The 71,602-nt window shown below is 38.4% G+C and overlaps 6 protein-coding genes and 1 long non-coding RNA gene across 11 annotated transcripts; 3 read left to right on the forward strand and 4 right to left on the reverse strand.

Moving 5' to 3' along the window:
• The first annotated feature begins 3,134 nt into the window (after window positions 1-3,134).
• Window positions 3,135-6,242, forward strand: LOC135593624 (AP2-like ethylene-responsive transcription factor TOE3). Of its 3 annotated transcripts, XR_010479739.1 has the most exons (11): window positions 3,138-4,091; window positions 4,209-4,234; window positions 4,317-4,347; window positions 4,448-4,535; window positions 4,636-4,781; window positions 4,883-4,927; window positions 5,019-5,110; window positions 5,190-5,344; window positions 5,455-5,625; window positions 5,715-5,808; window positions 5,978-6,242. XR_010479739.1 is itself a non-coding variant. In XM_065083816.1 (10 exons), exons 1-10 carry the CDS (start codon window positions 3,592-3,594, stop codon window positions 5,736-5,738), a joined length of 1,269 nt encoding a protein of 422 aa, XP_064939888.1. In that variant the 5' UTR covers window positions 3,135-3,591; the 3' UTR covers window positions 5,739-6,242. The 3 variants fall into 3 exon arrangements, 2 of the variants coding, with proteins under 2 accessions (XP_064939888.1, XP_064939887.1); XM_065083816.1 differs by having other exon boundaries at window positions 3,135-4,091; window positions 5,019-5,101; window positions 5,715-6,242; XM_065083815.1 differs by having other exon boundaries at window positions 3,140-4,091; window positions 5,715-6,242.
• Window positions 6,243-6,689: 447 nt separating this feature from the next.
• LOC103998691 (kinesin-like protein KIN-4A) lies at window positions 6,690-26,417 on the reverse strand. Of its 3 annotated transcripts, none has more exons than XM_009420242.3 (25): window positions 25,523-26,412; window positions 23,475-23,621; window positions 23,228-23,377; window positions 21,529-21,782; window positions 19,903-20,087; window positions 19,694-19,818; window positions 19,046-19,082; window positions 18,262-18,353; window positions 18,034-18,144; window positions 17,499-17,612; window positions 14,503-14,596; window positions 14,233-14,345; window positions 13,446-13,544; window positions 13,246-13,359; window positions 13,040-13,156; window positions 12,861-12,941; window positions 12,166-12,237; window positions 10,841-10,934; window positions 10,732-10,763; window positions 10,545-10,642; window positions 10,368-10,466; window positions 9,946-10,167; window positions 9,321-9,483; window positions 7,689-7,844; window positions 6,690-7,607 (listed from the first exon to the last, which is right to left on the reverse strand). In XM_009420242.3, the coding sequence occupies exons 1-25, from the start codon at window positions 25,637-25,639 to the stop codon at window positions 7,392-7,394; spliced, it is 3,102 nt and encodes a 1,033-aa protein (XP_009418517.2). In that variant the 5' UTR covers window positions 25,640-26,412; the 3' UTR covers window positions 6,690-7,391. The 3 variants fall into 3 exon arrangements, with proteins under 3 accessions (XP_009418517.2, XP_064939885.1, XP_064939886.1); XM_065083813.1 differs by having other exon boundaries at window positions 14,233-14,348; XM_065083814.1 differs by lacking the exons at window positions 6,690-7,607; window positions 7,689-7,844 and having other exon boundaries at window positions 9,340-9,483; window positions 9,946-10,030; window positions 10,110-10,167; window positions 14,233-14,348; window positions 25,523-26,417.
• A 10,432-nt stretch (window positions 26,418-36,849) lies between these two features.
• Window positions 36,850-38,756, reverse strand: LOC135593625 (F-box protein At1g47056-like). Its single transcript, XM_065083817.1, has one exon. The coding sequence runs from the start codon at window positions 38,754-38,756 to the stop codon at window positions 37,014-37,016; it is 1,743 nt and encodes a 580-aa protein (XP_064939889.1). The 3' UTR covers window positions 36,850-37,013.
• A 5,508-nt stretch (window positions 38,757-44,264) lies between these two features.
• LOC135593626 (probable LRR receptor-like serine/threonine-protein kinase At4g37250) lies at window positions 44,265-47,998 on the forward strand. Its single transcript, XM_065083818.1, has 2 exons — window positions 44,265-47,046; window positions 47,122-47,998. The coding sequence occupies exons 1-2, from the start codon at window positions 45,318-45,320 to the stop codon at window positions 47,799-47,801; spliced, it is 2,409 nt and encodes an 802-aa protein (XP_064939890.1). The 5' UTR covers window positions 44,265-45,317; the 3' UTR covers window positions 47,802-47,998.
• Window positions 47,999-59,163: 11,165 nt separating this feature from the next.
• LOC103998694 (transcription factor MYB77) lies at window positions 59,164-60,536 on the forward strand. The gene has a single exon (XM_009420246.3). It carries the CDS (start codon window positions 59,326-59,328, stop codon window positions 60,340-60,342), a length of 1,017 nt encoding a protein of 338 aa, XP_009418521.2. The 5' UTR covers window positions 59,164-59,325; the 3' UTR covers window positions 60,343-60,536.
• Window positions 60,537-61,224: 688 nt separating this feature from the next.
• On the reverse strand, window positions 61,225-62,318 carry LOC135593627 (uncharacterized). The gene is made up of 2 exons (XR_010479741.1): window positions 62,134-62,318; window positions 61,225-61,535 (listed from the first exon to the last, which is right to left on the reverse strand). It is a non-coding gene; the product is annotated as an uncharacterized LOC135593627 (long non-coding RNA).
• A 5,234-nt stretch (window positions 62,319-67,552) lies between these two features.
• On the reverse strand, window positions 67,553-68,191 carry LOC135594361 (F-box protein GID2-like). The gene has a single exon (XM_065084747.1). It carries the CDS (start codon window positions 68,131-68,133, stop codon window positions 67,642-67,644), a length of 492 nt encoding a protein of 163 aa, XP_064940819.1. The 5' UTR covers window positions 68,134-68,191; the 3' UTR covers window positions 67,553-67,641.
• Between the last annotated feature and the right edge of the window lie 3,411 nt (window positions 68,192-71,602).

Consider the following 71,602-nt stretch of genomic DNA (forward strand, 5'->3'; position numbering starts at 1 on the left):
CCTCTCTGCAATTGCATTATGCTGAGGTGTACCAGGAACTGTCATCTTATGTTGGATCCCATGTGACCTGCAATAGTCATTAAACAATCCCGTATACTCACCACCATTATATGATCTTATGTATTTCAATTTCCTTTCTGTCTCCCTTTCAACCCTGGCATGAAACTCTTTGAAGACATTAATAACCTGATCTTTGGTCTTCAAAGCATAAGTCCAAACTTTCCTGAAAAAATCATCTATAAAAGTGACAAAATAAAGTGCACCACTTATACCAAGAACATCAACAGATCCACCAAGAGTTTTTGTCCTCAAAGGACCACATACATCTGTATAAACACGGTCTAAGGCATGCATTTTTCTAGACAAAGCAGCACTAGCAAATGAAACTCTATGTTGTTTACCAGCCAAACAATCAATACAAGGGTTCAGATGTATACCTCTGAGATCTGGTAATACCTCTCTCTTGGAAAGAGCTTGCAGCCCCTTCTCGCTCATGTGTCCCAATCGCCTATGCCACAACTCCATACTGAAGTCTTTCTCTGTAGCATTTAACTGCTCACCATAAGCTTTAACCTGCAACCTGTGAAATATGACATTTCTTTCCACTAGCTATAACAAGAGAACCCTTACTGAGCCTCCATTGCCCTCTGTGAAATATGCTTTCATACTCTTCATCATCTAGTCTTCCAACTGAAATTAAATTCAGCCTCAAGTCAACCACATGCCTCACATCCTTAAGTACCAACTTGCAGCCAAGGTTGGTCTTTAAATGGATATCACCCATGCCAATGATGTCTGCTGTGCCATAGTTGCCATCTTGACAACACCAAAGTTTCCAGACCTGTATGTAGCAAAATACTCTTTCCGAGGTGTAGCATGATAAGAAGCACTTGTGTCAATCACCCACTCAAGATCCTGACACACACAAGAAAAAATATCATCAGAAGGAGACAAAATCAAATAATCACCACCCTGCACTATAGCTGTAATATTATCCTTTGACTCTGTAGACTCTACTTCTTTTCCCTTTTTCTTGTTCTTCTTAGGTTGCTTACATTGGTTCTTGTAATGTCCTTTCTCACCACAGTTATAGCAAACAATATCTTTTCTTGATCTTGACTTGCTCCTACCCATAAACTGCTTCTAGACTTTGACCTTCCTCTGTTCTCTGAGATAAGTGCCTGTGAATCATTCTGAGATGTTGCTGAACTCTTTCTTCTCAACTCTTCATTCAACAAACTGCTTGTTACTTGACTCATAGTGACAATACCATCTAGCGCAGAATTACTAAGGGAAACCACCAGTGTCTCCCAACTTTCTGGTAATGAACTGAGAAGTAACAATGCCTGCAACTCATCATCAAGAGACATTTTCATAGAGGATAATTGGTTAGTAATACTCTGCATTTCATTCAAATGCTCAGCAATAGAAGCACCCTCTCTATATTTTAGGTTCACAAGTTTTCTGATCAAAAAAGCTTTGTTGCCAGCTGTTTTTCTTTCATAGAGACTTTCCAATTTTTTCCAAAGAGAATATGTAGAAATTTCAGTAGAAACATGGTGAAAGACACTATCATCAAGCCACTGTCTAATAAACCCAATTGTTTTTCGATCTAACCTCTTCAACTCATCATCTGTCATAGTTGTAGGTTTTGCACTATCCCCCTGTAAAGGTCCATACAAATCTTTGCAATACAAGAGATCTTCCATTCTTGGTTTCCATATCATCCAATTGTTTCCATTCAAACTAATCATGCGAGAAACATTACTAGCCTCCATGTTCAAATACAAAAAAAATTAAATCACCAAAACCCCGCTCTGATACCAGTTGATGGGGATATAAACAGGAATAACCTTTGTATAGGAACAAATACTAGAAGACCAAAATACGCAGCGGAATAAAATGGAAACATAATCAAACAAAACACCAAGATATACGTGGAAAATCCCTTCAATGTGAAGGATAAAAACCACGGGACAAACTAGAGATAATCCACTATGAGAATAATGAATGTACAAATCTCAATCTCTTGCCCAAAACTCTAGCAACAACCACAAGAGAATAACTGGGATACAAGGATCACGTCACTGCCCATAATATCTAAAACCTCCCAAGTAATCACAGCAAGAGCCTACTGTAGATTTGATCTAACCTGAGATGAGAACACTGCTAGATGATTGAGAACAGTCTCTCTGCATTGTCCTTGTCTTCTTCCCTTTCTTTCTCTTCCTTTTCTGCCTTATTCTCCTTCTTCTCTTTGGAATCTCGTAGCTCCTAAGATCTGCCTCGTTGCTGTCTTTTTATAGCTTTAATCTGCCTCTAAAACGTAGCCACCACACCCCCCCTAATCTTAATTAGGGTTAGGTTAAGAGGGGGTGTGGGCTGTGGGCTGATAAAGCCCACATGGATTGAATATGGGTCATCAGCCCAACAGTACCCGTGTGCTGACTTGGCAGGGGTATGACGTGACATGAGTTATGATGTGGTTTGATCCAAAATATGTCTTATCACATGAAACATGTAATCACATAGTATGATCTTTTGTTTGCTTTGGTCCACTCTGCATGTCGTCATTCATGTGTTCATCTCCATGGTCAGCAGGCAATTTTATATGCTGCGTTCTGGGAGTAATGTTCTTGCTGTAGCTGTGTGTGATCCCAACTGGGGGGACCGAAGAGATAGATGTACTGGTCGTATTTATTATATGGATTGCTTGACGATGATGTTAAACTGCATCTGCAGGTGTGTCCCTGGTCCACATGATTCCTGCATAAAGATCAAGAAAATTGTTCACTTTGTATGATCCACGAGTTTATTATTTATTGTTGATGCGGGCACATGTTCCTCAAGATAAACAAGAGAGAGAAGCTGGAAGCTTCCTTCCTCTTTCCTCAGCATCACCCAAGGAAGTAGGAGTTCGTGTAGAGATGTCATTCGACTCCCAGGAGGGCCAAACGAGATACATCAACGTGCACGCTTGATTCATTGTTTAGCTGATTCCTTCAGATGAAAAGAAAGGATAGACTGATGGGAGGAGTAATGAATGTTTCTTTGCTCCTACTTATGTTAGTGTAGTTTTTATTGGAAGCTAAATTTGATTCTAAACAAAGCCTGTAAGTTTGATTATAATCAGACCCTCTTATTAGACCATATAACCCTGTGGTCTTCTGGTCAACGTGCGAAGGCACAGCAAGAAAGGACAGTTCTTGGTTTCCTACTTCCTTTCCTCTGCTGCCACCAAATCAGCACTGCGTGACCACATTCACAAAGATTGCCTCCACGTAGAAGGCAACAAAAGACGACTTCATACAGCTCAAACTAGGGAAGGCTCCTCTCAGATTCTTCATTTAAGCTGTTGCCGCTTGGGTATCGATCTTCCTTGCTCTGCTGCCTTCTTCCTTCCCCGTCAGTCTCCCCTGTCCTCGGGAGGGAGGAGGAAAGTGAGCCTTGATATAGACAGGTTGAGGATATTTTGGTGTAAGCAGGACGAGAACAGAGGAAAGATTGGGTTTTGAGAGCTGGAAAAGGCCGGAAAAGTGGTAAAGGTGCGGTCTTTTAGCAAGCCTGAGCGCCAAAAGTCGGCTTTTGAACATGGTCGGCGGGTGGGATCTCAACGACGCAGTGTCAGAGGAGGACAGCTGCTGCCTAATGGCCTCCGCCCCTGCTGAGGGCGGCGGAGATGACGAGAAGGGGAAGCCCACCGCAACCAGCTCGGGCGAGGTGGAGAACGACGACTCCGGCACCTCAGTTGTCGATGTCGAGGCGTTCGGCGGAAGCGCCGGGAAGGTCTTCGAATTCTCCGTCTCCGGCCGTCGCTCCGTCCAGAGCGGGCCCGCCGTCGCGACTCACCAGTTCTTTCCTTTCGGTCACTCGGAGGGGGCTCGGGCGGGCGGGAGCTCGGCGCCGCCGTCACCTCGCGTGCACTGGACCGGAGATGGGTTCTGGCAGTCATCGGAACCAGTGGTTGCTGGAATGGCGACGGAGGCGCAGCCGTCGGTGAAGAAAAGCAGGCGAGGTCCGAGGTCGAGGAGTTCGCAGTACCGGGGGGTGACCTTCTACCGGAGGACCGGGCGGTGGGAATCCCATATATGGTCAGTTATCTCTCTCTCTCTCTCTCTTCTTCTTCTTCTTCCTCTCCAAACCTTAACGAAGATCGAATCTTGGAGTTGGATTCAATCATCTCAACATTGTCTCTCTTGTATCTGCAGGGATTGCGGAAAGCAAGTCTATTTGGGTATGTATGAACCAAGATTTCATCAAGTATCTGTTCCTGTTTTCAATTTTTGATTGTTTGCCATGGAAATATGTGTCTGTAGGTGGATTCGACACTGCTTGTTCAGCAGCAAGGTTAGTCTATCAGGTTCTGTAATTGATCAGAGTTTACTATTACTTTCCATTTAATTCTTTGTCTTCCAAGAGCTCTAACTTTCAGAGATTGTTCAAGCAGAGCATATGACAGAGCTGCAATCAAATTCCGTGGGGTGGATGCAGATATAAACTTTAGATTGGATGACTATGAGGAGGACATACAACAGGTAGGTGAAGGTAGATTGTTCTTAGGATCCTGTTTTGGTTAATCTTAGTGTGCAAAGATGAATTAGAACTCAAGAAGTGTTTGTCAATGGCTTGATGCAGATGGGCAATCTTAACAAGGAGGATTTTATTCAAGTGCTCCGCCGCCAAAGTGGCAGCTTTCCTCGAGGAAGCTCGAAGTACCGAGGAGTCATCTTGCGCAAATCTGGGAAGTGGGAGGCCAGAATGGGTCAGATTTTGGGTAAAAAGTATGTCTCTGCCATCTCCTTTCAGTGAATTCTCTGATTCAAGTTCTTAGATTTTGATAAAAGGTTTGTGTTGTTGAATGGTAATTCTTGATGTTAAACAGATATGTGTATCTGGGACTCTTCGATACCGAAATCGAAGCTGCTAGGTAATTCTAAGCTCTAAAATTTTCAGATCAAGCTTCTTAGGAAGCCAGAAAAAAGCAGTAGTGCTGATTGTTCTTTACACTGGGATTCCAGAGCTTATGACACGGCTGCAATTAAGTGTAATGGGAAAGACGCGATAACCAACTTTGATCCCAAGTTCTACTCAAATGAGCTTGGTATTGAGAGTGAGAAACTATTCGCTTTACCATCTTCTGTTACTGATTAGGTTGTTCATCTAACATTACGAGTAAAATTCTTTTTCAGCTGATCATGTTGAGCATAATCTCGATCTTAGCTTGGGGAGATCAGACTCCAAAAGGATTAACCTCGAGATGATAGATAATGAGAGCTCCAGTGTCGTCGATCAGCAATTTCTCATAGGCTCCGAGTCAGAGAGGAAACGCAACATGAGATTAAAGGTATAATTCATATCAAAACCAAAATTTATGCTTCTAGCTTAACTAGATCAAAATAAAATTGCAACTACTTTTAACTCGGTTTGTATGATTCGGGTGCTATTTCTTTCTAGTTTGATGACAATCTCAAGCTATCCAAAGGAAAAGACAGCAGAAGTTACTTTCCTCCTAGCAATGGCTTCAGTCAATTTCCATTCAGCTATGTACCACTTCAAACAACAACTGACATGTCCTCAGTGTTCCAGATCATCCAGCTGCAGTCTAATCCATCTTGTTATGATCAAGTTTGTGATCTCTTATAAAAATGACATCAAGTTTTTCTTGCTTGATACACTATGAACTCATTTAGGATTCTGCTTGTTTCCTGATTCAGCATCCTGGCAGCAGCGATAAATAAAGGATCTGCAAATGGCTTTCATTATCGAGTGGCAGACAGCGACTTGAGGGGCATTTAGATCGGGAACAAGGTGTGGAAATTAGCCATCTTTCTAATTGTTTGTCGCTGTTAATTTTGCAGCAACATCAGGATTCCCACCACAGATAGCAAAACTGGCAATTTCCGACATCCAGCACTAGAATAATGGATTCAAGTCTTATATCAGACCTGGTTAAAACAAAGCACCATTTGTGTCACAGGACCCAAACCGTAACACCTCAAATCTTCGAAGCTCCTTTTGTGCGTAAATGGCAGAGTGTTAAGGAGCTGAGCCTGTGGGAAGAACTAAAGTTGGGACAGGAAGTCGGCTTCTTATGAAGTGGATGGCTCTCTCTTCCTTTCATGTGTTTAAAATGTTCATACTAAGTCCTCATTCATCTGTCTGCTGTTGTATTTTGTTTCAAGAAAGCAATAATTTGAGCAAATAGATTGCAGATTTGAAGTAAAATGACATTCATTCGCTCACTCACTTGCAGTAAATGTGGACCATACTTGTGATAGCTCTAAATCTGCATGATTTGTGGTCCTTTGAATTAGAGAAAATGCATTTGTGATGAGAGGAATATTACTTTATGAACCAAATCAATAAGTGTAAGTTGGATGGGCAGAGAAAGAAAACCTTTTGTTGTTTATTATCTTGTGTATCATGCTAATTTGGCCACACTTAGTATTTTCATTGATCTCCAAAAGTTTCTTGAAGCTAGGGTTTAGATGTGTTGCCTCATGGCCAAATCATTCAGGGTTCCAATCATCTGCACCAGATTATTAGAATGGTGTAAGTGGAGAGTCAATTTGCATCATCTGTCAGACTGATTCAAGGATGCTTTTTAAACTGAAAATACATTCAAGGGAATAAGGCTTCTATAATCATAGATGTGTACCACACAGCATCATCTGTTGTACACTTTACAGTGAAAATGATGCTAACTTACAATTGGATTGTAGGAAAAAGACTACTCTTTTACAGACACTTGAACAGTGAAAAGAAAGTTCAGTCATGGATTGTTACCCCCAATACAAGAAGAGAAACATGAGGTGAGAAGCTTCCATCATATTACATGACAATAGCTCTCTACTAAAAATAACATATAAAAATTACAATGAGATGATACCAAGACAATAGACCAAAACCTTTCAGGTCTCCAATTATAATATCAAAACAATTTGCAAAAGAATAATAAACAATAAAACTACCTAAGTAAAGTCCACCTTCATCCTTCATCTCAGTCCATTACCAGCATTCTTTCTGTAGGGCTGTTGCCTCACAAGATGCTTCAGAGCTTTTAAGCAGAGGCACCGAGAACACGAACAAAGTTGCATGTATCAAGCAAAAATCTTTACATTCCAAACCAACTTTTTGGCATCTGGTCATTGATGAAGACAAACATAACCGTGTGGCTGATGGTAATTTCCTTGTCGATATGCTTACCTATATGCTTACAATATACAATATGAAGAAATATCCTACAAACATGTACAAATTTGATTTCACTGTCAACTAGAAGCCTGAAGAAAAGGATGTCAAGGCTTGCTTGCATTTGACTGTGCTGTGACCACTTTATGCAATTAACTACTTGTTTCGGAACAGGTTGGGTGGCAATAAAATGTTTATGATCACAAAATATCCCGAAGAGGCAGGGGTCTGGGTCTAACCCTCATGATTGTTTGATCACTATGCCGAATCCACTCAGACAATTTCCATGGTTTCTGCCATTTCCACTTGAACTGTAGCAACCACTGATGATGACTCCTTTTCCATCTCCAAAGCTTCCCTCCTTGACCTATTATTGCCAGTTTCTTTCCCGTCGACAAATGCCCAATTGGAACCATCTGCAATCAGCAAAGACCTCTTCCTTTAATGACTTGTAGATAAGGTTAATGATTTTATCAGCTTAAGAGCAGGAGGCCAACCTTCAGTGGCTGATTGTCAAAAGTCACAGTCCCTTTACTCGGGCTATTAACAATACCGGCAGTGTACTTCAGTTGTTTCTGTGCTGGTACTGCTATCGGAGACAATGGAGCACTGGTATCATCAGCAGAGTGCTTCAATGAACCATTTGAGCTCACCTGGAAAATAATACACAGAACATTCATAGGATAAATTTCTAGACCTAGTCAGTGTTACCTGGACTCTCATGTCCACAGCAACAAATACATTCATATACACATATGCAAGTTGGGTATATTTTCAGTGCATCTCTATTTATCCAAGTCTTTTAGCAGATGTTAAGAGTAAATGAGCTGCTGGGCTCTTCCAAAATGAATCTAAGCTACGATGATGGTGTTATTCTTTTAGACAAGCTTCTTAGTAATTTACATAGATTTTACTTGCTACAATGTTAAAACATGAATATCAACTATAATCCAACTAAAGTTTCTTTTCTCCTTCATTTCCAGTATCTCCTTGTCTTTATCACGAGTGGAATCAAAATTTCCTGTCTACCTATCCAAGACATATTAATCTTCTCCTCTTCTGAAGTGATCACATAATAAACACTAGTAGTTAGATGACCAAAACAATGCAGGAAAAACATTTCAGTCTGAAGTCAATCATGCAGGGAGTGATTTCCCTCTCCAATAAACACACAAAATCATTTCCTGCGTTATTCATAGCCAATTGATGAAGGAAAGGTGCTAACATGAGCCAAATATAGAAACAAATCATTTAAAGTACTCGAGAAAAAAAAATCATACGTATAGCCTCACCCTGACACATAATTAAACATGTTAACCCTTTTCATGTTTTTTTTAATCACTTTTACACTATTTAGGGCTATTGGCAACAAGAGACTTAACTTGGAGAACTCGATGCATTATTGTACACATTAAAATGATAGATGGTGAATGTAACTTTTATCTCTGGATAGTGACATGCTAGAACACTATGTACCACAAGGGGCTCAAGAATTATATTTTAGACACACCTCCATAATCCAAGCCATTTTCAAATCCTCAGCCTCTTTGGCTATTCTATTTTCTTGATATCATTTCGCTTGTGTTGTTATTGTTGTTTGTATATGTGAAACCAATAAGTCGTACAAATCTTTGTACAGAGTACAGACATAGTTATTTAATTTCTAAATTAAGCTTACAGAGTTCTAGGTTCAAGCACCTTTGTAGAATAAATGACTCGAGATATTGGGCTTCCCTTATTTCATTATTGGTGAATTCATTACCAATCCGGCGCGGAGCGGGAAGTCAATAATTGAGTAAATATCGGCTCATTCATTACAGTTAGGGGAAAGGGTAGGAGAAGACAAGAAGTTTAGTTACCAACCGAAGAAGGAGATGGACCACTACTTGGTAGAGGATGCCCGATCCGTAGGGTCTCCTCCACCTCAAACACCAGTACAGATCCGATTCTACACATCTCACATTTACGACCTTAATAGGGACTAGGCTTCAGCCTTATGGATAAATGTTTAAGATTCCAAATTATGCTTGGCTGTTTATTTAAACTGCAAGAACTTGATCTTCAAGTTTACAACAAGATATGAGACTTTAAGTATGCTATATACTACCAAGGATAGAACATGAGCTTACTGGAGGTGATGCAGGTAATGCAACTGCAACAGCTTGCCCTCCCAAATTTTGTTGTTTCTCCATTTCTTTTCTTCGCGCTTCACTGAGTCGAAGAAGACTAACAAGTTCTTTCAGTTGGTCTTTTAGTTCTTTGATCTCAATTTCCTTCTCCCTCAACTTGCATCTGTTCCAAGTATATGAAATATTAAATTCATGAAAATAAAAAAAACATAATATGTAGCAATTTAGTCAAGATCAAGTAGGAAAATGTTCAAGATTTTGTCCGACAAACTAAATAGCTCTCTTCCATGTATGTGCTTGACATATTGTCTTGGCAGTTGTCAAATGTCAAATGTTTTGAAGTGATCAAATAAATATCATTTATCATAAATAAGTAGCTTAAATTATACACTGTTCCCTAATTTAGATACAAACCAAATTTAAAATGAAAAAGACTTCAAGCAATATAAAATATAACTTTAGTCTCTTTTCCACTTTCTAGTCATTGCATATTTAAGAAATTGTGAACATGCATAAAAATGAGGGATTTTTAGACAAAAAAGTTGTTGACACTGTCAAATTTCTTTTAGCATTGTTTAGAAGAACAAACATCACGGAAAATATTAAAAAAAACATGGAATACAACCTTGCATCTGCTGCAACATTAAAAATGTAGTGAAGCAAGTTCTTTGCTTCTCCCATGGAACGCAATTGACTCCATCTTCCATGCCCTGCGAATGCACGTTCACGCTCCTCTGCCTCCGAAAGCTGGGAAGCCATTGTTACAAGAGTGTTTGATGATATGCTCACCATGTTTTCCAGTGATGTGATTCTTGCTAATCGTGCATTTGGGGACAAAGAGGATACTCTGCAGAAGATTTGAAAAATAAATGGGACTTTGTAAAAAACTTCAGCTTGATTTTCACCAGTTTTGAAAGACATTACTTGTGTTCCTGATATCCACTAAATAAGATTGTATCCCAGCATCTTTAATCACAAGTTTGCTTACATCAAAAGAATTATCATAGCAGAAATTCAGAATATAAGAATTTTTAAAGTATTAACTACCTGGAGTGTCCATTCTTTACTCTTGGTGGACTAGCACTGCTGTTTGATGAAGCTTCCTCTCGTTTCAGGAAGGCAAGCTCCTCAGCCAAGGCAGTACGTCTAGAATGAAAAGTACAAACACAATCAAGCCAATAAACAAGCAATGTTCCATATACTGAATTTAAATTAAATACTTACACTTGACTTTGTTTCTCGTATTCATTTCGAACTTCATGCACATGCACCATAACTTCAAGTTCATGATCCAGCCAACGATGCAAGGACTTTTCATTTAACTAAAGGAATAGTTTATTATCATAATATTCTAACTGAAGTTTTTACTGAGGATCACACAAAGTAAAAAAAATTATCATAGATCATGTACCTGACCACCTGGTAAATGACCATTTGAAATAACTGGAAAAAGGAAAAAAAAATTGAATCAAGACCATTGCAGGATTAAATGCAGTTTTCAATTTTTGAAAGCAACATACCAGAATTATCACGTGCTGAGGATTTTTGAGTTTCTAACAACTCTTTCAACTTCTTGGTAGCCATAGCAGCCTCCTCTGTCTTCCTATGAAGAACCTGTAGAAGGTTTTAGACCCAAATAAAGTACTCTACTAACTGCTCCAGTATCAAATAAAAACTTAACAGCATGATAGTATTCATAGAAATATCCAGAGAATTTCTTTGGATATATTAAACTAATTGTTCAATATTGAATAAAAAAGATGATCATTGTTCCAATTCTGCCCCATCCTGGGACCAGTCACAAAATTAGTGACATCATGATTGGGCCAATATTGCAACTGTCTCATCAAATTTTACCCCTAATCTAGTAGGTCTAATGATCAAGTAACAATGAAGATTACCTCTTCCCTTTAACCATTCTACTTGAATTTACAAGTAGTATCTTCATCAATTCTCCCTTCATGGTGAATAGTGCATCCAACGTTGGAAAAGATTTTGCCTTCTTAAAATAAATAGCACATATTCAATTATAAAATCATTCAAATCACGTTACTAATTTGCATCTTTTGCATTTGAGTTTAGTACTACATCTAAGCTATGAGCTTCTAGATTCATCTCCATAAATAAAATTTTCTAATTTACTTCCACTGATATTGTTAGCAATCAGCACCTACCATGAGCTTTTCTTGAATGTACTTGTTAAGTTCATATATTAATAGCCAAGAGGTAAAGGCTCAAGTCTAAGTATTCTTATAATCCAATAAGCATCAGGAACTATCTTACCTCATATTGTCAGAAAAGAAATTGTTACATAATGCATATCTTCTATTATGTCAATATGATGTAGGCTAAGGATGATCCATGGTTACAGTAGAGAATTAGAGTACAAGACTCATTAAAGCTGTCTAACCTAAGAAGCAAAAGGCTGCTCTGATGAGGATTGACAGTATTTGGGCTGCTGTAATGTAATAACAGTATATTGCAATAAAGCCTACTAAGTATATATTGAAGGCGATATCTGCAAAGTGCAATTAGATAAAACTTCAGGTTACACCATGATTATTTCCCATAGATCCATCTCATTGTCCAAGTCACAAATATTATGATTCATAAAATATAAGGTTTTTATGTATTCAAATGAGCTAACCAAGTATGCAGGCATATAACCAACTTAACAGCTTTATGATCATATGTTAGCAGAAGAATAACTATAGCAAAATCTTGGTTGGAAGCAACCATCCATACTAACCAATAAAGATTCAGTAAAAGAAATAAGCATACTAAAAAAAAGGAATAAGCATGCTAAGATTTTCCTCGAAGAGACAATTGTATTAACTATAAGTACCAATTTCTGTCGCTGATTCAATGCTTGAAGTTTGTGACGCTCGTACTCATTTCTTCTCCCCTCCTTTTTCAACTGCGTGAGCAAATGCATCAAAGTCAAACTAACTTCATAAGATGTAAATTCATACATTTTTATATGAGTACAGAATAGAATTCACCATGATTTATAACAGAAAACAAGAGGATTAAGAGCAACAATAGAATGTTGCATGTCGCCATTCTACATTAAGATATATCAGACAATAGACTGCTACACATATTAGCTGGAAAATCAAGGATTACTATGATAATCAAGTAGGTGACGTCGACTGGCAACTACAAGGTCAATGAGACAAGCAGAATAGACCATTACCTGTCTATGTTCCATGCCAATGTACAGAGAGTGCCTTGCATGCGGCCATGTAACAGATATCACATATCATTTCACAATAAGTAGCACTTACCATACCAGCTTACAGATTAAACATGCTCGGCATGAAGTTCAGTATTCCTTGAGAAATAGGGCATTTCTATCATACATACATCTCAGTAGTGACTCACAGAGAACTATAAATTTAACCAATGCAGAAAATAAATTCAAACTTATCAAATTATTGAGACAGATTCTAGTGATCAGATTGCAATTAAAAAATTTGGTGAGCAAATTGACAGTTTTTTTATGGATCCTTGTAGCATAATCCATAGCAGATTATTCACCTGAAGGAGTTCCTTCTCACGAGAAGCCTTCCACTGGCGAAACTGTTCTGCCTCTTGCTTTATCTTGTGTTGCAATTGAACCTGCAGAATAGACACTAGAAGTGACAATGAGGACAATTCTGATAGACGGGAGCCTGAATGAATGAGAATGAAGAAGATAATTTGTCCCGAGCAACAACCTTTTGTGCTTTGATAAATTGTATCTCTTCTTGCAGCTTCTTTGCGGCTTCCTCACTCCTTTGCTTTTGTTTTAACAGTTGAACCTGATTCTCTTGTTTCTTTTTAAGATCCAAGATCTGCAAATGATTAACTTAAGTAACCATGAAGTCTAAAAGAACTGTACTGCTGTTATTAGGCCATACAAGAATATCAACATGTGTTTCACCTGTGCTTCAAGGGCCTTTAATTTCTGCAAGTGGTTGTCTGGCAACTTGTGCACTTGCCCATCTGAGGCTGCAGCAAGGTTTTCCACCTCAGCCAACAATCTGTCTCTCTCTTTCTGCAGTATCAATTTCCGGAAAATCATGTGTTAAAATCAGAGAAATGAAATATTAGCTTTCTCAAATCAAAGAAGTATTAGTTAACCTGCACTGCTCTTTTCTCCTCTTCGAGCTCCATGAGTTTCTTTTTAAAGTGTTGTTTAAGAGCAAGTGTGTCAAATCCAGTAAACATTTTCATCTCAGACTGCAGAGTTGAGAAAACAAAGTTTATGAACTAGTCATAAAGGGCATGATGGGACTGATGCAATGCAACATTAATTGAAAATCTTCATAGATTAATGAATGAGGAAGTATGTGTTTAACAGGGAAACAAATAAGATGTCAAGATAGAGGCTTGCTTGAAAGAAGACAAAAACTTTGAGCAGGTATATCACAATTAGCATAATCCATACTGGAGATCACATACATGTTCCAAGACCAATTTAGTTAATTTTACAACAAAGTATTATTGGTACCATATAATGCAGAATACCAGTAAAATGTTATAGTCAAAGTTGTATGACACATTATCCATTTGGATGCCAGACTAACTAATGAATCTTATACAATCCTAACATCACATCAGAGGCTGGACTTCTGATGCTATGGTTTTCTGAGAATGAGAAACATTACAAGTATCAAATAGTGAAATTTCTCAAGCACTTTTTATATGCATAGCCATATTCATACAAGAAAATGACACAAGACAAGGGTAATATTTTAGTCAAAATTAAGTATCCACGTTTTAAAAATACTTTACATTAAATGTAGGATATCCGGCCAAGAAATATCCTTTTCCATACCTCTGGACAAGAAATATTGATTTTATTAAACTTAATTAAATTACAGAGTAAGCAAATATCATAAGGCAATTTGGTGAAATTTTCAAACACCTCTTTCTGCTCCAAACGCCTGTTTAACTCGTTCAACTCCTTGCCCATAGAATCTTGCAAGATTGTGTGTTCCCATTCTTTGGCTACTTCTTCATCTAATTCCTTGGAGTCACCTGCTGAAGAATTGATGCATTAAAAAGCGAAACTTGAATAGCTGAAGGATGATAACCAAGCATACAGTACAAATCTTTTTAACATATAAATGCTTAGGAAACCAATAAAAATTAAAAAGAATAAGTCATTGAATTGGTCATGTGACAAAGAAATTGCCTTTTATTGCCTCAGCCATCTGGTAATCGAAGTTTTCTGTGCTGTGCAGGCTCCTCTTCAAACCTTCTGCTTTAAAGAAACAAGAACCAGCTTTCTGAAAATTTATGTACAAAAGAGTGCAGTTATGTTATTTATCCAGCTGACAAACCTCAATCATAGATTGATAACATATAAACTTTCACTATGAAATGAAGAAACACAAATGAAAGAGAGACCGATATCTTGGATCACAGATGAGTTAATGCACCAGAAATTCAGAAGTAGTTTAGGTGTTTGCTCTTGCTTAGAAGATGAAATATGCGATCAAAAGATGAATGATGGGAGGAAAAGGGATAATGAAACTTAGCCGCTATGAGAGCTAAACACCAAAATGATACAAGCTGACATGACCTACTTTACCAAGGGTACTTCGGGCTTGGTTCAGGCCTGGGTTATAATATTCCAGCCAAACTCAAATTCAGGATGGACTTTGATGAGAACTCAAAAGCTCATCCCAAGACAAATATATGTATACATATATTACATTTAGTCTTGTTCAGTTTTTCTAAACCTCAGCACTGGTATATTTAGCGTAGATCTAACTCGTATGATATTCTTTATCTCTTTGCCACATCCTCCCCAAAACCCAGCCCGACATTGCTTCGCCCTTATCCTTTGTCTGCTTCTTGTAGTCTCCTTTTCAAAAGCACACTATGATCAGGCAGCGTCTGTTTTGACTTGAAATGTTAACAATGCCACTGTGATTCCCTCTCTTGTATGTATATGTAGAGCTCTTGGCCATTTACTGTTATGCTCTTTGTTTCTTCATTGTAAAATCATATCGCTCTCAAAACCACCTATCTACTTGCTGCCAGAGATCTTGGCACTTTCTTTCGACACATGCAACCTGATTGATAACCCAAAACCACTTCAAGTAAGGCCTGCATTGACGAGCTCGTGTTCAACATCAGGATGGATCAAAGTTTAACAGAAGCTTCCAGACCATGATCAGAGGCAGGAGTGATCAAAAAATTCACCAAACTGCTCAAATCAGAGCATCAAGGGGGAAGTCCACATGTATTTCCAAACCAAGAATAAGTATTTTTCTTTACATGATAGATTTAAGGAATTACTAAAATATTCAAAACCTGACTAGCTTGAGATCTGATGCAAAAAATTTCGGCTGAAGAAAAATTTGGAGCCAGCTCAATGCAATGTGAGATTACCTTAAGAAACAACTCTCTTCTCTGTATTCAACGGAAGTACTAATTTTAACTGATTTACATAATGCACTCTGTTTATCATGTATTTTCTCAAACAAGGAGCTAAAATGTGTTTTGATCTGAAGACACTAACATGAATAAGATCCCTTGATGAGAAAAATCTCATGGATGAAGTCTATGGCAAGGTTTGCAATACTGCCTGGCACGGTATGGTAAGAGTGGTATTAACTGGCCTAACGGGTTACCGGTACAGGATCGGTTGCCAGTATAGGATCAGTACAGGTTTGGTTGCCAGTACTGTACCAATTACCAGGTAGTACAGATCAGGATTGGTACCGTGGTCAGTACTACTGAGTAGTTTCTACTTCTTTTGTTTTTGGCTTCTTTTAGGATTTGTGTGAGACTTGGTTCATACCAGCATACCAACACTTAGTACACTGGTATAGACTGGTTTTGTACCACTCTGGCTGATAGAGTACAACTACACAAAATTGTGAGCCATGGTTTGTGGACATATTGGACAGATGAGCTATAGACAAAATGCAAGGATTATATGGGCACGTAATATTGTGTATATATTGTGGGAATATCTTAATGGGAACACACCAACACCCCTGTTCATCTACAGGTAAGAATATCCTCTAAACAACTGTACAGCTTGTCCAAAATATAATTTGTTATTAATTAATGTTACCTATTGGCATCACGAGGAGTTTGCACTTTTAAGACCTAGGTGATCAATGTTTGAGTCACAAAACAACCTCTCTAATTACGAGATATAAGACTATATATATTCATCCTTCTCAAACCCCGTATTGTAGGAAACACCTTTTTTTTTCATTTTAGCATCACAAAATAAAAGTAAAACTGGACCTACTCTTAAAAAATAGAACCAGATTCTTAGCTCTTTAACAAGGATCTTAAATTCATTTAGATGAATACAACTTACACTTCCTTATCGACCATGATGTCAGATTATGAATAGGTGTTGGATCAGTTCCTAGCATGTAATCACAGGAACAGGAATATTTTTCAATATCACAATTTCTTTGCTAATATTTGTTTGGTTTAAATGTTATGTTCCATTTTAAAATATTTTGACCTAAGAAACTGCAATTTCTTTACTACCCTTTCCTTCTACTTTTTCTCTGTTTTTCTCCCAGCATGGAACTTAGAACATTCTAATCAAAACTACAATCCCTAGATGGTGCATGATTGACAATTGGTAGGTTTCCCTGTAGAGGCCAACTCCACTTGATCTTATAACTCAAATGCAGACCTAAATTTCAGACCCTCAGTCTTTGAGTCTATAGTTCACCCATCACATTAATATTATTTTAGTATCCTTGTGAATTGGTCAAAAATTTATGATAAGGTAATCTGAATTCAAATTTAAGATCAGACCCTCAGTCTTTTAGTTCATAGTTCACCCATCACATTAATATTATTTTGGTATCCTTGATAATTGGTCCAAAATTTACGATAAGGTAATCTGAATTCAAATTCAAGATCAGACCCTCAGTCTTCTAGTCCACAGTTCATCCATCACATTAATATTACCTTGGTATCCTTGTCAATTGGTCCAAAATTTATGATAAGGTAATCTGAATTCAAATTCAAGCAAATGTATCAATTAAATTAGAACCTAGGGCTAGAAGTAGCTCTAGTCTTCCTAGAAGCCCCTTCCCCATCCTGTCTTATGGCATTAGGTGTACTGAAAGTTGCATAACAAACAAGTTGAAGTTACAAATAAATACAAAACAGTACAGAATTTAAAGGTTCTGATTAATATACCTCAGAATCTGTGTCAAAATTCTCATTCTGAGCAGATCGACTCCGGAATTCATAGAGTTCCCTACAAAGATCTTCATTGGCAGCTTCCAGCCAAGAGACTTTCTCTTTGAGAGCCTACAAATCATAACAACCGAAACAGATATTGCTAAACAAGCTTCTTATAGTAGTAAGTACATATCGACACAGAAACATGAACAACAGTGTGTCGTTGATTAAGTGACAATGAGGTTTCTCATTAGTTGCATTATGTGAATCTGTGAATTCTACGTTCCAGCTGGCCTTGGATTCAATAAAAGCTGATGCCTTGAACATCACCATTGCTACTAAAGTGGAGCAAAATCTAAATGCTGACAACTATCTCGAATCCTAGTAATAGATCTTAATCCTTCTATGTTCCATTGTCAGATTAGTGAATGATTCATACACTAATCAATTCATATGATTGGGTGTTGGAAGAGCACATGCAAGTTGGCAAGAAGATAGAGAACAAGGAAGAAACACAGATATGAGAAATCAGATAAAAGGAAACTATTACCTGAATCTCATCAGATGCTCCTCCCCCACGATAACAGGCCAGTTCTGCCTGCAAGTATTCAATATGTTGCCGCATTCTCTGCATCTCTTCTGATATTGGATTTCGGTTGACCTGGAAAGGTTCCAACATATGAGAAGGAATTCAGTTTACAAATCTGAGAAATAAAAACATATTTCTGCTGAATGATGGCCATTCATTCACAAAAATAATCAACAAAGTCAAACTCACAATGGGCTTATTCTGGATGTTGCGAGCTCGATTAGCATATTTCAATGTGTTCAGAGTTTCCTCCGCATTAATATCAGCTGGGCTGATACAAGCTGGAAAAATGTGATAAAATGGTAGTTAGACAAGTAATTCAAGGGCTGAATGAGAATGGCATAACTTCATGTTGAATGTTGTCAATGTAGCACTGGCAATTCCTACATGTAAAAATCATATTCCAAACGCATGCAATATTGAAATTAGCTATATTGTGTGAAATCTATGACTATGTAGGAAACTATTATAGCAAGTTAGCAACTTTCCGCCTTCTTAGCAGTCGAGCATTTGAGTCCCCTTGAGATTCAATATGTTTGACAGCCCTTCTAATAAGTGCAGCATGTATAGTTCAATACCTATTTAAGTAATCACAAAAATATTTGTGTCTCCTCCCCAAAATAGCAGACAGACAGTTATACCACAAACATAACTGCAACTTAAAGATTGAAGTATTGGTTATAGTGCTTCCTCCTATGCGCATATCAAGGAGGTTCCAGCTATCCAGAACAATCAACAATGCTAAATAAATCTTGTCTAATCAATTCTTTTGATGCTGAAAGTATTGAATTGGCACCAAGAAAATGCATAGAATCATCAAGTTTGCTAAATTACGAGGCATTAGGGCATACATGCTTCCACTAAATCTGCTGGTAGAACATATTATAGAATCATCAGCAAATGCTTTACAATTCTGTGGTGTTCAAATGAAGAAATGTATCAAACATAACATTAACAACAAATAGTTTTTTACCTATCATTACAGTCCTGCTATTTCCTCCAAGTGAGTCCTGCACAAAATTGAAGTAGAAGACAATTAAAAGAAGCTTCTTTATCACTGTCATTTAAACTATGGAGAGACTTTTAAGCTCAGAAGTTGATATGCTTTTTGCACACTGAAGTTGAAAAGCACTTTATAAAAAACTTGTTCAGGCAAACAACATTAAATGAAAAACAGCGGTCACTAACTTTTGAACACATACAAATGAGCACACTACACTTTTGCTACCTAATATGTCAAAAGTTCATTATTACTACATTACTATTAGTCATTAAGATGAGCACCTTCTTTACACTTTTAATTCACCCATATCAAAGGACCTTTCTCAACTTGGAAAAAGTAAAAGATACTCCACAAGCCAAGGACATTTTTTCATTATTGGAATAGCTGCTGCACTAGCTGAATTTTATACATGACAAATATAGTAATGGCTATTTTCCTAAAGTTTACATAAATGTCTTCCTTTATTGGTTAAATGCTTTCTCAAACTACTGTATACATTTCATAACCATGGTAAAGACCAATTGGAAGATATTATACGAATTCTTGGGTATAGTTGTTCCCCATTAGATGAAAATGCATCGATGATTACAATTGATGACAGAAGGAATGTTGGCAAACCTGCAAGAGTCGAGTAAGTTTGCTATCACGGTAAGGAACATGAGCACCTTCTTTACGCTTTTTCTCATCTCCAAGAGCACTTATGACATTTCCAAGGGCTAAGAGTCCCTTGTTAATATGAACCCCTAAAATAAGCAAGCAGATGAATGTAAGAAAACTTCGTTTAAGTTAAATACATGGTCATACCCATCAAGGACAAGGTGAATTACCTTCCTTGAATCGAAGGCCATCCGAGCCTGTTCTCTTAGCACGTTCTGATCCAGCAAGATCAACTAGGTGAAGTTTTGCACATAGATAATCTTCATTCATATCCTCAATTTGTACACTTCCAGTAGTGACAGGACCAAGTTTGCGCATCTGCTCCAATGTTATTGTGAAGATGGCATGGGAACGACTATTACATAAAGAAAATTAAAAAAAAGAAACATCATTCAGAATGGTATGATGGACTAGACCCATACTACAACACAAGAAACTGTTTATTTTACAACTTTAATCTTGATCAACAAAGTTGAAAAATGTTCTTCCACTCGACTGAAAGGAAGCCATGTTACATTGTGCTATGGGATTCAACTATCTTAATCTGCGCCTGTGCTTTTTCTATTGATCATAACTATTTGCATTATAAATGTCATTTCTAAAGCATTCTTCATCTACTTCATCATTTTCTTGTCAGTTTATGTACAAGGCAATATCAAATCAACGACTATTACATAAAGAAAATAAATAAAAAACATCATTCAGAATGGTCTGATGGACTAGACCCATACTACAACACAAGAAAATGTATATGTTACAACTTTAATCTTGATCAACAAAGTTGAAAAATGCACTTCCGCTTGACTGAAAGGAAGCCATGTTACGTTGTGCTATAGGATTCAACTATCTTAATCTACTCCTCTGTGCTTTTTCTATTGATCATAACTCTTTGCATTATAAATGTCATTTATTAAAGCATTCTTCGTCTACTTCATCATTTTCTTGTCAGTTTATAGACGAGGCAATATCAAATCAATGAGAAGAATGGAAAACTGATCAGGTTAAAAACTTAAACGATTATGTAAATCTTGATCTAGGTTTACACTTTACATAATACTTGAGCTATAAAAATGGGCCACCATCTAAGTCAAACAGCATAGAAAGTCAACTATAAGAATTAACAAATACAAACTCTACAGGGGAGGTAAAATACAATATCTTAATAAAGTGGTGTATGATAATCCAGTCCAATGGCTTCACATGTTGAGTAAGTCTTCCAACTTATCGAATGACTACATTCAGAAAAATACAAAACAGACCACAAAGAATAGCCTGAAAGTACAAAACCAATCGCTTAGTTTTAGGTGATAGCTAAAAAATTTCATTTAACTTTGGATTGTGTCCATGGTTTGTTTTGCATAAAAAGGCTCCACCCTGGAAGCATGTATTAAGCATACTCAAGTATAACAACCGATTTAAACAAAAAAAATAACAAGTGAGTCTCTAGCGTACATGATAAACAACCAGCTGTGGTGGTCATAAATATCTCTATTTGCTAATCTAATGATTCACAATAGAAGGATTAATTATGCATAATTTAGAAGAATGTACAAATGACTAACAGAAGAAGTTGCTAATATCTGTAGAAGAATTAATTATGCATAATTTTGAAGAATGAACAAATAAGTAACAGAAGTTGCTAATATCTGTATCTTAAAAGGTAGATGCTTGAAAAAGGATGCTATAAGAAATTTAAAGAAGAGAATTCAAGTAAACCAATCCTGTCGAAATACGACAATGATAATTTTTCAGCAAAAAAAGTATAGGGAGGGAGAGAAAAGAAAAGTCATTTTAACCTGGACTGGTTGTTCATGTTTGTACTTCCAGTTGCACGGTTCAATGAACCTTGCTCCAGACATGCAGCCATTTCCTTTTGAGTGTTAACGAAAATTTCAGTAGATCCAGAAAGTGTTATAACTCCATTTGATGCCTCACGTATCTGTACTGGAGGTTTTCCAGGTACTGTCAACTTCCCAGCTTGTCCATTGATAGCCTCGAGTTTGGTAGCAGATGAACCATCTAGCAAATCTCTCACTTCTTCTTTCAAAATCTTCACAATAATTCTCAGTATCAGATGAGACAGATGCGTATAGACATTTATCATAGATGAAAACTGATCCAATTTGCAATCAGAAATATGAAATGCACCAAGATTTTGGTTTCAAAATTTATTTAACGGTAATTAATGTTATTGCTAAAAGAAAGAGAATAAATTATACACATACCCAAGGTGTATTTTACATTTGATATTTTGGAAAATTAATCAGTTTCTAGGCTAAAAATGACTGCTATGTATCTTGTTCAATAATCAATTGGCATCAATTACTGTTCCTGTTGACAAAAACGATCCAAGAATAGATTAATCTAGCTCTCCAGCACCCTTCAACCAGAAGAGACACAAACAAAAAGTTGGCAGGCAGCGACGAATCTCATAAGCACCTTGTAATCTATATGTGCTGCTGTGACTTCCAAAGGGTTTCACCAATAGCCCTATAGATGACAGTACACAAAGTGCCTACTAGTACAATAACTAAGAAATCTTTAGTTTTTAAAGAACTGGAAGAAGCTAGATCACTTTTGCTGCTACTAATACCTAACTTAGCCTCATGTAAGATTGTACAAGGAAAAATGAAGCATTGCTGATAAGTTTATTATGCAAAAGTTATTTTATATTGACATCAGAACAGTTTCTCACTTATCAACCTTGCATGCTGTTTTCATACAAGAAGCATTTGAACCTAACAAGCTAAAAGAATCAGGCCCCAAAGTGAATCCTTCACCATCCACCATTTATCTGGCTTAACCAGTTCCATCATGTTATCTGGCTGTTATAGAAGAGAAGAGAAAAACTGAGATACATAGCTTAAATATGAAAATAGATATAACCAAACACCTGGGACTAAAGATAAACAAGAGAAATAAATTGCACATAAACCATAAGTGGTTCTTCCATAGTGAGACTAGGGAACTATATCAGGTTGAATACATAGGATTGTATTCTAATATGATATTATACAGGATTGGCACTTTTAAATCTTTCTATCATCAGGTAATTCATAGCATGATAAGAGCCTAGAGAAGTAAAATTGTTCTTGTTGCTTCAGGTTTCAGTGAGAAACTATTTAAAAGGTAAACAACTATTCGATTCCGTTCCATTTGTATCTTTCATCTTGGTGAAGATGGAGGAAGGAAACAAAAACAAGAGTAAAGAAATAAAGCCATGTAATATGTGAAATATAAAATGCCATAAAAATAGGCTATAATGGGCATATGTAACAGCAACAAAAGCAAGGTTATTGCTGCAATGCACTTAGTACATCCAATTCCAACTCATCTTTCACATGACTACTAAGACAGTGCATTAGCACAACATCAGCAAAGATGCATTATATCTCATCAGTACCAACATAAACGAATTAGAAAGAGAAAATTGAAAACTGTAGGAATCAGTTTCAAACATGGTTGTAGAGGTAATAGCCAACAGAATTTTTGTACCTCAATGAATGAGACACGCAGCTGGAATTCTGCTTGATTCTTCATAGTCTCAATCTTGCAAAATAAAGCATTCATAACTTGAGGGATAAGCGCAGTTTGAGAACCATCCTTACATCCAGTTCCCATGGTGTATGTCTTTCCTGATCCCGTCTGTGGCACATCAAATTGTCAGATGCTTTAAAAATTTCAGGATATATTGCAAAAAGGATGTCAATGATCTCTAGCAGTCTATATTGTGTTACATAACCTGACCATACGCAAGAACAGTTGCATTGTATCCTTGGAACAAACCATCCACAAGTGGAGCAACACATTCGTCAAACATGGCGTATGATGGAGAACCTGTACTCCCATACACATGATCAAAAGTATATGAATGGGTGCCAATTTGCACCTGCACATCAACATTAGTCCATAACTATTTATGATTAAGAATTCAAGAAAGCTAGTTGAAGACTGCGATTATGTTGGATTAGTCTACCATAAATAGTAAAATGCAATGTGATTATTTTGCAGCAGTCATAAAACCGATGAAGATCTTTAAAATTTATACAGAAAGGGCAAAAAATTGACATAATGCATCACTTCTCCATGTTTCAGTTCAGCATCTAATAATCCAGTTTCTTCAAGTTCTTAAAATAAGAAATAATGCCAAATAAAAACTGCAAGTCCTGCCTACAAAAAACACTCTCCAATCTCACCTAGTGCTGCTTAAAAATACATGTTTGAAGAGAAAAACATACAGTGTTACAATTGACAAACTATATGTTGCTTATGCCAACTGCTTCAGGTGACATAGTGCTGTTGACCAAATTCAATAAAGAATTTGACCTTTATAAGGCTTAGATTTTAATTGACAAATTTAGACAACTAGAACACTGTAAAAAGTTTGAATAAGAAGAATATTAGCATGACTAGAAGACAAATGGATAAACATAATGGTACATTCATTAACATAAAAATTCTTCAAAGAAAGATGTCAAAATCATCAATCATGATCAGCAGTCAGTGCCAAATATCATGAGTTGGACAATACCTCAACAGGATAATGGGACTAGAGAACAGAAATTTAAGTTTTTGTTCTCGAAGCATAGGAAATTTAAATTATCACCATCTATGAAAACCCATGCATTTTATCTCTATATGAAAACATCAGGATTAGGAGCAAAATTTGGTGGATGCTTATATTTGGAGTTTGTGTAAGCTGAGAAACTTTCGAGATAACTAAACTGATAGCTGTTGCTACTTCTTTTTTTTTCTTTATTTCAAATCTGAGATCTAATGATGCATTTTCGGCATCTACCACTCCTTATCATCAATATAGGTTTTGTGACACCAACAGCCACCAAAATGAACCAGAACTTGAATATCATAGCTCAAATGTTAAGTCCATCATCTTCGCCTCTCTTTTTCAACTTAAGTCGTACAGTAAAGATAAAGCTAAGGGAAGAAAGCTAGGACTAAGGTTTAATGAATTAGAGATAAGGATAATGCTTTTTGGAAAAGGAAATAATCACTTGAGTGGACATTTTTTCAATGTGTGCCTTTCTTTAAATTCAATGATTTCCTCAATAGACTGTAAAAGCCTTAAATGATGAAAAAGGATTCTAAATCAGCATATCTGATCATATGTTCCAGGAAAATATTGATTTAATATGCAACCCTTCCAAAAAATCTCTAAAGGAACGGAAACTCAACTTAAACTCCAGCAAAACCTAATTTGACTCAATCCCAAGATCTAAGAAGGCTAAACTTCTCTAGGACTCCTTCAGAGTGAAAAGTGAAAAAGAGGGTTTTATGACTTATCCTCTCACAAAGCACTTGACAAAATAAAAGTCAAGCTACATGAATTTGGTAATAGTTAACTGAAATTGTCAAGATCACTGATCAGACTTCCCCTTAAGTAGAATTAAGTGTCCGTCTTTTTCTTAAAGGAATGCATTGAAAGGAAACCAGCAGAGACTTAACTGACCCAGAACAGGGAAAAAAATAAAACAATTTTAAGCAGTGATGGGTGATTATCAATTATAATCCGTGAAAACCGCAGCTGCTAATTGACTTGCATTGTGCTTGACCATCACATAAAAGAAAAAAAAAAAGATAAAGGCTAGAATTACATGCACTTTGGTCAACACAATTCCAGATCTCTGCTGCAAATTAACGAAAAATGGTGAGAAACTGACGCCGAAGCACTAAAAAATCATCTTTTTCTCTTTGATTAAATGATAACCAAATGTAGCGTACACAAGTCTTATCTCAACAGGGTTCGGCAAAAAGAGGACAAATTTAGAGAACCTGTGGCTTCCCCGGGACGACGGTGACACAATCCTTGCACCCCTGCAGGCGCTCGTCGCCGATGAGCGGCCTAATGTGCACGGCCACCTTCACGCTGCAATCCTCCCCGTTCTCCATCGCCGTCCTCCTTCAAGAACTCGACCAGGATCACGCCAATTCGTTTACAATCAGAAATTTTCCAGGTGGAACCAAAGGGGAAGGGGCGAAACCCAAGAAAAAGGCCAAATTTGGTACGCGGTAAGGGGGACACACAGCGTGCGTATGCAGGAAGGTATGGATATGCCTTGCCTCTGAAAGAGAGAGGGCGTGTGACGGAATTGTTTGTTGGAAAACAGAAAGGAACAGGGTGGGGAGAGTCAGGAGGAGGATTTGGTAGCACCAAGGACAGCAATAGCAGTTGCAGCAGCAGCAGCAACAACAACAACAACCGCCATCATGCTTTCTTGAGCTTCACTGCAAAACCCCTCCCAAAAGCCAAAAATGAGTTCTTGCAGAGAGGCGAGGCAGCAAGACCTCTCTTTGCGGCGGTGGTGGTGGTGATGGGAGAAGATGGGCGTCCAAGAGAGAGTGGTTGTTGGAGTTGGAGGTGGGAAATCTGAAGGACCACAGTTCCAAAATGCCCCTCCTCCTCCTCCTCCTCCTCCTCCTCCTCTCCCTCTGTTGCAGGTCAGTGGTGGTGGATTGGTGGTGGCTACGGAGAAGGCATCAATCAGGAGGGAGAGGGCTGTCAAATGAGATCATACAGCTAAAGAAAAGGCTGCATTGATTTATGGTGGTGCCACCGTGTTCACCACAGTCCCTGTTACAAGGACATGGCATCTCTTATGGTGGTGGTATTATTATTGTTCAGCCTTCACCAACTCATGACATGTGCTCTGTTGATGAAGGGGGAGGGGGAGGGGGAGGGGATGCTTGGCCTTAATTTGGCAGGATCAGTGAATGACTGTGCTGGTGGTGAACTGGTGGGGGGGCCCAGCTAGGGAACACATGGGGCCCAGCACTGGGTCTGGGAGGTGGGCCCTGAGATTGGGGGTCCCTTTCATGGCTTGGTAGGTCTGATCTGATCTCCACAGAGAACAGATGGGAGGAGAGAGAGAGAGAAAGAGAGAGAGAGGATGATGTAATAAGATGCATAAAGTAATGTCATTTATTATACATCATGTATTTTGGAATTTGAAAAAGAAGAAAGAGGTTGATGATTGATGACTAAATCTAAAAAATATTGTATGTCTAAATCTAAAAATATTGTTCAAATTTTGATGATTGATGACTAAATCTAAAAATATTGTTGACTTTAGATAGGAGGAGGAGGAGGAGAGTTGTGTGGCCACATTTCAACATGTTCTAACTCTTTATGAAGAGGAGGACTGTTGGAGATATAAGATTAATTACTTGGAAAGAACTATATATCAACAATTACTTGGAAGTTGCAAACCAGTGCTTGGTCACTTGCAATGGCTGATCCACCCATCTGATCCAAGAACACATGCTCAGGAAAAAGCCAAGACAAGTTGGCAGTAGGCATTCTTTCTTTCTTTAATGCATGGACCAGCTAGTACACCCAATTAAAAGCTATTGAAATGATACTTCCAGCTGGGATAGCTGGTCGAGGAAGAAAGACTCACCACCATAGCATCACATGCAGGTGTGGAAGTGGCCATCCTCCTCCCAGAGAAAAAGCTGGGATAGTTGGGGGAGAGGAGTGGCCACTGTAGCTGCATGCTTCATGAGAGCATGGTGTGGGAGCATAGCTAGGGATGTCAACACTCCTGTAAGCATCTCCCTTGAGACCACTGCATGCTTCCCTTTCTTCAGCAAGGAGAGAACATGGAGGTGAAAGGGAAAGGGGGTGGATTGGCATCATAGCTTCAGCCAAAAGGTTTGAAGAGGCTTCCTTCTTTATGGTGACTGACTCCTTCCTTTACAGTAAAGAAAGTTAACCATCAGGTGGCATAAAGAATGAAGATCTCACTGACTTGTTTCTTTGGCTTCAAGTGATCAACATTATTATCCCTTCATAAGCTCTATAAATGTACTAGTTATTAGGGTTTCTGCAAAGAATCAGAAAGTTGCATGATGATCCCAATGCATGAAGCATGTGGTTTACCAGGAAAGAGGATGGAGAGCTTGCAGGGTTTGATCTGGAAACAACAAGAAATGATTGGTGGCATGGAAAGAAGATGTTGCAGATGTCTTCCAGCTTTGTAAAGGAACATGTCTCACAGAGAGAGAGAGAGAGAAAGAGAAAAGGATAAAAGAAGAACTCTGGCTTCAGGCATTGATGTGTGAGTAACAAAAATACTAATCCTCTTAAAGTTTTGCAAGCATCACTGCCCTAAGACACCAACCAAGAAGGCAGAAGAGAGAGAAGAATAAAAAGAAAGAACTAACTAAATGATCATGCATTAATTAATTCACTGCAAATATCAAGAACTTGAGAATCTAGAAAAAATCATGAAACAATAAAAATTCTAATATACCTTCAAAAAGCTGAAATTTGAATTGTTATGCTTGTTTCAGTGCAACATAAACAGATATCATCATGAAAGATAGCATCAATCTGATATCTTGTCCTCATAAATTTGTTGTATTTCTTTCATGAATCCAATCATGGTGATGTGTACAAATCCATTAGATGTTGATGAAGCAATTTGATGGAAAGAAAAGGTCTTTGTTTTGTGGTTCTTTCTAATGCAACCAAGTGATTGTAGAGATCCATTGAACTAATAATAGTGGGTCTAATTACTTGGAATAAATAGTGTACGTAGGGAACAACAACTCAATATACATGTAGTGTCATTCTCTTGTTCGAATGTTCCCAAGTGTGATGTTTCGTGTTATATTCTGCCTTCTAATATACCAAAAAGGCAACTATAATCTTTGATGCTATCACTAGCCTTGCGGCATCAACATGACACCTTGCAACAAAAAAAGTAGATAGAGAGAGTGAGAGAGAGAGAGAGAGCACGTGACTTGCAATTTTGGTGGGAAAGATGTTGATACAAGATCGATAGATGGTGTGGACCTATTCATGGCTTTCTTCTTGGTTACCTATGCATACTCTCCTCCACATGAGACTCAAGAAAAATGATGAAAGAGAAAGAATGCAAGCGTCCTTTTCGGCACAAGCCTCGAGATGCCCATGGTTCTCTCTCTCTCTCTCCCTCTCTCTTTAGAGAGAGAGAGAGAGAGACCCTTGTCGTTGTGGTCCTCAAGAACAATGACTAAAGAATGGTGGTAGTTGAAAATATGGAGAGTTATATGGGTTCCATTTTTTGCATCATTCGATTTATTCGACATTTTTAAACTGTGTTTTCATATTCTTTCAATTAAACTTAAGATGGATTCAATTAAAATAATAGATTCCTAGTAAAGATCTTGATTTAGCTAGCTAAATTGTTAGTCAAGCTCCAATTTGGTTAAGTTTATGGATACCCTACTCATTATTAAAGATAATTATATATATATATATATATATATATATATATATATATATATACATATATATATATATGTATATAATTTAATTAAATGGATTCAATAACATCAAATTGAATTTAGATTCAAATTTGAGAACTCAAGTAGTTAGTCAAATATAGTTATGATTTATATATGATGATATTTATTGGTCCGATTTACAACATTAATTCATAATAGGGTTTGAAACCTAATCTAACATATTTCGCAAGATAAAGGAACAATAAAATAATCGAAGATATGGGCATGGTTTTAACTGAGATATAATGTTAGAAATCATGGAAATCTTTATGACACCATGAAAATGTACTTTTTCAATATTTTTCACTCAACTATAATGAAATCAAATAATAATTTTTATTTTTCATCTATTTTATATGAGACTTTGTGTCATTACCTCCCAAGACTTAACTAATAGGTTATTAAAATATTGCAAGAAGATTTTGGATTGACATAGGTTTCACAAAGCACTTGCATGGAGTGAGTGACAACATACAAATGCACAAGTTCTTTTTTTAATATGATGAAAGAACATTAAATGTCTTATTATCTCTAATTTATTTAATATAACATTAATAGTGGGACAAGACCAAATGAAAAACTTCATTTAATCTCCTTTATTTGTGGATAAAATGAAGGGTAGTACTATCTTCTGAAGAAAAAAAAATCAAATTTATCCTTCTTATAATTCAAAAAAAAAAAAGATAGATCCCATGCACAAAGGTTCCAACAATATAAGATCTAAAGAAGAGTAATGTACATAATCTGACTACTAATAATATATTATTACTTAAGAAATTTACTGTTCTATTGAGTGCACAAACATATAAGCAAGCAAAAAATACACTTACAATTTCTAATTATAAGAAGAAAAGAGGATTATTTTGTGATTCTTTGACTATCAATTCTATGGTGTTACTTGAGTTAGGAAACAATTCGATTTACAAGGTCAAAATCAATGTCAAAATAACAAAGGGTTGGAAAGACATCACCTTCTCCCTCCCCTCCCTTGCAAAGTTCCAAGCAATGGGGTGGGGAGGCAGTGAGTTGAAGGGAAGCAAAAGTAGTGATTACACACACTAAGAGCAAGTGTGGCCCGTCCTCACGTGGCTTGGTTGTCTCCTTGCCTTTTGGACTCCGTCCTTCTCCCTCCCTACGCAGCTTTCAAGCACAAATAATTATTGTAACGTGGCCAAGCTTTTTACTGCATTGTGATGATGATGATGCTCTCTCTCTCTCTCTCTCTCTCTCTCTCTCTCTCTCTCTCATTATTCTTTTGTACGTGAAGAAAACATAAGTTCCTTGGAAAATTGTTGTTTAGCAAATGTTAATCAAGATTAGTGTTGGTGGTGTTGAGTAATAATTATATTATTCTGTATAATATGGGTTCAGTTAAGTTTACAATCAGTGCCATCTGATTTTTAGAAGAGTGTAGTCTTTGGACTAAATTTTTGGCGTATCCAATCTTTTTTTTTTTTCTTTTTCTTTTGTTCATGGATTGATCAAATCTTAGCATTACAAACAAACATTATAAAATAACTCTTCTTTCTCCAATCCTCTCTCTTTTGGTATTAAAACATTTGTTTAATTCTTGACGATTGTATGTCCAAAAATAGCAAAGATATATCTTAGACGATTGTCTAGTCGAACATTATCATAATATAAAAATATATATTTTTAGGACAATATTACGCATATCTATATTTTTAAAATTTTAACTTATTTATGTTTTAATTGGATGTTGGATCTTTTTTACTGTACTCACAAATCTTTCATCAATTATCCTTCTTCTTAATCTTAATCATTTTAAGACTTGTACATTTAAATCAACAATAGAATTATGGGGCTAATGACTGTTTCATGAGTAGCATTAAGGAGAGGACAAACTTGGTTGAGTAAAAAACACTTGTGATCCTAATTAGATTTACCAAAATTTGGCATAAGAATATGCCACAGTCCTCTTCAACAATAGAAGGATATGGAATTCCCTGATCACATTGCTAGATGAGAATAGATGGACAAACAAATTGAGTAGCTGATGATGATGAACATTGATTTATGACCTTTATTTGTTCTCTTTGCCTCTTGTTCATTTTGGTTGTCATTCCAAAATACACTCACTTGAGCACTAAAGTTTCACAACTAGGTTTTCACTACTAGAGATAGATAGCATATATATTAGGCAGCCTCTTTCAATCTTTTTCCTTGATGCAAACTTCCCATCAACCATGGAGAATTACATAGCTCCTTGTAGGCCAATCTCTATGGATCATGACATCCGAAGCTATGGAAACAAATTATTTCTTGAGATGCAATCTTTCAAGATCATGAAAACACACACATCAAGATATGGATCTTGACCTCCTTTTTCCCACCATACCTTGAGTGGTGGCTCTATCAAATTTAGATGATCCATCCATCTAACCACCTTTCCTGAGTCCAAAGTATTAGGACTTGCCTACCTTTCAAGCAATCACAAATTTTGTGCACTTTGTCAAAGATGTGAGACTTCTATATTGGATTGACAATTACAGGTCTAAAAGGTGATTATCTTAATCCTTAGGTTTTAATCATCTACGGAAAATTGCCGATGAGGGATTAGCGGTAAAGATTAGCTTTGGCTTTAACTTAAAGCTTCATAGTACCATAGCCATGAGGCACATACTAACTACTGAGATGCACATTTTCCACCTTAATTTGTTTCTATTACTAACAATTCCAATCATCCAAAATTCCACTCAATCTTTGATGATTGCTATAAATTCCTTCCACATAGTGGTTGTGACTCACTATGCCAAACAACATGAGTTTTGCCCTACATGTATAGCTTTTTCCAAGTCCCAAATGTAGGGATTTTGACCCACCCCAGCTTTGTTGGTTGGCCATTCAATTCAGTGATGCAAGTCCCAAGATAAAATATTCCTTGCTAGTAATTCATGGTTGTTACCATCAATCATTGTTGACTAACTAAAGTGAGAATATCTTTGTGCCTTGGGTTTTGTGTTGTCTTGGAAGAGATAGTACATTTCAGTCTGGAGTAATTTTTGTTTTTTCTTGGCACTTGTGATGTCTAATTGAAAGGGGAATAAAGTTTCCAAGATTAAAATAGCATTGATTTTAATTGAATTGTATGAAGATTGTTGCTTAAGCAAATGTGGAGTTGACTGCTACACCCAAGCTTTCATAGTTTGATGTTGATAGAGCACCTGCCACTCATGCAACTGAGCATGGAATGATTTCCATGCATTTTTGTTCTTTGATTTATTGAAAATAAAATTTTTAATCCTTTGATATTTCCTATCTCCTACAGAACAAATAATTATACCACAAATGACATGAATGCACCACTTTGGCATTTCATTAGCGCAAATGACATGACATATTAATAACTCTATATCACACTTAACACCAAATGTGTAAAATAAAGGTTAAATCTTAAATATGTTATTTACCATCAAAGAAACTAAATAAATAAAATAAATTCAGATTTATCACATATTAAATGCTCAATCTTGATGTCTTATTCTTCATAATGAGTTACTTTTCGGATCATGTCGTCGATAAGAAAAAAAATTACACACAAAAGTAATCTATTTATTTGTGAGATTATAAATTGAACCTCACAAATATCTTATAATTAACCCAAATAACAATCACTCAGCCACATTACTCATGCAAGGTGACCAAACCAGCCATGCTATACAACACCATCCACTCTTTCTCATGCATGCATGTTGTGGTCACAACATAGAAAGTGTATGCTTTAGCTACACCAATGATTCAAGTTGCAGACATCTCATCCACATGCACACCTTCCATGGGTCCACCAGCATTTTCCACAGTGGCCAGTTCTTCACATGCATGGCCTAACTTTCCACCTTTGCTCCTCAAACCTCACTTCACAGGCATGCAGTTGTAGTTCCAACTTCCAACATCAATGGGAGCCACATGATATAGATGATTCCTGTGCAAGTGTGCTCTTGTTGGAATTGGGCTTCACTCGCCAAGCACCCACCATGGGCTGACAATAATGCAGATATGGATAAGGTCTGGAATCTTTGCATGAACAAGCATCTGATTCATGGCCATAATCTGTCTTTGCAACTTTGTTCCAATTACAGCTTTAAAGGTATTAGAGGCTCTACTTGTGCTACCAGAATAATTTTCAGATATTGATAATCTCCTCTAAAAGAACATCCTTTGTATATAAACACAAACATTTGCCACCATGATCAACTGGCAAATTCAACATCTGGTGTATCAAGGAGAACCTTCAAGAAACTTATTTTTAATATCTTGATGCTGTAATATAATTCAATAAAAGAGATGCTTACCTTGGACAAGCAAACTCCATTCATACAATGTGATTCATCATGCAATGGAACTCTCAACCAAGGATAGCCAGCCTTCTGTATACTCAGCTACTCTATCATCTGCTACATGACTACCTTAATCTTTATAGAATCAAGTTCTTGTGCATAACCAATAGCTAACCAATAACTTTTTAAGTCGCAAGCATTGATGTATAAACAATCCATAAAAATATACACAGTTAAAAAAAAAGTAGATTTTCTTAATAGCTTATACAAAGGAGGGAAAGAAATCAGCATTCTACTTGATGTTTCAGATCATTCTACCAATACGTTCCGGTACAGGAGTCATTAAAAACACTTTGTATTCACCCACAACATGGGGCTAAACTCGACAAAGGATATTAAGATTTGCAACATGAAACAGATATCAAGATATACAATCAATCTAGCAACAGAATTAAGTGACAAACCTTATAAAGATAGCTATTCAACAGGAAGTTTACCAAGACAAAAAGGGTATAGGAAAGCAATACCAGCAATTATTTCAAACATTTGAAGAAAAAAGAAAAGTCAGCTCGATTGTACATTCTACGGAGTTTCTCTTTATTACAAACTCAATATCTTCCTAAAACATGGTCAATAACCACAGGGATGTCACCTGAGATAAGTGTCAAAAATCCTGAAGGCCATCTGGTGCTAAGGCAGCATGTGACAGCAGCACGGAGTTCCTCTTTATTACAAGCTCAATATCTTCCTGATACATGGTCAATATCTGCAGGGATGTCACCTGAGATAAGTGTTAAAAATCCTGAAGGCCATCTAGTGCTAAGGCAGCATGTCACAGCAGCATGAATACCTTCAGACATTTCAAAGCAGGACATCTAAGTCAATTCCATGGAAAATTTCAACGTTGGAATGTTCTTACCAACTGATAGCAAGTCTCTTGAAGACTCAAGCTTTGCAGCAGCCAACAGTCTCCAAATCAACTTTGCCCATTTACTTGTTTGGGGTTGTTTTCCAAGTTGACCTTGTTATGTCCAGACCAAGACAGTGCTTGATGACCCAATAAGTCTTAGAGCAATAATTCATAAGACTTGAAAAATCAAATAACAAACTGAAGAAAACACTTGATATATGTAAATTAACTAACACAATGAGATTCTATATTCAAGTAGATTTTAATACAAAGAGAATGATAAAGAAAATTTCCAGAGAAAAATAAATAACTGGGGGCTTCCAGTTTAACCCATCCCCTTAGCAATTAAGAATGCCAATCTAGCTGAGCCCCTATTCTTTTCCCAATATAGCCACTTTCCATAAGCTCATGCACCACATCAAAATTTTGATTTGATGTGTGTATATATTTTTCTTTTTCTCAACATTTAGCTTTATTGAGGACAACATCACTGGTCAAACTAAAAGCAGCCAGTTTTCTAAGTTTAGTTTTTTAATAAAGTTTTTGTACTACTTGTCACACCACTGATGCTAACTCATCACAACTACCCGGGACATGTATAGGTTTACTTTAGACATCTCCAGATCATTTTCAATTGTTTTTCCTCATTTTATATTCTATTGAAACCACACCTATTTATTCACAACAGATCTCTTATTCTATGTTTTCTAATGATCTCAGACATCCATTTTAACATTTATATTTCAACTACCAACTTTTGTGTGTATAATTTTCAAACTATCAAACATTCTAACCCATAAATCACGGCTGCCCTTACGTTGTCTTATAAAATTTTTTCTTTTAATCTAATGGGCCAAAAATGATCACACAAAAATAACTATACTTCTTCCCATTTCAACCATCTATTTTTATTATATGAATAACATCTTAAACAACCTCTCCTTACTACTGAATAATAATTCTAGAAATCATAAACTCTTTCTCCAGAAAACCTCTTGATCATCTATCATTAACTGTACTACTGATTTTTCTCTTGGTATTGATAAAGTTAAAAGATAATGAACTTTAACATAACTTTGTATAAGACTAAAGTACATTAACATTTTCAAAATAAACATTTATAACACAAACTAATACATTAGTATTTTTCAAAATAGCATATCTTGTACAAGATAATGATCATGAACTTTTCACATCATCTTGAATAAATATATCAAAGTAATGGAAATGTTGAACAAAAAAAAAATTGCTGCAGTGCTAAAGAAGTGAAATAATCAGAAGTTCAAGTCATATTTTAAATAATTAACAAAAAATATTATTTTCAATCATGTAAACTCCAGAACGAGAACTGATTGAGGACTTGATTCTATCTCCAAAAATGTTGCAGAGAAGAATAGTAATTTGATTATCCATTAAAAGTTAAAGATAATGCACATATATTTAAATTAATTTATATGTGATCTTTCATTCTCTTTTTTAGTTACACTAATCACCGCTAGGGCAAATCTGCTGCAGTTTGAAACAATCCAAATCACCATCATCATCTGTTTATCCTTAAGTAATAAAAACTTGTAGCGATCGTCATTAAATGAAGATCAAGCTATTTATGACTAAAGCCTAGTCCTTATGCAACTCAACAACTAGCTGGGGTGAAAGCACAAAAGGTGCCAAGAGTCTAAACAACTCAATCGCATGTGTGGAATGGGTATAGGTGGGTGGCTACATTCCTCAGCAGCCAGCCATGAAACTTTCAACACATATGTCTTATACTGGAACACACAGTTTGAAGGTGACATTACAAGTTGAACCCACATGTTAAATTACTTGGCTCTCCAATAGTTAAACCATGGATTCAACTAAAAGAGTCCTCAGATATCACATATTAGTTTAATATCATGAAGCAACTAATTATAATTTACAAAGGATTTCAAACTGGACAGTAGATGCATTAATTACACAATGATACAATTATGAGCTCATGGAGGATCTACATCCATATATCATAGGTCAAAAGCCAAGATCTAGCACAACACCACCTAAAGAAATGATGCTGACTCCAAACTTAAAATCAAGTTATATTTCTAGAGAATGAAGAAGATATCAGAGAAATCATTCACAAATTACAAAGATCAATATATTTAATAATATCAATTAGATTAATGATAAACTAATGATTTTGTGTCATATACTTTCAGCTTCTTCCAGAACATGTTAGTACTCTACAAGTGAAATTTAGAATGTATGCAAGTACATTTCAATCCCCCATGCATCAATGGGTCTATATATCATTCATGTCGAGGATAACTTGCATTGCTGCATGAAACAGAACAAGATTAAATTACATGTAGCAATAAACCCAGCAACTTAATATGCCAGTGATTGCTGTAAAAAATACTTTATATGCCTATAAGATAGGTCAAAGCCCATAGTTCTATTATGATAGATCTCCATCCTTGCTGGAACATGTAGCAAGCAGCCCTAATTAGTTATGAAAAGCAAATAGAGACAGGCAATCAAACAAACAAGTCTACACCAATGATAAGCATACGATCCTATGAGTGAAAAAGCATAAAAAGAGCAAAGTATTGATGTTTACAAGCATTGAGAAAAATAACAATAAGGACAGAAACATTAACAACTATTTACTTTCAGAAGTCAGGATAAACAGCTTATGAGAAGCAATAGTTGCAAACAACAACACTAGTCATGAACAGTTAATTGACATACATATTCAAAGATGGATGATGCAAGCAACAAAAAAAAAAAAAAAGAAATCCTTTCAATTTCATGTGCTATTAGAGTTGCTGCTTCCACGTGACCATCTTCGGAGAGCAGATACGACCAAGTTCCCACCAGTGGAGAAACCTATCCGGGTCTTCCATGGCGGCAATCTAGAATTACTGCTGGATGGAAGAAGATCAACAGCACCAATTTGATCAATCAACTGCTCATTATTCTCAAGAATTCTACTCTCACTCAGACTTGCCTCTTGCTGCTCAGTTGGTCCAATGACATCCAAGTTGACTGCCAGCATCCCTACCCTGCGTGCCATCAACCAGTCTGCACATCCTGGCGTCACTCCACGGCACTTTTTCACCTTCACCTTCACCAACTTGGGGCAACCCTCTGCAAGGGCTTCCATTCCCTGGTCAGATACTGGGCATCCTTTGATACAGAGCTTCTTCAGGGACATACATTTGGAAGCAATACAAGTGATCTCAGCATCACCAAATGTATCACTGCTACAAAGGGCAAGGCGCTCCAAGTTGCGGCAATTACTTGCTATAAGCCCTAAGCTTCGGGCTGTTGGATTTACCCCAATAAGCACCAACTCCTGAAGGTTCGAGCACTGCCTTCCGACAACTATGAGGCCCTCATCACCAATCCGATTGGTCTTCCACCCGTCAATGTGAACCTTGCGTAGGCGGTGACAACGTTCAGCAACGGTGGCAAGCCCAGCATCTGTGCATTCCGGGGTCTTTACGAGGTGAAGGATCTCGAGATTGTTACAGGAGGAGAGGACGGCAAGGCCACGATCACTAACCTGGAGCTTCTCAAGGTGGACCTCGATTATTCCAGTGACCTTATCAGCAATATCCTTGAGTAGCCTGTCCCAGTCTCCGGTACATCGGATGAGCCTTAGGGTTTTGATGTTCGGGGATCCGGCGATGAGTGGCGCCAAGCACTGACCATTATAGAGCTCTTTCAGACACATAGATCGGAGGGAGGCGGCGCCGACAACAGCGCCTTCTGTGGCGAAGGTGTCGGGGAGGCCACGGAGCCGCTTGATGGATAGCTCCTCCAACAGAGCGCAGCCCCGTACGATAGTCTCAATGCCACTGGAGCCAAACGTACACGAGCCAACGGAGAGCTTGCGGAGGCCAGGGCAATGTTTGGCGACGGAAGCCATGCCGGCATCGGTGACGGCACGGCATGCCCGAAGCTTCAGGCGGGTGAGGTTGGGGCACCGGACAGCTATAAGCGCGATCGCCTCGTCGCCGATGCTGTCGGCTCGGCGGTCGCACTTGAGCGCCAGCTTGGAAACGGCGTCGAAGCGAACGAAGATGGCCGGCGCAGCCTCCAGGAGGGCGGCCCGGGCGTCGAGTGCAAGGCGGTGGCGGCTCTGCCCCTCGACTGCGACCCACCTCCGGCACACCAGAGAGCACCGCTTCCGGTCGCCGGCTCCTAGGAACTGGAAGACGAGGGCGAGGCACTCGTCTGGGAGGTCCGAAGTGTGGTCCCTAGCCGGAGAGGCCCCGCCGATCGGCGAAGTGGCGTCTCCCTCAGTCATCGCCACCGGCTGCCTATTTGCCGAGGCGCCGGAGGAGGAGGCAAAGGAGTGAGGTGGCTTAGCGCGGCGACAGGAGGAGGAGGAGAAGAGGGGTATGGCGGATGGGGTGGAGGTGGATTGGCCCATCCAAGGCGGCCGGATTGGGGAAAAGCGATCGGCGCTCTGATCTGAACTCTCTCTCACAACAACGGAACCGGAATGAGCGGACTTGAAAATCGGGATTCCAATCGAGGCCATAAGTCCTATTAAATCCGATTATATATATATATATACGCATATATATATATATATATATATATATATATATATATATATATATATATATATATATATTACTGCTTCGTGTCTTAACGTAAACGACACTATCTACATTCGTTGAGAATTATGACCCGTTGATCGAATCGTGACTTAACTGGCGCCACTCGTCTTCAGCGAACAAAGGGCTCGGCGTCAAAGTTAGACGCGGGGACCGCGTCGAGCTGACTCAAACGGACGGCGGTGATGAGTGACGAGAGCGGCAAAGATGGGCTCGGACGAATAGGACCGTAGGATCGAGTTGCATTCGACGTGATAATCGACACCCAAATGAATAATTTTTGGATAAATTATATATATATATATATACATAATTTTTTGATAAATTCATCATTAGTCGTTGATAACAACTATAATAACAATTCATTGTTGTATAATGCGGATAATTTCTTGCCATTGAACTATATTTAAAATATTGTGAGTTTTCTTTATGTGTCATATGTATATTTGTATAAATATGGAGTTAATATCTATCAAAACTTGTGATGATAAGAATATTAAGGGTATTATAAAGATTATATATAATTTAATATATTTTTAATTCAAAATAACTAATGTGAACGATAATTATCTAAGCAAATTTAATTAGTCATTTATTCAATATTGTAATGTTAGATAGTCAACATATTTGGTGTTTCATGACACTCTAATGCTACATGATTGACACTCGAATATTATATAATCAATAATGCTATATGGCTAACACTTCAATATTATATTTTTAATATTTTACTATCGTATGACTGACATGATATCATCCCTCGAATGTTATCAATTATATTATGATTATCACATATTTTTTGAATATTATCAATCATGTCATAACTATCATATGTTCTCCCATATTTCTCGTGTTTAGCATAATAATTCCACTAGGGCTAAGAGGAGTACATAATCATCTCGATATCAATGTGCATTTTCGAGTACGATGATCATAAATTCGTATTATAAAAAACTCCCTTATGTGCATTTCTTAATACATAAGAATATTCCTCAAACCGTAAACTAATTCAAGTAATAGAGAGATTTTATCAGATATATTAGAATAAAAGAGGGTTTGATATTTTTTTTTTTTACACAAATCAGAGATAGATGTGGAATAAAACCCTAGTTAACTCTAAATCGAGATGTTTATAGAGATAATTATATTATCATGTGTTATAAAATCTTTTTTCCTATTATGACTATAACCTTGTGATTGTGATGTTCTATAGCTAATTAATGCTTCAACTGTCAAAATCCTTTTCTTTACCCCTCTATTTTGACTGTAATAATTGATTTGGTCATATTCAATATTCAATATGCACACTGTTTTTGACTTCTACATAAGCCAACAAGTCAACTTTGAAAATCAACTCAAGTTGTCTTCACGCAACTTAGGTCACGAATTTTTGAACGAATGATGTGATATATAAAATATTAATCGGTTTTATTTTATTTAATCTTATATATATATATATATATATATATATATATATATATATATTTTCAATCAATCAGTCACCCCAAATTAGTTAATCAATAGTTAATTAACTAAATTTAGTCAAACTTGTCTTATCAATACAAGAAAATATTCTCTTCATTAACCCCCTATAATAAAAGACTCATACTCATAGGAATATTTTTACTCTCACATCAATTCACATACTAATTTGAATATGGAAGGAATATTATTTTGACCAATAGTTTTAGACATGACATAAGAATTATAAAAAAAATATTTTGAGAGAATTATCGATGATTTAATTTTCAAGTATCACAATTATTGAATTCAATTTGGGTCAAAATCAATATTCGTTTATTAAACTATGGATCGAAGAAGAGAAAGAAAGAAGAGAGAAAAGTAGGAGTGACTTTAGAATCAGTCGGTCAAAGAATTGGCATCGAGTGGAATTTTCTATTCCACACTTTTTGATGTGTTTATTGGAATATATTGTACAAAGAGATTAAGAATTCAAATCACGACAAGTTGATCACCTCATTTTCCTTGGTAGGGGTTTATTGCCTTTGACCACATAAACATGCAACACTCTTTCAATCGTATTACACGATCCTTCTAATTTGAGCGAGTCAAAGTCAATGTGCCACTTGGAGTGCTTCATCATGCTTATGGATTCATCTTAGTGGCACATTTGGTTAATTGTTGTCATTAGATTTCTAATCGAAACTAATGATATTGATATCTTAAGATTAGTTGGATAGTTAACTTGAGTTGTTTAGATATATGTTAATCTTAATGTAAAGTGAGACCCCTTATTTTAATGTGTTTCATTTAATGGTCACTATTAATATTATTTCATTTTTTTATTTGCTTCAAAACACTATTAATATTATTCCATTTAATGATCGTAAAACAATTTGATTTCATTCATAGTCGAAAAATATATTAGCAAAAATATTTGTCAAGTTTAAATATTTTAGCAAATTTAACCACTCAATTGGGAATTATATTTTCTTGTATAATCTTGGATTCCAAATTAATATGTGACTCAAAAAAATTAATCATTTGGATCACGATGGTTTTGACACGACCCACAATTAGAACTCTCTTAACGATAAACTTAACATGTAATTGAGAGTTCAAAACATCCTCTGATAATTTTTACATATAAAATATTAGTACGATAATATTATACAATATTCACTTATTGTTTGAGGGTTTGAAATGTTATTTGATAAATTTAAGACATAATATTAGTTATCAAAAATTGAAGATTTAAAATTTCATTCGATAAATTTTAAAGATGTCGACTAGCAATATTTATCATTTACGTTGATTTATCACCAAATCTCATCTTATAGTTTATCTTTGATCAAAATAATTTAGCTCCTAATATTTATATATTATTTCTTTTGTTAGCATCGATCTATTAACTCTCATGCTAATAAAAAGATAGATATATCAAGATTTAGCCTTCCACTAATTGACATCTTTGTTAAGCAAATTATCGATAAGAAAAAAAATAAAGAAGAATAAGATTATTTTACTTACCCTTTAATCGGATTATTTTATTTCACGAGAAAAAATTGGATTTCGAAAAGAAAAAGATAATGGATTCGGGTACATATAAATATAGTCGGGTTTTCTGATGAGATTTGCGGGTCCAATTGGATCGGATTCCTATACGCAGGCCCGATCCATTATAACAGTCGTTGAGCCCATCACCCCTCTTCGCGGTTTTGCCGCTGTTGCTACTACAGCCTTTGCCCTTCTCAGCGACGGTGGCGATGATGGCTTCTTCCCGCACCGCTCTTCGCCTCCTGTGGGGAGTCCCTTTTCTGCGCGCATCCCATAAGGAGGAGGAGATCCTAAGGACATCGAGCCGATCGGGATCCTCATTAAACAGGTACTTGTTTGTCGGCCACATTCTCCTTATTATCATTGGATGCTATTCGAGAGTAGGTGGAATCCAAGTAAAGAAATTGAGGCTATACAGATTTCGTGGACGGCGAGTTGGTCTCAAAAATGAATTCTTTGATTTTGCTCGCGGGAGTTCTTGGTTTGTTAGGGTACATTTACTGTCGGATTCAGTTTCAATAGGCTTAGGATTCAAACCATAGTTCAATTAGATGACCTTGGCTTGCTTTCACTCTCGGCTCGATGGATCGCCGATTCCAATTGTTATTTCAATTGGATTTTGGGATCTACAGTGAATTGATGATTCATAGTTTGGAAACACGGCCTTGTAGAGGCTAAATTGTTTGTTGCTTGCACTAGTCAGCAATGGCTCTTCCGAGGGAGATGGCTTGTAAACGTCTTGATTCTTATCTACAGAGAAACAACAAAGGAACCAAAACCTTCCCTTGGAACAAACATCAGATGGTTCTTTTGGATTGTAAATATTATCGACTTGGGATTCTGGTCAGTCTATGTCATTGAGATTCAACAGATACATGAAGTTGGAAGAAAGTTATGTATTTGAGGATTTGTCAGTCTTGTGAGCAGTTAACCTTGTGGTTAAAGAGATGAGTTGATCATCCTTTCATCCAAAGTTTGTGGTCGAATTCCAGGAGTTTTCAACAATTTTTTTATGTGGCCAAGTATATTGATTTGATTAAAGAAAATAATGAACAAGAACTCAATGAAATGTCTAAAATGTAGTCTCTCCTATACAATTAGAGAAGCGATTTCGTTACTCGAATCAACCTGACCATTGATTAACCAACCCGAGGCAAATAGCAGTTGTTGTTCAACCTACATATAACAATTGGCATATCAGGTCAAGTCTGATGTGCACAAAGTTATAATTTCTAGACATCAGGTCGACAAGTCATTACCATGTATCTAAGGTAGCTTTCGATTAAAGCTTATGAACAAAAGCACTTGATCACATATAATTAGAACACACAAACATCTTGTTGACTTACTAATGCTGATGAGCATTGCATTGACCTATATAGTCAACACTCAGTCAAAGTCTAGTCTCCTGTACGATCCAAAACTTACATTTTGTGCATGTTTAATATGAACTGAAGTAGAAGTCAAATGGATGAATAACCTAGTCCTGTTAGTTGACCAGAACCTCATCTCTCTTGCAGAGAGCAAAAATGATGGTTGGTTGGCCAACTCTCTTCACTGCTCCTGTCAAGAATAAATGGAAGGTGGGCAAACAACCACCAGAAGGAAGACAAGAATATAAATTCTTAGCTATTAGATTCCCAGCAATTGGTACATGAATTGGTGGCATGAGGTTTCTTCTCTTGGATTGTCCTCTGTTCCTCCTTCATCATTAATGTGATTCCTACATGCATCCATACCAAAGATTCGATGCAAGAAACAAACTCTGGTGGGGAGACTAACAAAGTATAATAGACTTACATCATGTTTGTGTTTTATCAGAAAATATAACTTTTCTTGAACCGAGTTTATGAACACAAAATGGTTTCACACACAAAAATCTCACAAATCCTCTTTGCTCATGTGAGGTGTTCACATCACCTCCTGAGGAGATCCAAGTCAATATATATCATCTTGTGACAGGGACAATCATAAGTCCAAGGAAAGTATAAACAAATGTGGGCAGATATGTGCTTACAGCAGAAAATATGGAAATTGTTGTTTATGAGAGCTGATGGGGGAACAGATGATATTGGAGTTGATAGAGTCAGACCTACCAAATGTATGACATCCTGTTCAATTATTTAAGCATCATGAGATGGTGGTGTTGCATGCCAAGATGATAAAGAATGCTTGCAGGAAATATGGTTTGTTGAAGTTTTGGAGGAATAAAGCATTAAAATTATGTCTGGTAGGCTTAACCTAATCACTGATGATGATTAGAAACTCCTATAATTGTTTGGATCTTTGTCCCATCAAATTGCCTTTTTCTTCTTTCTTCATCCTGTATGCCTTCCCATTTTTTAAGGCCATTCATGTACAGTACAGTACAGTACAGTAAAGATGATGAAGTCCAGCTACTGTTACAAGTGAGTTGGCCCCTTTCACTATGTGACTTCACTGATAATCCAATCTAAATAAATTTCATCACCATGATCTTTGACATGCACAGAGAAATCCCACTAGTGCAGTCTTCTGATACATGAGCTAGTCATGTGGCCAATCTTTCCCCACAAGAGAAGTGAGAAGGAAAAAGCAGTAGCTTTCTGAGGAAAGATTGGCGGATGCTCATCATGAGTCCAGGGGAGAGTAGTACTTAACTTTACTCCTGGCCGTAGCCACACCAATTCCTGCAAGCAATCAATTGCATTACCTGTTCTTCATAGGACAGGAGAGTCAGCTGGCAAATGCTGTTCCTTACAGTGATCAATGTGCGGAAGTCTTTTTCCTATGTCCAGTTGCAGGCACAAATGTGCCATCTTCCAACCAGGAATAGAGGTTTATTCCATGCATTGATTCATGTCTCCCTGATAAAACCCTTCCACTCTCCCAAAAACGAAAACCTGTATTCCTTTGTTGCAGTAGGTGATTTGGTGGACTTGTAAGCTTCAAATGATGATGAAGAAGAAGAAGAAGAATATGTTGTTGTGTGGACCGCCATCATCTCTGCAATCACCAGCTTCGCATGGTGTCTACAGAGAATGTGAACGCTGAGCAACTCTTCCATGGGAGTTCACAGCACATGTTAAAGGGAAGAGAAAGAAACGCGCAAACACTTACATTCCCTCCCCCTTCCTTTTTCTCTTCTCATGTGTCCACTGACACATGTCTCTTCTCCCTCCTCTTTCTCTGTCTCCCTGCGTGCTCAGCCATTGGCCATATGATTTAGGTAACTTGAGCCACAGGTAAGAGCAGTTTGGCTCAACACTATAAAGCAGCAGCACTTTTTATGAAGGGTTCAGAATTCAGACCATGAGAAGTCCTTTGTGTGAGCTGTGTTCTTATTTTATAGCTTCCTACAGTTGTTTCTTCCTGGCTGTACTCTTTCTATATGCCAGGATTTGTTGAACAACTCCCTCCTCCTTTTCTTCTCCTCCTCCTCCTCCTCCTTCCCACTGAGATATGAGCTGCTTCAAGGCACCACTATGAGTCCAAAGTGTAATGGAACTGCTGCTTTACTGCTGTCTTCGCTTCTTCTGCTCCTTGAGCTGGTGTTGGGTCTCAACCATGATGGCGTGCTGCTGCTCCACTTCAAGTACTCCATCGTCTCTGACCCCATCGCTGCGCTTAGAGACTGGAACTACGACGACGCCACGCCGTGTTCGTGGAACGGCGTCATGTGCATGGGCTTCCCGGACGCCACCACCACCCTCAACTGGACTGCTACCAGCTTTAATGGGGATGGCCAGGCCTCGACCGCTTCGAGGGTGATCGGTTTGGTGCTTCCTAATTCTCAGCTATTGGGCCGCATTCCGCCGGAGCTCGGCCTCGTCGAGCACCTCCGCCACCTCGACCTCACCGGGAACGCCCTCAACGGCACCCTCCCGCCCTCCATCTTCGACGCGTCGGAGCTGCATGTGCTGTCGTTGGCCAACAACGAGATCTCCGGCGAGCTCCCTGAGCTCGACGGCCGCACGAGCAGCCTCCAGCTGCTAAATCTCTCCGACAACGCATTGGTGGGCACGGTGCCAGCCGGTCTTAGCCTTCTCCCGAACCTCACCGTCGTCGCCCTTGCCAATAATTACCTCTCCGGCGAACTCCCTGGAGGCGGGCTCGGCAGGATTGAGTACTTGGATCTGAGCTCCAACCTCATCAATGGCTACCTGCCGCCGGATTTCGGGGGGCAAAGCCTCCGGTACCTGAACTTATCTAACAACCGGATCGACGGCGTGATTCCGCCGGAATTGGCATCGAAAATTCCGGACAACGCCATCGTGGATCTCGCATTCAACAACCTCACCGGAGGAATCCCACAGACCGGAGCTTTCGCCTCGCAGGAGCCGGCGGCGTTCGCAGGGAATCCTGATCTTTGCGGGAAGCCGCTCAAGAATCTCTGTACGATTCCTTCCACCCTCTCCAATCCTCCCGAAACCCCTTCGGCGCCCAAGTCTCCTCCGGCCTTCGCGGCGATTCCCAAAAACGCGGCGGAGGGAACTTCCCCGTCCGGCAGCGGGCAAGCTCAGGGGGGACTTCGACCGGCGGTGATCATCGCTATAGCGGTCGGAGATGTCGTCGGCATCGGGGTTCTCTTCGCAGTGTTGTATTACGTGTACCATGTGAAGAAGAGGAAGAGACTACAGCAACAGCAGCAGCAGATGAAGGGAGTCGGAGCCGTTGGCATGAGGGAGGAGGAGCCACCGGCATCCTCCGAATCCAAAGGCTTTGGTGGGCTCTCATGCTGTCTAACGAAGAAGGGCGAGGAAGAAGAAGACAGCGAAGAGACCTCTGACTCCTCGGCCTCCGAAACAGAAGCAGAATGGGAGGGACCGCATGAGAAGGGAGCCAAGGGGGAGGCTGGCGGAAGAAACCCACCGCAGCTGAAGCAACAGGAGGCTACTCTGGTCGCTGTCGACGGCGAGACGGATCTGGAGATGGATACTCTGCTCACAGCCTCGGCTTACATACTCGGCGCCACTGGGTCGGGCATCGTCTACAAGGCAGTGCTTGCCGACGGCACCGCCTTGGCCGTCCGCCGAATAGGCGAGAGCAGTGCCATCGACAAGCTGAAGTACTTCGACGCGCTGGTGCGGAGCATCGCCAAGTTCCGCCACCCGAACGTCCTCCGCCTGCGGGGATACTACTGGGGCGCTGACGAGAAGCTCCTCATCCATGACCACGCCTCTAATGGCAGCTTGGCCAACGTCTCATTCACCAGTAAGTATCGCCATTACTCCTCTCTTTGATTCGCCAACAACTTGGTGCTCAACAGGGTGCGATCGTCGTTCTCAGAGAAGCCGGGCTCGTCGCCGTTTCACCTGAGCTGGGAATCGCGGCTTCGGATCGCGCGAGGAGTAGCACGGGGACTCGCGTACCTCCACGAGAGGAAGGGTGTGCATGGCAACGTTAAGCCAAGCAACATACTGTTGGACGCAGACATGGAGCCAAAGATCGGCGACTTCGGTCTCGATCGGCTTACGTCGGGCGACGGAGGCCACCGGCTGGGCACGTCGGCCCGGCAGTTCGGCAGCCAGCGGTCGGTTCAGTCGCAGAGCAGCTTGCCCGACCTGTCGCCGCCGGTGGCGGGAGCCAGCCCCTGCGGGTCTTCCTCCGCAGCTCCCTACCAGGCGCCGGAGTCCCTGCAGAACCTGAAGCCCAACGCCAAGTGGGACGTGTACTCCTTCGGGGTGGTGCTGCTGGAGTTGCTCGCCGGGAGGGTGCTGTCGGAGGCGGAGCTCGGTCAGTGGAACGGGGGGTTTGCGGGGGAGGAGAGGAGCAGGGTGGTGAGGGTGGCCGACCCGGGGCTGAGGGGCGAGGTGGAGGGCAAGGAGGAGGCGCTACTGAGCTGCTTCAAGCTGGGGTTCGCCTGCTGTGCCATCAATCCCCAAAGGAGGCCCTCCATGAAGGAAGCTGTTCAGGTGCTGGAGAAGATAGTCTCCACTGCTTCTTCTTCCTCCTCCTCCTCCTCGTGAGCTGCTGTAGACGTACAGTAACTCTAACCTAGTGAGTCTGTGTTGCCATTAACCTTTTTTCCATTGTAACGCCCACTGATTTGTTTGTGTTGATGTGTCCAAAGCTCGAGGAAGAATCTCTCTGCTGCTGTTGTGGGGTAATGCAGTGATCAGTATTTACTAGTTTTGAGGAAAAATCTCTGTTCTTTCTCTGTTTTCTTTGAAGACAACAAATTAACTATGGTGGTTAATTTGATTCACCTTTGGCACACATACAACCAAATCAAACTTGGGTTCATTGAGACATGGATGGAAAGCCTTGCATGCTGTTCTTGCTGAAGACTAATCTTTGTTGAAGGAACAATAATTGTCTTGAAGACCAAAACTCTTAACTAAATCAGAATGGTGGATTAAGTTGCTCCAGGTGCATTGCAGATGTTTTCTCTGAAGACTATCCAATTAAAAGAGGCTTAGGACCTAAATTTATTTGGTCTGGCCAAATCTAACTCATAGGTTTCTGGAATTGCAAGAGTACAATTTTTTTTCTGTATTATTGTATTTTCTTTCTGGGTTGGCTTAGGTTTCATGGAACTCAAAATTCACATACGATAGTCAAATAAATGGACGATAGTGTTGGAGTGGTTGAGCAACCCAACTCAATTTAGATTTGACTTGTATTAGAAGTCTTTGGCTTAGATTTGACTTGTACTAAGATCGATGTTAGTTGAGATTTAAGTTAGACTTATATTAGAATAGATTTTGGTTATTTCAGTTAGAGGTTGATTTTTTTTTTTTCGAGTTAATCTGAATGAAAAATTCTTCAAGTCAGACATCTAAACTCCTACAAAATTACGTTGAAGGCGTTTCTTATAAAGGTTATTTTAATTTTTAAGTTAGTAATCTAGTCGAACTAAAATTGTTTCGTTTCATGAGATGTACTTATGAGCTCCCTTTTATAGCGGAGGTTCAAAGCCATTACGTTCGCTTATTGCATTGTTTGTATAGTATGCGATTTGATCGTAACCACTGTTAACATGTGTCAAAGTATATTGTATAGAAAGAAAAAAAATGATTAGACCTTTTTAATCACACCCTTGCATGCCCATCTTTTATAATCGATCCTTCCTAATCCTAAACAAATAGGAAAATATTCTTTATATATAAAAGAAATATTTGAAGAATATTTTTTATTGAGATTTCGATCAACGTGGTATATTTGATTGGAAGTAAAATTTTCTCTCAATCCGAATCGAAGAATATCAATACTTAATCTGAATTGTTCGATCAATCCTTAGCAACTTAAAATTATTCTCTTAATCCTAAATCCACTCTCATGAATACTTTCCTAACAATTGTGAGACAAGCATTACGTACATGTCTTTTACAATGCTGCAATACGAAAGACCAACAAATTAAATGCATTTGAAACCAGAGGACCAAATAATCCCCTCTCGCATCAAATTCTCTACACGAAGCCTTATCTTGTGGTTATTATCTGTGAAGCCCTTATGCAGGCTTTTCATCATTTATGCATATGTATGGCTTAAAGGTTCAAATATGAACTCATGAAGTGATTGATTTCCATCTGCAAGTGTTATTCTTTCTTCCCTTCCCTTCCCTTCCTTGTGTTTTGCTTAGAATCATTCAGATCCACAAGTTACACATGAAACCTGCAAATCCAAGTTTGTGATGGTATGCATGCTTAGATGTCTTGTGTTACTTCAGAATGTGATAGGGGAAGTTTGTGAAAGGGTAACCAATGGGATTGATCATGCTAATTGCTGCTACATTGGCAACTATGTTGTTGTAGATATATTCAAATAATAACCTAAAATTTAATCTTTTATTGGCTTCAAAAGAGTCTTCATTTTTTCTAACAAATAATAAATAATAATAATAATAATAATAAAATCATAAGTCTCGATTATTTGGGTCGATTATTTGGATCAGTTTTCGTTATTGAGATATGTAAAAAGTTATATGTTTAGTTATATTTATATTACTTAGATTTTTATTAGAATATCTTTTTTATCTTTCCTCGTACTATTAATATTAATTATTATATCTTAATATGTCTATATTATCTTAAACGATTTTTTCGTATCTTATATTCTATTGAAACGAAACTCAATTGTTTAGGAATAAAAATATTTATTTTCTTATCTTTCCTAATAACTTCACGCATCTCACATTCTCATCTCGATAATATAAACTTTTTTATATTTTATTTTTTTAAATAAGATACTTAAATCTGTAAAACATTATTAGTCTCATAACTTGTTGGGTCCAGTCCATATGTGGGTTTGGACAATTGGGTCTATTGAGCCCAAATCAGTAATTAAGAGAGATAGGGCAAAATTGGGCAGCGTGCAGGGTGTGGGTGCGCACAATCAGCGTGCGTGCAGCGACGTGCTGAGAAAAAAAGAGGAGAGAGAAATAGAGAGAGAAAGTAAGGTTTCTGAGTTTTTCTGCTTGACGATCAATAGCCAAACGTTGTTAGTTTCGGCCCAAATTTTATGTGGAGAATCCTTGCAGCAAACTCTACAATCCTAATAGTGTTGATCTGCAGTTTACCCTCTCTAAGGTACTTTCCTACGATATTCACTCTGTGAGACCTAGAATTCTCTTTTGAGGAGATCCATCCTATGTGATGAAGATATGCTATCCTTGAGCCAAGATTTATGATCTTGATGTTATTCTGATCCTCTAGTTATTCTAGAGAAGACCTACTGTAAACCTGTTCTCATTATTATTGATAGTGGAAGTTTGAGGTGGACTACGGTCCCGTGGTTTTTCCCACATTGGGTTTTCCACGTTAAAAAGATTTGGTCTCACTGTGTGATTGATTTATTGCTCTATTGTTTATGCTGTGCTGATTGATTTAGCATTTTGATATCAAGTTGGTATTTTGATGAGAAACCTATTTTGATACACAAAGAGGGAAAAGAATTATTCCGCATTAACATGTTTCTTCCCAACACAACTACTGAACCAACTATCTTATAAAATTTTTCTTTTCATCTAAGAAGAAAAACTTTATAAGACAATTATAAGACAAAAAAATATTTTATGGATCTAAATAGTTAAAGAAACAACGAATATAAAAGTTAATGCATATTTTAGCTATTATTATTTTTCATTATTGATGCATGTTTTCTTTCCTTGTATTTCTTTTGGAAACTAAAAGGCATTTACATTATAAAATGTTACAACAATATGAGATTACTCCTTAGCCTTTTTAAAAGAATCATTTAATGAGTTTTTTACTTTGATATAATGAATTTTAAATTAGATAGTAAATCTAAATGATATTAGTTAGAAGTCACATACATGTAATTGCTTGCATATCAATCAAACCTAATATAAGGCTGTTAAGTTGTCGATTAAAACTATTATATACTATCGACTTATTTAAATCATAGTAATGCACGAATTTTGCTTATCTTTATCTCACACACGTAGGTATCATTCCTCGTTCAAAGAAAGTTCGATTTAACTCATTAAGAACGAGAAAGATATTCGTCAATCTTATTAATTAATATGCCTTACCTTGTCAAGTTAAGCACACTTTAGTTGTGGGTAATCAAATGTCTTAAGAGGTTAATTGTTGTTAGATGAATTCTCAGTGATGGAAGGACAAGAGAGATGTTTACCTACTCGAAGCGTTTGACTTCCTTTTCGGTGAAGTTTTCTTAATTTAATTAATATGAATAATATGTTTGACTAATTATCTATCTTTATTTTTTAGCAATATGCATATAATCCATAACTAATTGACATTAATATCCACCTTATAGAATAGTTAGTAATCCGACCAATTTGATCGAAAAAATGGAGAACTGTTATTTGATAGTAGTTTCCGATATTATTAAAAAAAAGTCTTTCTCTAATAAATCACTCTATTAAGGATGATTTATAAATTCAAGACAGTCGATTGGTCTTAGAAAAGATTGTTAATCAGAATCAATTCCATAAATTTAGGTATTTAATATAATTATTTTACGGATTTAATTATTTGTTCCATATCATTCTTTCCTTTATCGCTACTACGTTGACTAAAGTGTATATAAGGAGGTAAGACCTGAACATAGATAGGCATACTAGCTTTTTCATTCCTCGAGTTTTACGAGTTTTATGTGTTTTGACTTTTAGCAGTGCACCCACTTGTTTGTATATGGTATCTTATCTCTAATTTATTTAATATATATATATATATATATATTTAATCCTCTCTCTTGCTACTATTATTTTAAATCTCCTTCTATGTCATGGTTAAAGGTAGTATTATAATTTCTATTAAGTTTTATTTATTATCTTTTTATTAAATTATATGATCTTTTTCTAATTAGATAATATATATTATGGATATTATTAGATTCTAATTATGATTATCGATTAATAAAAATAAAATTTAATTATAATAAAATTCTTTAGGAGATTATCTTGATTTGAGAGATTCTCTTAATTATTTATTCGAGACCGTATGATATTACCTATAAAAGAATAGGACTTCCTAAAATGTAATAAAGAGATATAAAGATAAGATAATACAGGGATACGTAATATTGTTGAAAGATTTTAAATATTCTCTCATCTTCACTTTGTCCCTAATTCATCACTTATAATGGTCTTATGAACTATAGGAAAAGTGAAGAAGATTGGTCTAATTCTCCTTACAGATCAACATCATTATAACTTTTGGATCCTACAATGGTGGGCCCATAGATGATTGACATCAAAAGATACACATTATAAATTTAAATATATTATTATTTGATTTTAGATTTAATATTATATATAATAATAATATATGGATAATTTTTATGCTTACAATTGGTATCACAGCTATGTTTGTGAAATCAAATACTTTATATCTATTTGTTAGCATATTTTGCTCATTAAAAAATATTATTTGATTTTTATTTATGATGCATAAATTATTTATTTATATTATCGATTTATTTTTCTATCTAATTTGTCATATCACATGCTTGCAGGCTATGCGAGGTTCCTCGTATTTGATCGATGGATTGTTATTGACGATAATATTGTTGATGACGATGGCCTCCAATGGTTTATTTAGAAAAAATTAAGATTAAAGTAGAAAAAAAAACTCATAATATTTTGAGTACTACTCAAAATATGATTAACAATAAAAAAAAGATATAAATCACATGACTTTCTAAATATTATATAAATTTCATTAAAAAAATTCTTTATAGTAAAGTGCTGTAAGGTTACGTAAAGAAAAAATATAAGATTTGATCGGAAAGGGAAAAGTATAAGTTTGATCTTTATATGTTTTAACTTAAATATTAAAAGAAATTTCTTTCTAATAGATTGATTCTGACTATCAATAATATAAATTTAATTTGGGATTTATAATTTATTTTATTGTATTTGTAAACGTGAATGTGGATGTGGATGAAATTGATATTGGTGATACTGAAATTGGTCATCACAAATAATCTCATATTTGACATATTTGATCATGAGGAAATTGGGAGTTGAAGTTGTACCTTTTATTGGAAGCCTCTTTCTCTCACAATATAATTATATTCAAAATTTATCTATCTAATCGTTTTAAAATGGATGGCATCAAAAATATTATCTTCTTTCCCAAAATAAAATAAAAACATGATAAAATAAAGAAAATAAAATTATCTTTTTTTTTCAAAAATATTATATATTATACATTAATAGATATGATATATAATACATACATACATACATATATATCCTTTACGTTCAAGGAGGATAGTAGAGAGAAGAGTGTGTTGTCGACATCAAAATGCTTTTTATTCCTTGCACATGGCAATACGTTCTCCATGTCGTATTATATTCGTATGCCATTAAGCTACGACATCAAGCGTGTTCTCCATTGTGCCTTCCCAATATATTGTGATAATGTTGTACTCATTTAGCAGGAGAACTCTTGAGATATGGAGATCTCTCTTTCTTTGGTGGCCATCATCATTAAGAATGAAGACAATTGGGAAGGTGACTTTTTCCTGACCATTTGAATTCAGTGAACATATGCATTATTTAGCCCATTTTTTAATTTTTTTTTTCTAAATTGAAAAGTTGTACAAAAGTCTATGGAATACATCCTCTCTTATCGAAATTCACTTCCAGTTGTTACTATTAGGGATAGCAGTAGCTCAATTCATATTTCGGACATACTTAAGCGGAGTAGATAATCTAATGTTATTTTTAGATAATAGTATGTCGGATTTTTTTTATCTGTTCACGTCGACTTGAATTATTTAAGTCCGATTAATTTATCTTTAATCATATTTGAGACGAGTGGAAAAAATAAATATCGAAATTGGTCGGTCGGATTTATGCACGATCAAGATGGAATATATATATATATACATATATATACATACATATATATATACATACATACATATATACATACATACATACATATATACATACATACATATATATATACATACATACATATATATATACATATATACATATATATATACATACATATATATATATATACATATATATATATATATATCATAAATTTTTTATAATAAAAAGTTTTTTATTAATTGCTTAGCCTTTATTTTTGCCTTGTTAGAATGTTGCATCAATGATTGGCTCAGCTCTGCTTAGTTTCCAATTGAATTCATAGTCATGTTGGGATGAGGGGAACAGATGTTGATTTTATAGGAATGAGGTCAAAATTGGGTGACGACATGCAATTGAATCCACCACTCCACTCCCCAACTTCTCCATGAAATGATAGATTGAGGTCAAAATTGGGTGACGACATGCAATTGAATCCACCACTCCACTCCCCAACTTCTCCATGAAATGATAGATTGAGGTCAAAATTGGGTGACGACATGCAATTGGATCCACCACTCCACTCCCCAACTTCTCCATGAAATGATAGATTGAGCTCACTAAGAAAGGAATATTTTTATGGCATCTACATCGTCTCTTTTTTGTTCCTTGCACTCCACCTTATCATGCCAAAGCAAAAAAGAGGAAGCAATAAGAGGGCACGTAGTTGCCACTTAAAAGTTAGCAAAAGCACAGAACATATAATACTAGACTCAATAGAATTGGCATGAGTTGTTTGCTTTCAAGTTGACTTTTGATGTCTGAATATGGTCGAATCCGATCCGATTAGACATGCATCTAATTATTCATAAATAAAATTATTTTTATTTTAACGATATAATTTTTTTACTTCTTAACTACTCGATATAGGATGTGTTAACTTTTTCTTTTTCACTCTGAATAGCTTAAACCTAACTTAACCAATGAGCCATTCAAGTCATGGATTAAGAAATCAAATCAAATTGAATTAATCTTTTGTGTCCTGCTATTGAAAGGTATTTAAAAAATAATAATTCAATCCGTTACTGATCCGATTTGATTTTTCATTTATCATATTACAATCGAGCTTAATCTATCGATCGGATAATAGGTGCACGATAATAAGAATTTTAATGATCAAAATATTATCTTTTATATCTCATTTTAGGGATCTTTTCCTAACTCTATTTTATAACCTTCATCATTTTATGTTTTTTAAATTATTCTATTTATTTATTTATTTGGATTCTGATAATTATGATCGATCGCTTATAGTGGGATCCACGCCGCCAACCAATCTTGACGCAACAAGTGGATGGAGACGCTTGCCATCATCATTTAATGCACCAAGTACATTATTTTAGGGTTTGAAGAATGATTACACCTAAGCAAAAGCCCAAAGCTTTTGGATTCGAACGAGACTAACTTGGCAGAGACTTGGCCATATAATGCATACTTAATAGTTATGTACATATATATATTTCTCAGCTTTAGAGCTTTTTATTGGTCAATCTTTGTTGACTATTTATTTGTTGCGGTCAAAAGCGTGATGGGATTGGATTGGGCACATGTTGGGAATTGGCTTCACTCTCGTTCGAGGAACACCAATCCATTAAGCAAAGTGGAAAGCGGAGAGCGGTCATAAAGCTGCACCAGTCTATGTTGAGCAGTGCAACAAAGATGCCTGTAATTATTGTTTCTCTCTCTCTCTATCTCGCACGCGTTAAGATCGAGAAGAAAGAAAAAGTAAGAAAAGGAGATGATATTATAGTACGCTGTGGGAGTTCAATAATTGTGGTAATCCTCGTCTCTTTTTGACCATGTAATCTGGCATTCACAAAAGTAATAATTACTAATACTTCAAATAAATTAAAATATGTAGGCAAAAAATAATGAGACACTATCGCCCAATGTTCTTCCCATTAGCATAAACCAAACAAGAGATGATAAGTATAAGTTGATTCATGTGCTTTTAAATCTGATTTAGTTATTCGAGTGTTAATTACAGATTTTTTTTATAATTAATTATTTTATTAGTATCTAGATTTTTATATTTTTAAAAATTATCTTGAAATCTTTGTATTTACGTAAGTAAAATATTTAATTTTGTTACTTCTCATATCGTCGAATCTATTGACGAAAATATCGTATATATTCAGTAATAAATCAAAGTGAGATAGAATCTATCCAGTGATAAAACTTATGATATTCCTATCTGAAAAGTTAATGATATAAAAAAAATATTTTATCTTCATAAATATAAAAATTTTAATATAAAAATATAATATATAATTAATTCAGACAACATGATAGCACATTGTCACTTCCTCGACGTGCCTTACCATATGCATATTGGGAAGCACAGAGTCGTGGAGATGTCAACGTGTCATATGGTGTTTGCGTGGATGATATGTATTCGTCGTCTCGATATCACGTCAATCCCAAAAACAATCACAGTCGGTGGAAAATGCTTCGTGTGCACGTAACGGAATGGCTTCGATGCGGATTCCGTTACGATCGTCGTGATGTAGCGAATCAACGATGATAACAAGTACCCTTTAGGTCGGGTAATACCTGACAAAGCTCTTCTTCGTACGTCATGAGATCCACAGATAGCTCACACGTGGATTGTCATTACCGTGGAGACGTGGACGCGTGTTGGAAGGGTCGTGTTCTATCTCATCTCGTGTTCCATGTGACCCTCCCTCCAATGATTGAAGATGGAAGAATTTTAACTCGTGATAACAATACGACTGTATATAAAATAATATGGTCCATACAAATGATTCCCACAGATGGCATTTATACGGATTGATAGATTGAACGAGTACGAGCACGGTTTCCTCGTGTAAGACTTGGTAAAAGGAACGTGCTCACTTTGGAGCCATAGGTCAATTTTGGCTCGACACACGATGATGACGAGGCAGAGGATGACAACGGAGGAGTTGTGTTTGGTTTTTTTATGGCGGAGATGCATCCGTGTTCCCATCCTCCAACCTACGATATGCAACCCAATAAATACTTCTCAAATTATATATATATATATATATATATATATATATATATATATATATATATATATATATATATATATATATATATATATATATATATATTATGTATGAAAGCATGTGAAACTTATGGTTTTTTTTATATCCTTTCGAATTTTATTTATTTAAAAGGAATATATTTATGCACCTAATTTTTGCCTTCAAGTTAATAAAAAAAGCAAAAAATAGTCTCTCTTCAAAATTGATAAAAGAAAAGTATTGTTGAAATTAATAAGAGATATTTTTGATAGTATTTGAAACAAGAAACATCATTTGATAGAAAGAAAAAAAAATATTTTAAAAAATAAAAATAAATAAATTCCTGAAAAAAAATGCTAACTTTTGAACATTCCCATAGAACATCCCAACATCAAAAAATTTCATATAGATCTCATTTCTTCATGAAGGATGATTTTACCATTAATCATCTCCATCGTTGGTTAATTTTATAATTGGCTATCTCAGCACACCGACCATGCTAGCTCCGCATGTTGGTCGACGAGCTAGCAACGCTAACCCTAGTCACCTTCATCACTTTCATTACTCGCAGACTTTCTTTATCGTCGATCGTAAGTGAGGAAAGAGGAGGTGCAGCTTACATGCCCTTATCTCGTCGTTGATCATTTAGGAAGGGTTATCATATGTGAAAAAGGAGGGGGGCATGACCTATACACCCTCATAATCGATCGCGAGCAAAAAATGACGGTGGACAAACCCACATACAAAGATGAGCAAGAACAACAAATGATTGTTTAAAACGAACAAAGACGAAAGTGATAATAAGCCGGACAAAGATAGAGATAAAAATATTTTTTTTCAAACTAAGAGAATGTTATAAATTTTTTAAAAATTAAAACATTACACAAGACTTTCTAAAAATTTAGATTTTTTTTTTAAAATTCGCTCAAAATATTTTCAGAAAAATCGTTCAGAAAAGAAAGAAAAAAAAGTAAAAAAGCTTACGTGGATATTAACAGGAGGTGGATTACGGCGATGACGGTAGCAGTACAGTCCTTCCAGAAAAAAAAAAACCAAACCAAGCGTCGTCGGTGTGGGGTTTTTTTTCCGGCGGTTGGAGCGATACCGACATGAGCGGTTGGAGGAAGGGAGCGACAGGAGGGTACGTTACGGAGAGAGAAAGGAAGAGGACGAGACGTTACTCCGTCTCGTCCTCCATCACTACACCCGATCTCTCTCCCCAACTGCTTACCACTCCCGTCCTGCTCCTCGTCACACTTAAATGCATATAATAAATATAAAACAACATACCACGAATGTTAGAAACCAGTCGTTGACCGAGCAATCGGTGAGAGGATACCGTCGACATGCCAACAAACTCTCGCGCGATTTTGAGAGCGAGATGTCATCAACCTGATGGCACCGCGGCGCCGGATGCGACCATCGCAGAGCGGTCGAACCTCGTCGATCAAAACCATGCCGAATCGAATTAAATGGAGTTGGACGTTTCAGAAGGGAACAAAAAGGAACCAACAGCCTCCCCCCATACCTCCGTGACGCACCGTACTGCGACCGCGTCAGAGGGCCATTCGAGAAGGGGAAACGCGAGTTATTCCTGCGGTTTGGAGTGGGAAAAGATTCACTTGCGCGCATCAGTATTTAGAGAAAGAAAAGAAAAAACAATTAATGCAATTCTCTTCGTACCCGGTCGGTAGTACGCCCACGTACTCGCCTTGTGGTTGGAGAAGTCGATGGGCCCCAGCAATCAACCTGGGACGGACCAGCTGTGAGGAAGATATTTATTATATGGCAAAGAGGCGCGAAAAGAGGAGAGGTAGAGACGGCGACGCGTGTTCATCATCCAGCTGTACTCAATCAAACCGCCTTTCTGGTGGAGACCGGAGAGGCGGTCGGGTACGAGTAACGTCCTGTAACCGGTCGCGCTAACCGGTTACTCCCGGTATCTTCCCAACTCCCCTCCCCTCTCTCTCCTATATAAACTAACCCCGGTTGTTCTCATTTCTCTTCGTCTTTCCCTATTCCTCCTCTTTCATCTTCGGTAACTCTCTCTCCTAAAGTAAACGCAAGAAAAGAGGCGATTCGGAGCACCTTCTGCTCTCAGATCCATCGCTAGGGCTTGTGATCTTTATTCTTTTATTCTTCTCTAGTTGGGGGTAGTCGATCGAAGGATGTCGTCGATGGTGAGGACTTCGGTAGTTGGCCGGAGTAAGGGGATGGATCGGATCAAGGGGCCGTGGAGCATCGAGGAAGACGAGGCGCTGCGGCGGCTGGTGGAGCGGCATGGCCCGAGGAACTGGACCTTGATCAGCCGGTCCATCCCTGGGCGTTCCGGCAAGTCGTGCCGCCTCCGGTGGTGCAACCAGCTCTCGCCCCAGGTGGAGCATCGCCCCTTCACGCCGGAGGAGGACGAGACAATCATCCGCGCCCATCGCCGGTTTGGTAACAAGTGGGCCACCATTGCCCGCCTCCTTTCGGGCCGCACCGACAACGCCATCAAGAACCACTGGAACTCCACCCTCAAGCGGAAGTGCAGCCCGACCGCCTTTGCCGCCGCGGCCGACGGCGCCGGGGGATCCGCCTTGGCGCTGGACCGCGACGAGGAGACCGCGGCGCGGCCTCTGAAGAGGGCGAGCAGCGTCGGGCCAGTGCTAGCGTCCGCTAGCGCGCAACTTTGCCTGAGCCCTGGGAGCCCAACAGGGTCGGATTTGAGCGACTCCACCCACCATGGCCACCCGGCAGCGGAGGCGTCTTGCATTTACCGTCCAATCCCCAGAACCGCCGGCATCACCGTACCCCCTTCCTCTTCTCCTTCCACTGCCACCTTCCAAGAACATGACCTTCAGATCGAGGCGACCGGCGTCTCCTGTACTGCGTCACCATCTTCCTACGCCAAGGACGATCCTTTGACATCGTTGACCCTATCGCTCCCTGGAACGGACCGAACAGTCACATCCAACCAGATCCACCAGTGCCCTGATGCAAAGACCGGCGACGATCGGCCGCCGCATCGCCCGTTTCAATTCAGCGCCGAGTTGTTGGCGGTGATGCAAGAGATGGTCCGCAGTGAGGTGAGGAGCTACATGTCCTGTTTGGAGCAGCACGGCATCACGCGCACCCAGCCACCTCCTGAGGCGGCCATCTGCGACGCCGCCCCCAAGCGGATTGGACTCGTGAACATCGATTAGATTATCAGTCCTCGCTTTAGCACTGAACAGCGTAGAAGAAAGGCGGCGACATCGAATTTATTTTTTGTTTATTTTCCCTTCTTCCCTGCTTTTTTCTTGTTCTAAATCCGTCGCGTTCTCTTCGAACCAATAAGCTGATGTGATCTATAAGACATGTTCAAAGAAATAGATAAGAAAAAAGAGCCTTTTGTTTCTGTTTCGTTTAATGTGGTCGGTCGGCAGAGCAGGAAGAACTGCCGTCAAAAGATGTGCTGCGGCTGGCGACAATTGAACGAGTGCCATGGTGATTTAAGACTTGGGGGTAAGCTTTCTTATCGTACTCTGCAGTTGTCAAGACAGGATTACCTTCTACGACTCTCGGAAGACTGAAACAACGGCGGCTCCACGGATGTACCAGTTGCAAACACTAGCCCAACGGTTTCTTCCATCTTCAACAGTGAGATATTTTTCGATGGGTCGCGTTACAGAGACGGCTTAAGAGCAACAATAACAAATTACACTGATTAAGAACAACAACAAATGTCTTTGTATACCTCATGTTTGGAGTTTGCTCACTGTGGAGTCTTGATTAGTCTTCACAGTTCGACCGTCACATCAGAAGCAGATGGAACAGTCAGACACTGCAGCACTACTACCTGCCAACAAATGTATAACAATTGACGACCTGCTTAGAAAAAGACATTTCTTTTAGGTTCAACGGCTGACGAAATCAAAGGAAGAACTTTGACGAGAAATTTGGGGGCATGTCAAATCGTTGGGTAACTGACAGCAAAACAAACTGCGTAAGACACAAGACATCTCGTCACTGCAATAGACTAGCATTTGATAACAAGTCATTAGAACATCACATCAGTGCCGCCCACAATATTAAGGCCACCGACGTCTAAAAAAGTCAAACGACATTATCAACAGAGTTGCTGCATAATTACTTTTTAAGTTTGTCACGTCTGATGACCAATTTTACTTGCACAATTAACAACAAATTGAGCTTCAATTTAGTTATAAATCTCGAGAGCTTACATGAGTTACTCTTCCCCCACGATGAAAACACATCTTGCTTCACCATATAAAGGGCTGGCCAAACCGGACCATACAAGAGCCGGATGAAAATAAGAGCTCCGACAGCTCGCTTTTGAGTGCGATCCATTAATGCTGTAACTTCTGTTTGAAACGTTCTGTGATTTCATCGAATCCTGTTGCAACCATCATATGTAAAAAGAAGAAACGTTCTGTGATTTTTCAGCAGTACCTTAAGACACCATGAAAAGTATGAAATTTCTACCAATTTTTATATTTCTACAGAAATATCCTGCTCTTGATCAGGGAAAAAGAGTACCAAGGAACAGCTTAAAAGCAAAAAAAGACAATAGGCATCACCTTCGAAAGGAAACCAAATCCAGACATGAAATGAGTCACCATGTACAAATATATACATAACGTAAAAGCCTTCTTATGTTTGCATTACATCAAATAAGGGTTGGCTGGCAAATACACTTGAAATATCGGAACCTTTTAAGCAGAAAACAATTATGCTAAGCCAGGCAAACAGATTGCTCGACAAAAAATTAACTTGTTCGCTTAAAGAAGAGTGATGAGGAATAAAAGTCCCATATATGCATGAATTTCCAATCAGCAGCCAACTTTAATTTCAAGCATTATGTCTCTTAGTCCAAAGACCAGAGCTCTCTGGTCATAGAAGGATTTATGGTAAATCATTTGAGTTCAAGATGAAACATAAAACACCATAGAATTGGAATAGGAAGTATTGATTTCTATATTTCAGCATCGTACCTTCTCTGCAACAGAACCCATGAAGACTCATCTATGGAAAACTCATTCGGAGACGATATTTCTCTACTGCTCAGAAAACTATCCAAAACCCATTGTCAATCAGAGAGGCAAGCTCTGAACACCCCTGAAAAGTAAGATATATAATTACAGAGATGTGTGAATCCTAGGCCTCACTAATTTCTTAAACCGCGGGCTGCAACTAGCGATGCCAAACCATAGAATCATGTCTCCGAGATGGTGATATAAAACACCAGGTTAATGCTCACAGAAATATGCAGAACAATATATCAAAGAATACTATGCTCCAAACTTGCCTAACACTATAGAAATAACTTATTTCTGCAAAATGGAAACCATAAGAAGCATAAAATAACATTATTGGAAAAATAAAGTATAAAAGCATTAGTAAAACTATTAAAGGCATGCTTCAAGACTCTAGTAAGAAAGGTTTGAATCGCGTCATTTAGTTCATGCGGAATGAGAGTGTTCGGAATCTCATATTACAGGTCGGGTTTTTTTGATTCGCATGTCTCAAGCACGTTGGGCCAATGTTTCTATCATAGTGGATTTCTCTTGACGCGGATCGGGTTTCCCAACTCATGCGTCCCGGGCACATTTGGCTTTGCACCTCTACCATAGCAGAATTTTCTTTACATGAGTTGGGTTTTTCGACTCATACATCTTAGACACATTTGGCCTTGCACCTTTGTCGTAACGAATTTCTCATTACACTAGTCGAGTTTCCCGACTCATGGGTCTTTGAAGCATTTGGCCTGGCCTCCGTCGTAGTGGATATCTCTTTATGTTGGTCAGGTTTAATCGACCCACGTATCTCGAGCGTAGTTGGCGTGGTGCCTCTACCGTGGCAAATTTACAATAGCGTGAGTTGAGTTTTCCGACTCATGCGTCTCGGACACATTTAATCTTACGCCACTACTATAGTGGATTTCTCTTATGTGAGTCGAGTTTCCCGACTCATACGCCTCAAGCTCATTTAGCCTTGTATCTTTGTCATAGCAAATTTATTTTTATATAGGTCGAGTTTTCCAACAAACTCATCTTAGGCACATTTGGCCTTGGGATTATGCAATAGCGGATTTCTCTTTATTCGGGTTAGGTTTCCCGACTCACAAGCGCACTTGGCCTTGCGCTTCTATCGTAGCAAATTTCTTGTTACGCACATCTAGTTTTCTAACTCACGAGTCTTGGCCGCATTTGACCTAGTGTCGTTGTTGTAACATATTTACCTTAGCACAAGTTTGGTTTACCAACTCATGTATCTCAGGGGCATTTGGCCTTGCACCTTCACCTGGTAGGTTTATCCTTACATGGGTCAAAATTTCTAACTCACATGCCTTGAGCTCATTTGGCCCTACACCACTATGGTGGGTTTATCCTATTGTGAATTAAATTTTTTGACTCACATGCCCAGTTCATTTGGCTTTGAGTCTCTATCATGGTGAGTTTATTTTGGCATGAGTCAGATTTCCCGACTCACACACCTAGAGCTCATTTGGCCATACACTGTCATGGTGAGTTTATCTTAGCATTGGTCAGATTTTTTACCTCACACGTCTCGGGCTCGTTTGGCCCTATGCCTCCACTATTGCTGGTTTATTCTAGCATGGGTCGGATTTCCCTACTAAAGCCTCGGGCTCATTTAGTCATGCACCTTCACCGCGGTAGGTTTATTTCCCAACTCATAAGTCTCGAGCTCATTTGGTCCTGTGTCACTATGGTGGGCTTCAAATTTTTTCTCTATTGTAGCAAATTTCAAGTCCTCTTTCTATCATGATGAATTTCAAATCTTCCTGTTGTGATGGGCTGTAAATCTTTCCTCCACCGTGATAGATTTCAAGTCCTCTCTTCGTTGTGGTGGATTTTTGATCTCACTATCATGATGGGTTTTGAGGTCTCGCTCCATCATGACAGATTTCAGGTCCTCTCTCTATCATGTAGGCATTTTGTGATTTGCCCTCGACGGGACACTTGTTTTGATCTTGATAAGAGAGAGACAGGTCTCCTCCTTCTAAATCCTCTCTTTTCATAGGGTAATGTTCATTCCTCTATCTGAGCCTTTAGAGTCTAGAGTCTTCAAAGCCTCGAGAGTTTTTAGCCTCACTCCGAGGACCTCATTAGGAGTGTCTTCCCCCTGGCCCCGATTCTCGACATGGTGGATCCATCTTCGAGTCATCTATCATGATGTCAGTTCTACTCTTTTGTCTCAAGTCGGGATGTCTCACCTCTTTCATAAGTTCTTCATGATCCTCTAATCACTAGTCAGTCGAGATTTGTGCTCCATCTTCGGACAATCAAAGAGTGGAGGAGGTTGGGTCCTCTTCATCGGAAGGGGCTTCTCTCGTGATCCCGAGGGTTCTTCAGGACTTAAGAATCTATGGGGAGTTTTTATGATTATAATTCAGTGGTAAGCGCACCTCTCTTAGATCACCTTCGAATTAAGTATCTTATCTTGGCCGAGTTCGACCTGTAAGTTCCTCGACTCGGTCAATACCCTTTTGATCCTAGTTCAGGATTTTTCTGCTTATCTCATGACACCCTTGAGGCGAGCTTTTGTCTTCTTTTTCACCCATTAATAGTGTTATGCATTCAATGGTGGGAAATATCATCTTTCCAAATGACGCTCAACTCATAGCGCTACTTAATAGTATTCATCGGAGAATATCGGCATGTCGATATTATTTCGACCTATACCTTTTTTGTCACTTATTTTTTTTATTATGCAATGAGAGAAATGGCTACTGCATAGCCGCTCGAAGGGTCTTCAAGGTCAATGGTGCCCCTTCCAATAATAAGAGTTGGAATGAGCACTTCTTCTTTGTGAGTTCAAGTTAAGATTGGGGGTTCAACCTCACCTGGTTGGCACATTACATTGATAATACCCCCTTCTTTCCTATCAGATGAAAAGGTAAATCAAGTGCTTCAACTAAGGGATATACTTTCTTCCTTTGAGATAGTCCAAAAGATGGATGAGGAGTAGCTAATCAACGTGAGTATTAGCCTGACTCCTTAGAGTACGACTCAAAATTCTCATCACTTAACATTTCTTTTTTATCTTCAACTTTATGATTTTGATCTTATACAGACATAAATCTACACATCTTAAAAAGGAAGGAGCCTGACTCTTTATTAGGTACAACAGAGCCCCGTTCGGTCCCAACGGCCTCTTGTGAGCCGTCGATAGAGGCATTGGACCCCTTTAGTATAGCTATCATAATAGCGTTGGCCGACCAAAGAAGAAGCACAATGCCATAGCAAAGAGGATCCCATGCCCCCAAAGGGGCGACATGCCCGAAGAGCTAGCTTGAGAAATAGAGCCTTCCCCGATTGTAGCACTAGTGCCTCCAAGAAGCCGGAGTTCTAGGTCGAGCTCGAGAAAAAGGTGGAGCAGGCTAAGATTAATGCTAGACTTGTGAAGGGGGAAGCCCCTACCCTTCATGGCCTTGTAAATGGCTGACCTGTCAAATCTAACCTCGGAGATCGTTGTAGCCCCGATGGGAAGATATAAGGGACATGCAAAAGGTGTGGGATGAAGGCCTAGCTGTGAAGCAATATTATCATAAGTCCTTGTGCCCGAGGATGACGAAGCAGCTCTATTGCTCCCCCCTCGAAGGTCTTGATCGACAAATGCTATCGAAATGAAGTGGTGGTAAGTTAGGCTGCTACCATCTCCCTCGATTTTGCTTCAATGACTTATTTATTTTTTATTTGTAGCATCACCATCATGTGACAACTCTCATTGATAGTGTCCAAGATGCTGGCATTGTCATTCACTAGCAGTCCACTATGATTTTCAACCTTCGAGCTAAGATCGAGGAGCTAAAGAAAGGGGGAGTCTCGATTGTTGTCGTCGAGGCGGAGGCTTGAGTGATCAAACTAATGCATCAACTGGATGACATTGAGTAGTGCCTGGCTGGCCTCATCAAGCAATTAAAGGAAGTCCAAGGCCACAATTGCGTGATGGAAGATGAGCTTCTACGGTTCACCCGAGAGCTGGATACGAAGACAAGTAGCTCAAAGCTCACTGAGGAGTTGGACATGGTGAAGATGTGTAACTCGAAGTTCGTCGAAGAGGTTACATGGCTACTGAGAAGGCCTGCAAGCTAAAAAGAAGCATCGACGGGCAAACGAAACTATATATTAGAGTACCAATAGGATAAACTACCTCCTCTACTCCGACATCCCATCTTGATTCGTCAAGCAATACATTATTGATCAATCTGTTGACCCGTTGCCATCTCATTCTCTTTGAGAGTTTCAAAGGACTTAATTTCATCGAGAAACACGAAATCAATCACCAATATGATAAAGCAAAGTTAAAAACCTGTTATTTTGTGGCCATGGTTAATGTTTCGTTAGTAGGGTGTTATTATCATCGTATCCTTCTGTGTTGGTTTATATACCTTCAAGGGGTTTTAGGTTGACCGGAAGAGTTAAGCCCACCATTCCAAACACGTGCTTTGCAAAGTTCCGACCAAGGAAACCTCGAGGTTATTGCAAGAGAATTGAATCTTAGAAGCATGAAATCAAGAGTTAAATCCAAAAGGTGAAGAGAATGTAGTAATCTTGGTGTTGATCGCTACATGAGCTTTTAAGCCTTGTTCTATGAGATCAAGGTCGAAGCGTTGACCAATGTATATGACCGGCTGATGCGGAACGCTTTGTTTGAGAGGAAGATGACATGGGGATGTTGGTCGTATATGAATGATTGATGGGCGATGTGATTCGTGCGAGGAGATCGGGTCGTCAGTGTTTGATCGGACATCGGCCTGCTCGATTTGACCCGACTCCGGTCCGATGGATTGACCGGGACAGGACAAATAGGCTGATTTGACCCGACTCAGGTCTGGTCGCGAGACCAGATTGCGTGCACCCTCGGGCATCCTTGAGGTCAAACGAGGCCAGCGTCGATGCCTCAGCGTCGCGATTCGGCTAACGATTCGATGTACGAAACGAAGGCTCAAACCACGCCCACTGGCTTTCGAGGCCTCGAGTCGTTACCCGAGTCGCTGCTTTGAGTTGATACCTTCTTCCATCTCCTTCACAGTTCTCGCTGTCCAGACAAACCAAACTGTGTGCGGAGTCGAAGACAAATGTCCCAATCAACACACGCATGGTTACACAAAGCTACTTCCAAGGAGCCAAAACAGACCACTATCTTCCAACATTGCTGCGGCAAATCCCATCGCATCCCTCTGTCCTCCACAACTCCAATAGAAAGAACGAAGAAAAAAAGGTGGCATTCCACCATCCACCGACGGTCCTCAGCCTTTCTCTTGTCCTCTTCCTCCCCTCTGTAATTCCCAATTCCTGCAACTCTTTCGACTGCAGATATCGTGCCAAGGAAAATGAGCAGAGAGAGGAAAGCTTAAAAGGATCAAGTGTGTCGCACAACAACAGCTGAGGAAGATAAATTTTGGATTTTTACGGCCACAACAACAGCTAAGGAAGATAAAAATTAGATCTTTAAGGGGGCTAATTTTCCGGAGGTCACGCGCCGCCGCGGCCGCCGCGGTTGTTGTTAGGGATCATCTTCTCGAAGAAGCCGATGGAGAGGAGGGAGAGCGAGAGCTGCACCTCGTCCTTGCCCCACCGTTGCTGGGGGTGAGGCCGCCCCGTCATGGGCGAGGGAAGGGCGGCCGAGGGGGCGAGGAACGGGAGGATGTAGAGGGAGTGGAGGCGGCGGAATCCGCCTAGGGCGAGCACCACCGCGCGGAGCTGCTGCTTGCCGCACGGGACCTTGACCCAGTCTCGGGTGCACACCGCCTCCCAGAGGCGCTCGTCCTCCGCCAGCCTCCGCCACCCTCGGCTCACGCACGCCGCCCTCCCCAGCGTCCGCGCGTCCGCCCTTTTCAGCACCTCGAGCAGCAGGTCCTCCCCGAGCTCCGCCGCGGACACCGCCTCCTCCGGAGCCGCCACCTCGGCGGATCTCGGCCTCTTGTTCTTCTTCTCCTCCTTTCCGTCGATCGAACGCCTCTTCATCGCCGCTCCTCCGCTGCTTGTAGAAAAGCCTCAAAGTGCGAACTCGCTCTCCATTACGCTCCGAGAGTCGATAATATATTATATAATATTGAAACAAAATAGTTATAATTACTTAACAACCCCTATCAAATCTTAAAATACCTTTTTTTTATTATAATGATAAAAAGAAGTTACTGTGCACAACAATTTCTCGCGAAGTCAAATCTACAGCGGCCAGTCATTAAAAATATATATATTATAATGAAAAATGCTTATAAGTTGCTCAATTACCAACAATATATGACTGTGCAGAGGCATGATTTAGATAGGGACAAATGTGTAATCTTAATATTCGGTTTCCGAGAGTTAATGGGCTGATGGGATGCACGTGAAGGCGTGCCGTGTTGTCTGCCAGTAGTTGGTGCAATTCATGGCATCCACGATGAAGACAAAGCGTTGGAGAAGAAGACAAGAAAAATATGATCCTCTGATTCCTCTCTTAGTGGGTTCTTCCATTTAATATGGATTGATTTTTTTTTTACGATTTTCTTTTTTTTAGCTTTTATCGGATACTATCTTATATTTATTTTTTATTTTATCTTTATTTTTTTTAATATTAAATGTTCCTCATGGTTGTCACCCACCACTTCCATCATATTCTTATCAATTCTTATCATTCGTATCTTAAGATTTTATCAATTCGACTCGGTCGTGATTGTCTTTATCCCGCTACGTGTGAATATAGAAGAATATGAGATTATATATGATAATGGAGCTTCGAGATAAGACATGGAGTTACCGATTATGCTCGTGACCGAATGATGCACTTATGCTTGAGGGTACTATAGGCGAAGACAGTTGAGCAGAAAGAGTTGGATGAGGAGTTCGACTACAGTGGGCACGAACGATGATGGGATTGAAGTGGTACACGTCGAAGATAAGGAAGAGGAAGAAGGTAGCCACGATAAGATAGAAGCGACTACATGGAGATGGTAGGGCCTTGTGACGAAGGCGAGTAGTAGCGAGGGGCATTACAGGTTTCACAAGAAATAGAGGGTACTAAACGAAAAATTGAAAACCAGGGACACCTTCCGGCAAAAGTCTAAAAAGGAGGGGTTTTTTCATGAAATTTACCCAATTTTTTATTACGACTTCTTTGATATAATTTAATATTTGCATCACAATGACATTCTCAGTTCATACGTGCCATGGAAGTCAGCACTCTTCCTTCCATGTCAAACCCCTGCATATAAGTCAATCAGTTCATATGAGCTTTTCAGGAAGCCACGGCTTTCAACTTTTGCTGGTCCCCAGCAGGGTTGGAATACAGATGATGTACTATAAAATCTCTGCCTTGTGCTTTCAGGTTCGTATGACGAAGAAAGAGTTGCAGGCTTATCTTGACTTGCAAAGGACATGTAGAACAATTCATGATCTTTGACAGTGTTTGGTAGCAGAAAGAAACAACTGTGCCGGTGCAGCAGTTGACGAATGCATTCAGAAACCGGTAGATAAATGTGATGAGGACAAGTATTGTGAGGAGATGGGAAGGTCAACAATGGTGGTAGGTTTGTGGTCTGCAAACAGGAAGTATAGTTTCCATGATGCAAGAGAAGAAGAAAAAGGAGAGTATGCCGAAGAGATCAGTACCAATGTCAAACGAGCACAGAGAGATCCGAACTGCCAAGAAACCAACAACTCCAATTTGTCAACTAGTCATGTTTGATTCAGACCGTAATCCTCTATAAAACTAGGCACTGATGCATCTTCCTCGATATCACCTCTTCATAAGGTATCTATCATTCCCTCCACATAGCAGTGTCGGTAGGATGAGATGGGTGCGGCGTCCCATGGCCCTTGTGTTCTTGTTTCTGATGACATGCTTGGTTGCCCTCTCCTGTGTGTGCATGGCAGAAGGCTCAAGGGTAATACCTGATCATGGCCACCACTCCACGCTATCTCCAGCTTTGACACTGGCGAGAGCTCGCTCTGGTCCAAGCCTGCGTGGTCCTGGGCACTGATCGCCATCATGCTTCTTCTTCCTCTTCTTCTTCTTCTTCTTCTTCTTCTATTCTCAGTACCTTTTGCCTCACGGAAGAGACAATTACGAGATGAGTTTATGACAGTGTGTTTGATTCTTCAAGAATGATTCTGAAACTCTTCTATGAATACTTATCTTGTATTATACGCCAAAAGCAAGTAAGTTTTGAATAGAAACTCTCTCTCTCTCTCTCTCTCTCTCTCTCTCTCTCTCTACAAGTGCATGGTTGAGGTAGGAGCATGACGTGCGTGTAGACGTTTCATGCATACGTAGGTGTGCAGGTCTATTGCAGAATTCAGAGGATTAACTTGAAATAGAATTAAGAGCAGGATTCGATGATCTTATTATTAGTCATCATCCACGGCAAAGTCGTTTATGTGAGAAGTTAGAACCGATTCATGTGCAGTCGAATCCAGCAGAGAACATCGACTACTGTTTAAGATACGGCTCAAATCCAATCTCTAGGAACTAACAACACGAAAGAGAACAATCTATTGATGATCTTTGTGTATGTTTTGTAACTCTTAGCTGAAAGTTCCAACGCTACAATTCTCATAAGTTTCTCGATAAGGTCTAAATCTGTACAAACACTTCAAATCTATGCAGTTCAACATAACTTAAGCAGTTATCTCATATGTTATAATCAATCAACTAGAAAGAAAAATGACGTCACGAAGGAGGAAATAATAAATGCTATTAATAAAAATGATTCATGAGAGGGTGGAAATCACAAGATGATCAATTTTAAGTGAATATTTAAAATAAAAAATATACACAAGAAGAGATAGAAAAATATAATATAATACAAAATTCACTGCAAAGAATTTTATCAATTGCACCTCTTTAGCAGCTTGTGTAAAATAAAGAATTTTATCAATTAATGTTAAATCAATATTTCTTATTGATATATGTTCAACAATCCTTAGTTTTATCATTAGATATGAAGATAAAGTATACAAGTTAAAAAGGATTCTTTATGGGTTTAAACAAGTTGCACTAGCATGAAATTTTTAAATTAAAATATATTTTATTTAAAATAATTTTTAAAATACTCGTATAAATATAATCTATGAAAAATAATTTTGATAGAGATATTCTATTTATATGTCTGTATGTAGATTATTTGATTTTTATTAGCAATAATCCTTCATGATTAAAAAACTTAAACACCCAATGAAGTTGAAGTTCGAGATGATAGACTTAGGCCTTGTGACTTATTTGTTAGGCATCAAAGTCAAACAAGATAGTGAATAATTTTTTTTATTTCACAAATAAATTATGTAAAGGAGATCCTAAATCTATATAGAAAGTTGTCAATCGTATTGATATATTAGTGAAATATAACAGCAAGTTGACTAAAAAAAGAGAAGATAAACTAATTAATCTAATTTATTATAAAAATATAGTCAACTGTTTAAGATACTTGAAATCTCACTTGATTGTTAAAGG

This window comes from Musa acuminata, chromosome BXJ1-9 (assembly GCF_036884655.1).
Source record: "Musa acuminata AAA Group cultivar baxijiao chromosome BXJ1-9, Cavendish_Baxijiao_AAA, whole genome shotgun sequence".
In the NCBI taxonomy this organism is placed as follows: domain Eukaryota; kingdom Viridiplantae; phylum Streptophyta; class Magnoliopsida; order Zingiberales; family Musaceae; genus Musa; species Musa acuminata.

Bases quoted from the DNA above. Each gene is read 5' to 3' on its own strand.
- LOC103998694 (XM_009420246.3), top strand. From the start codon at position 59,326: ATGTCGTCGATGGTGAGGACTTCGGTAGTTGGCCGGAGTAAGGGGATG.
- LOC135594361 (XM_065084747.1), bottom strand. From the start codon at position 68,133: ATGAAGAGGCGTTCGATCGACGGAAAGGAGGAGAAGAAGAACAAGAGG.
- LOC103998691 (XM_065083813.1), bottom strand. From the start codon at position 25,639: ATGGAGAACGGGGAGGATTGCAGCGTGAAGGTGGCCGTGCACATTAGG. The intron at 12,238-12,860 runs GTGAATAATCTG...TTGCTCACGCAG, and splicing joins GTGAGAAGGAACTCCTTCAG to TTGAAAAAGGAGGGGAGAAG. The intron at 10,764-10,840 runs GTATGTTGCTTT...TCCTTTTTCCAG, and splicing joins CTCAGCACGTGATAATTCTG to TTATTTCAAATGGTCATTTA.
- LOC135593624 (XM_065083815.1), top strand. From the start codon at position 3,592: ATGGTCGGCGGGTGGGATCTCAACGACGCAGTGTCAGAGGAGGACAGC. The intron at 4,092-4,208 runs GTCAGTTATCTC...TTGTATCTGCAG, and splicing joins CGGTGGGAATCCCATATATG to GGATTGCGGAAAGCAAGTCT. The intron at 4,536-4,635 runs GTAGGTGAAGGT...GGCTTGATGCAG, and splicing joins ATGAGGAGGACATACAACAG to ATGGGCAATCTTAACAAGGA.
- LOC135593626 (XM_065083818.1), top strand. From the start codon at position 45,318: ATGAGTCCAAAGTGTAATGGAACTGCTGCTTTACTGCTGTCTTCGCTT. The intron at 47,047-47,121 runs GTAAGTATCGCC...CGTCGTTCTCAG, and splicing joins GGCCAACGTCTCATTCACCA to AGAAGCCGGGCTCGTCGCCG.
- LOC135593625 (XM_065083817.1), bottom strand. From the start codon at position 38,756: ATGGCCTCGATTGGAATCCCGATTTTCAAGTCCGCTCATTCCGGTTCC.